Genomic DNA, 72,089 nt, shown 5'->3' with positions numbered 1-72,089 from the left:
TGTGTGTGACTTTCTACAGCCAAGAAAAGATCCTCAGCAAGGAGATATGTTACAGTCTATTATACAGTTATTATGTCGTAGTCATGGTGATCACGTAATAGTAGTTCATTCATTCTGAGAAAAAAAATCTTCTTGATGAATAGCAAACTATGACTGAATCCATGAATTGCCTTTATGGAAATTGATCAATCAGATTTTCAATCACATTTCATTCAATAATGATTTTTATAGGTTGGATTTGGGCCTGGAGTCAGTATGCATTAGATTAACCATTCACACGCTCAGCTGAAGGAAGTATGTGCGTGTGTGTGTGTCTAACCTGTTGAATGTGCTCCAGCAGTGAGGTTGAAGATTACTACCGACACCAGATCCACTTCAACTGAATTATTTACCAAGTGATCAAGCCTACCAGCACCTGAGGCTCTCCACTCCATTCTCTAAGAGCACAATTAATATTTCCCTACGAAACACAGACAATTCTAATCCATGTGGAACAGGCAAATCAATATGCATTCACAATCAGGTAAACACACTGTTTTCTACTATATTTGCAACCAAATGCCAAAAACAATGTGTAACCAGTGTATCTGATAACTGAAGTTATTGATGCCCATTCAACCAACAATACAACACAATTCACAAGTGAAGTTGCAAACCAGACCAATAGCCAATACCAACATATGATGTAGGAAGACAGTACTGAGGTAGACTGAGTCTTTGTCAACATGCACTTGTGAAGAGTGTAGGTCAATAGCGAAGTGATATTCAGCGATAAAAAGTGGTGCAGGAAGAAACTGGAAAGGCGACTTTGCAATTATATCATGAGGGAAATCTGGAACAGCCACGGATATGCAATGCAAATGGTGACCTAACCGCCCAAACAGTCAACTTGAAACAAAAGGTTCACACTTACGGTGTTATTAAAACGGAACCCATACCCAATGGTAATTTCACTGCTATGTCATGGTAAAGTATCTGCTTTTACCAAGTAATCTCTAGACCTAATTGACTCCAAGTCTATCCTTCTGCCTACTACACCAATGAACTGCTGGCACACAACAGACCAATGACGAGAACCTGGGGTTTGTCTTCCCAAAACAAATCTGTCAAGCTACTCTAAAACATTGCAGACAAGGCCATACAAGAGGGAAGGGTCAGAATGCAGCCACACTTGAAAAATGAAAATGAAGACAGACATTTATGTTTGATGTGGAACTACATTCAGGAGAACCCGAAGGAGAGACAGAATTACTCAGAACAGTGTGAACCATGTAAAACTCAAACTCAAAACCAAACAAAAAAACCCTGCATGGCCAGAAATCAAATCCAACACAATATGAACAATATGTGAATATTTGAAGGGTCTGTCCTTAAAATGAAAGACCCCATCAATCCCTCAATTTATTTGTCTGAGGTTGCATGCAAAATATCTGAATTTTAAAAGGGAGATATTTAGCCTACCCCTTACAGCTTCCACTATGCTTGTCTCTTAATGGATTAAGGCACTCTTGCCAACAATGGCTTAATTCTGATCGGATCAGATTTTGGAGGTTTCTTTATCTCCAAATTAGAGTTGGAGACAAGTTAGGCATTTTAAAAAGCTTATAAGATCAGCAAGATTATTCCACCTCCAAAACACACACTGTATCATATTTTGCCTTCTGTCTTTCTTTGTGTTCAACAGAATGACAGACTTGAGGATGCTAACACTGGAATACAGTTGGACACTGAAACATCTCAAACAGTAGGCCTATTTGTGCTTGCTGAAGAAGTGTTGTGCCATTACAGTATATGGTCATAATTCACTGTAACTGCCATGGAAACCAGTAATGACTGGTGAATTTGAAGCATGTTAACTACAGCTCTTGGCTTGGCTTACTGCTTTGACATCTGAAGTCCTATGATGCCGACACTACACCTTCAAACTGCAACATTTCACACAAAATAGTTACAATAAGTTAGTTTTAGATGAACGTATTTTCATGAGTGGATCCTATGATCACAGGTTTAGGGGCTTTGACTGGATCCAAAACGTCACAGCTGCTCTTCAGCACAGTAGGACACTTCAACATCGTGCACACAGTGTTACACCATAACATGAAATCATACCCATGTCAGTTGATTGTTTTGAGTGTAAAACAACTGCGCCTTCTGAATGTGTGTTTTTTTTGTGTGAGCTTAGGTAGCCTATAGTCAAACATTCTCTCCCACCTTCTACACCTCCACAATATCAGACATGCCATTTGCCCACGTTATTAAAATGTGGAGGATGAAGGGGCTAACAGTACAAGCCAGTACAACGGGATTTCAGCAAATACAGTTTTCAGTATAATGATGCCAGCAGATATAGCCTACGCTATGGCAGCTGGGTTTCTGTTTAGACACCAGTGATAGCCTGCTAAAGTGAAAGCTGACACCATTTCCCACTACGTGTTGAGCCATGAACTTCCCAACCAATGGAAGATTTCATTCATGCCAAGCCTATAGGTTTCCAAATCGTCTGAATCATTCTTATAGCATATCCTTACAACATTTTACAGCATAGACTTCAGATACAGGCTATACAGCGATCATAACAGCATGGAAAAATGTCTGCTGAGTAGCCTACAAATCAATGTACGCTACAATATTTGGAAACAAAGCAGCCAGTAGGTAAATAAATCAGATGTGGTAACAATGTAGTAGGCTACACATGCAGCACGCCACTCCTTGTAGCCTACTTTTCTGTAATCACTAGGCTATAGGTTTGCTGTGTTTCTTCAAATGGTGTGGCCTGCCATGCCACACTGTTACTATTGTCTTTAAGCCCACAATTACTACCGACTGACACCAATTAAATGCAGCAACTGATGCCAGGAAATGTTTCCATGCTTACCTTCAATGGAGATAACGTGCTCTCGGATCTGATTCTGAAGGGCCAGGTCATCTATGCGCTCGATCAAGTCGTAAATTGCATAAATGTTCGGGTGGACGGACTCGAACCTATGGATTTCTGCCCTTATGGCTGCGGAGTTGGACAGGACGAACTGGGAGCCAGACGGGCCAGATTGGGCAGCTGGGCCTGATACGGTTCCCGAGCCAAACTGACCCGCCCCTGAGCTTGCAGACGATCCGGATCCGAACTGGGGTGGAACGGACTGGGGCACCGGTACTGGAACAGGCGCTGGGACGGTGCCTGGGGTGGGCATGGCCGGTTGCGACTGCTGGGAGATACCGGAGACCGACACGGACACAGGGACACTCGACTGGAAATTCATCGCGCTGTGAACAAGGAACTCTTCGGAATCAAAGATTTTACCCGTTGAGATTTTCAGCAACACTGAAAGTCGAGAAAGAAGAAAGAAGTCCGGTATTCACTGATCTACAACCGAGGAGGTCCTTTGATGCATCAATACTCAGTCTCCGACTGCAACAAAACCGCGGTTCTACCTCATATTATCAAGGCGTGATTTTGGACCATTTTCCCCCACTACAATGGGGTCTTTAGCCGTGTCCTGCTGTTTACAGTGGTTAGCTAGGCGAAATGTCTGTCAAATGGGCACTCCTCTCTGAGCTATCCGATCTATTTCCTGATCAATTTAAATATTTTTAGCTGCTTCCTTCCAGAAGCAGACAATGAGTCCAGCTAATGCAGCACGCGTTGGTCCCATTGACTAGATGCAATGTTTCTGCATTAAAATCAAAACGCGTTTGAATCCCTCTTGGTCTTAGTGGTCCCTCCCCGGTCCCCTCCTCCGCATGCTGCAACGTCACACATCACGTAATTGGGTATCAGTTGGGGGGGGGGAGGGCGTAGTTCGATTGGATATCTATCTGTGATGGAGAAAAGATGCAACGTGCACATCACTGTGTGATACCCAATGATTATGCAACCAAATACTAGTTTGTGTCAACTTTATCGACTTGATAAGCAGTACTAGATCTATAATAGTGCTATGATAAACATTTGCCTATATACTGTAGGCAGCAGTGTGTTTTTGAATGGAGCTATGTCCACGACTTCTGTTTGGTAGATGCTTTTGAAAATCTATTCAATGATGAGAAGTTTGCATAGCATCATTAACCCACAAACAGGTTGATTATGAAACAACATTTATTATTTCAGGGCATGGCTGAATCTTTGTTCACCAATCCACATATACTGAAGATGACAGCTGCTCATTAGTACTGTCAGATTCACATGAACTAAGATTACAGTATATCACAACAGAACACCTGGTACTTTTCTATCAATGATCACACTGCAATTGTTATCGTCATGATTGCTGGTTATATCCCTTCACGCAAAATGGTGTAGGCGATGATATGTTTCACTGTGCGACAAAACACTGATAGGCCTATTCTCCACCCTTTAAAAAAAATACATTGTGCAATCACATAACTCATACTTTAAAGCCTGTTTGACCAGAAATTCCCCAATGACCCAGTGCACATGTATACAGATTTTACAGTTGATCAGATCTAGTGTGTAGATTTGAGTGTGTGTATGTTGTTTTCGTGTTGTTTTCCTCTTCAGCTGCTATTGAACTTCCTACACTTTCCCCTGACATTTTGTCTGGTCAAAATGAAGGCTTAGTTATGAGGCAGGGTCTTAGGTGAACGGTATTATACAAATGTGTTCGACAAACATATAAACATTGCAGGTGGAGGAAGTCGGCCTATTGTGTCAGTTCAAAAATGCTTCTAAAATAATGGGAAATTCAATTGACTTTCCCAATATCACTGCTCACTCACCATGAAACACATGTGTGTAAGTCCTCCATGCAAGCAATAATAATAATCCGAATAATAATCATCATCATCATCATCATCATCAATCAATCAATCAATCACTGTAGGACTTCTACAAATACTGCTGTTCTGAAATTGTCTTGGTTGTTCTTAGCAGGTTAAAATCTACAGTCGAGATACGGCAGTGAAATAAGGAAAATGTGTAAATATGCAGACCAAAGTATGCTTTTGTGTTTGTACCTATAACTCTAGATTGTATTGTGTCATCCTGGATTTCAAATACATCTGACCTAGTAGAGAAAGCCCATGCTTGAGAGGAGAAAAGAGACACCTACTGGCTTTCCTACACAACACCCATTTTGCAGAGGCCATGTGCCTCAGAAGGACTGCAGATTCTAATGGAGCTCAAGGCCAGACACGGAGACCCCCACAACACGGACATTTGAACAGGCACTCTACGGGACAACTGTGAGTCAACATGGTGAACATACACACTTCCAAAAGCTAGGACCACTTCAGTAATGCAGTGAATCTTAGTATTCTGACATATTATTGTTGTGTGGTCAAACCTATGTAGTGCAATGACCTTAATTAGACTATCTGATCTTATTCTACAGTATGTCAGAATTACAGTACTGTAAGTAACTGTCCTGAAGACAACTTGAACTGTTGCAGTGCTGTTACAGTGCTCTCTTTATGCAAAAAAGCTGAATGAGTCCTTTTTATATCATATCCTGGATGGCTGGTGGGAATGGCATATGTATTTAGCCTGTCTGTCACTTGACCATGACATCAAAATTAATTTTTAGATGATACCCAAACTAGTTGCATGATGAAAGCATTCAGAATTGTTGCATAGTGTTTAAATTGTCCTTTGATGTTGTGTGTTGTTTGTTTCAGCATGATTGCAAATGACCACTCAAAGTAATCTTCAGAGCAATGCTTGGTTTCCTCAATCAAGAAATGAGATGACATTCATTATATATGTACTGTAATATAATGCTTCACTTTTGGCAGAACTGGATTGTTGAAATCCGGGTGAGTAATCTTTTTTTATACACGTTACTAAAGATACTTTGAAATAAGTTACCACTACTTGAATAGATTTGTTTATATTCCATGGTGTTTTTTATGCAAAACATGCCACATTTAGCTGTTTTTGGCTTCAGTAGTTAAGTTAGGTCACCAAGTGCCCTGCGGTCTGATGACACACCACAGAAATGACCTAATGTTTTAGAGGATGTTGTAGAGGAGCCTGTAAATAAGACTGCACTCTTTAGAGATGCCTGTGGTAAAAAAGAGGCTTACCAAGTGTAGAACATTGACAGTATCTGCAGGCTAATTTGTTCTGACAGCAAGTGCAGATTTCAAATGAACACAAATCCCTACTTTCAAAGGCAGAACATCCCAAGATAGTGCTGATGCTGCACCAATTGTTCAGAAAGATTGTTAAGATTATGCAACACTAGGGGAAGGCTTGGATATTTTCGACTCGAAGACCCTTTATAATTTTGTAGTCCAAAAAACTATGCAGAAAGTAGTATAATGATTTGCTTCTCCACTGCAAGGGCCAGACAATAACTACATAAACATTCTTCATGAATACTTTAAGAGATGCTAATCACTACTTAAATTAACTGTTGACAGCTGTGAGTGCATTACATTTAGTAAACGCATTAGCCTAAATAAGTTTACAGTTTTCTTTTTCAAAGCAGAGATGAAGGAGACATAGGGCCTCTCTCATTCGTCTTTTTATCTATCCTCCCTTCCTTCCTCGGTCCTCATTCCCACTGATCTAGATAAAGAATGATGGGGCGGCAACATTCTTGGGATATTCTATCCAGTGTTCTTTATAGATCAGTGGGAATGAGCCTGGAGGACCGAACATCGAGGATTGAGGGGAGATGTTGAGAAGGGGGCATACAGTTTGCTGCCAAAGGGTCGGCTCTCCCATTTGGCATCAGTGACCTTGAAGTCATGGTGATGTGCAGACCTGAGTGGCCCGAACACGGTTTTGGTGGTCAAGGCATCCACATCTGTATAGCCCAATTAGCTCGCATTTAACCTGATCCTTTTTATTTTGCACACTGATCCAGGGACAGTGTCAACAGGGCATCTCCACTGATAACATTGATAACACATAAGCTCTGTAGCTGTGTCTTCTGATGACATTGGACCAATTGTCTCACTTGTTTAATGCATTTTTAGATATAAAGACCTGGATGTTACCCCGATGTGTGTGTTTTTTTTTTGATTTGCTGCTCAATTAAAACCAACAGTTTATTGATGCAACTATGTATCATTGGCTGAAAGGCTCAAGGAGAGAGACCAAGCCCAAACCTAATTCTAAATAAAGAAGAAAAAGAAACTAAGAATTCTCAGAATGGACATTTTTTTTGTTTTGTTTTGTTTTAAGATTATTTTGGGGGTCTTTTTATGCCTTTAATTGGACAGGACAGTAGAGAGAATGACAGGAAGCGAGTGGGAGAGAGAGTCGGGGTGGGATCCGGAAAGGACCACGGAGCGGGAATCTAACCCGGGTCGCTGGTGTGTGGTGCAGGTGCCCCAGCCAGTCGCGCCACGGCTGGGGCCAGAATGGACATTTTAAGGCCTATGAATGTGCAGAATGTCAGCAACACGATGCTGGTGATGCTGCTTCGATGTTAAGTTATGTAGAGGACACAGAGATGTGTTGGCACAGAAACAGCATGTGTATATGTGCTCACTGAGGAGATAACATGGAATACTGGCCAGAGGCCATTTGAGGTGTGTGCACCTCTGCAGGTGAACTAACAAATGTATGAGATGAAATGTATTATTCAGAAAAGGTCATTTGTCAAGGTCACTTGAGAATCATCGCAAATATTCCAAATGTACTTGCAATTGCATGCAGTTGTCTCATTAACCACAAGCTAAGGGTTTTTCTCACCTAGGTCAGGTTCAAGAAACCTTGAGCAGGTATTGGATAGAAAGTGGAGCAGGAGGGAAGGGCGCAGAGAAAGTAAAAAAGGAGCTGATAAATTCATGATGTCCACCAGTCAGGGTTATATACAGTATATACAGTATTAGCACGCATGGGGGACAGTGATGACCTGCAAGGGTTGTGAGACAACATATTGGGTGGACATTGTGCTAATAAGGTTGTGGTTAAGGTTATCTGAATTATGCATTCTGTTGTCTTTTCCATATTGAAGAATAACTTGGGCATTTGACCTCTGTCACTTTGTTTTCACACCTTATTGAAGCAGGCTGTAGATTACTGCTTGAATGTTCATAGACATCCTAGATTAAATTAGTTTCATTTCAAGGTTGTATTTTGCCTCATTGTGAGATCTGCCAAAAAGAAAAGAAACTGCCAAAAGATTCTTCTTTTATATCTCATTTCACTCAACTTTACCAAGAGTGCCTGAAATGTGTGAGGGTGTTATACAGTAAGTGACATAAAAAAACTTTGATTTTTAATGAGTGATCCTCTTGCTTGTGGCATATCTGGTCTTAACAGAAGTAGTCTCTGACACTCATGTAGTGTGCGGAGAGGCTAGCATCAGAAAAAGCAGGTGAACCTACTGTATGTGATAGTGTCACTGCCCCCTCCTGGGTTACTTACTGCCCATAACACAAACGACCTGTGATTTACTGGACTGGGCAGGAAACAGACCCCAGCCTACTCAGTAGGAATGACAACACGAGTGTGGTCTGGAGCAGTGGAGGAAATCTTACTCTGCTTTGGTTTGATTGATGTTGTGAAAATCTGAAAGTGCCATCCAGCCATAACAGTAGGCTATCTTAAGAGGCTGTGAATGTTTTCAGAGATGAGCAGCACATCATGCATTGCCTGGTGAATGATATGTCCATTTAGGATTGCACTCCATGGTGTCCTCTGTGCCATCTGATGCCTCCTCATTCAGAATAGTTGGCATCAGTGGATGTACATGTAAGCTACTCTTCGTATGAGAGTGCACCTTACAATGCAGTTAATCGCCAGGGAGCCAACAAATGTACCACTTTGTGTGCAAAACACAAACACACACACACACACACACACACACACACACACACACACACACACACACACACACACACACGCACACAACCAAGTGTTACCTTAGTAGCCAACAAAAAATATATAATTGTGCTGCCATCCCTGAAATGGGCAACTAAATAAAAGTCCAGTCTGACCACAGATAATGCCAGCACTGTCAGGTATTGGTGCCAGTGGTGTGACAGTGTATCTGTTCCAATGTAAATGAAGGCAGCATTGAGCTGCATCACAGGCATTTGTGTGGGACTGTATTGTTATGTATTACATGTAGTAGAGATGTTTGAACAATTCACAATAAATTGCAGCCTATTTGTCAACAAAACACCAACAAAACATTGTATGCATCATGAGCAAAGTGAATGTCCTATCTGATATTGCCAGCATTTATTCATATTGTCTCATATTGTCCAGAGAAGGCTTTAGCCACTTTAATAGATTATGCCCGCCCATAAACGATAACACTATTTGATCACTATTCGATCACTATTCATTGTTTAACTATAATTTGATTTCCTATTCATTAACACTAATGAGGATGCAGTAAAGGTTTATGAGGGTGGAGCTCAGTCTAAAGCTTTATGGAGTACTACGAGATTGGATAAAATGTGTTTTTTTCTTCTTTTTCCCCTTTCCTTGTTCCCACAATGTTTAATGGGAGCAGGGAGCAGGCAGCAATCAGGATTTGAGAATCTCATTCATCTTTAAAATACCCTGAAGACAAAAAACAGATAGATGCACTGAGGCACAAATGGGGGGGGGGGGGGGGGGGGGGGGAATCAGGCCTGACGTTCCGAGGAAGTGACCGAGAGGAAAAAGGTGTGGCATTTATTTTGTTTCTAGTCGACACCTGGAAAAGTGTGTCGACACCGACAAAAGGCACAATACAATAGAACAAAGATAGAACACGAATTGCTGCCAGGACAAGAAAAGCATCATTGATTTTTTCATTGAGTAGCAGAGTCCGCCAAGCGCCATGATGAGTGGAATCCACAACAGAATGAGTTGTGGATATCGCAGTAGAATATATGCAGTTTGACTTTCCAAACCAGATTGGAGAGGAAACCTATTTCCTTTGCCATATACTGTAAGGCAACAATAAATACAAAGGGTAATGTTTCCATCTACTGGCCATTCAGAGAGCTCATCCAGATTACCAAGCATTTCCATGGTATAGATGAATCTTATCTAGTTTGTCCTCTTTTCTAGTAACAGACATAGTTAATGAAGCTGACAATGCCCAATTTGAGTTACAGTCACAATGTCCAATGACCAAGTGAAACACAAATAATCATTAATCTTTACAAAATAGTTTATGCACAATGTACATATACACAGCAGAGTTGCACAGTACTTCACCTGTCTGAATAGATTGTCTCTAAAGACTTTCATTGAGAGTGGCCTTTAAAAATCTGAACCCAGTATTGGGGAAGCTAAAAGCATAGCTTTTCAAGACGCCAATTACATCACACTGGACATAGTTCCTGTAAACTACAGCAAAGCAAATGTAGTTAGGCTGACTAAAGTCTAAGGAAGGGCTGCAAAAGCCTGAAACGTTACTAAAAATATATATTGGGAGCTCTTTGGTGTGCGGATCTTAACGTTGCCTTTGAGGCTAGCTAAAGCTACCTGGAAAATGAGTAATAAGTGCAAGAAGTGACCATGTATCATCATATACCATATGTCATATTACAGTACATGATGACATATATAAACCAAATTCATAAAATCAAGGTTTTTAGATTTGTGTTTATGTTAGGCGCAGTAGAGAGTAGGCCTGGGCTATTTATGTTCACACACAGAAAAAGGTTGAGTTGGTGAGAAACACTATGATGTTCAGTGGTTCTTGGTGTGAGCACTGATGAATGTTCAGCCTTTTGTACAGGCACAACACTCAAGAGTGCGATAATGTCTGACAAATGCATTGCCAGGGCATGTCCTCACAGCAGATAGGATTAAAGAATAAAGGATCAGGGCTGGTCAATGAGTTCAATTACAGAGAAGCAATCGGAAAATAAGAATAAAAAATATTCCTCTCCTGTTGAAGTCCAAATATGTTTTTGGTTTTAGTAGTACAGTGGCCTAAGTGGTAAAAAGTGGTAAGAAGAGTGATAATTTGAACCACTTCACTAACTACTAGCAAGATATATTGTAGATGAATGACTATGCTCAGTACTCCAACATTGTCCTAACCACATTTATTTAAACTAGAAAATGTAATTTCGAGGAAATTAGTGCATGAAAACGCAAAACATATGTCAACATAAAATGTGAAACAAACTTTTATTTAGAATCAGATTGCAGGATTCTGTGAGCCAATCAGATTGCTGGATTCCAACAGCTAATCAGATTGCAGGATTCTGAGAGCATTTGTCCAGCGATCTGAGCCAATCAGATCGCTGGATTCCAACAGCCAATCAGATTGCAGGATTCTGGGAGCCAGTCAAATTATAGGATTCAGGGAGCCAATCAGATTTTAACCTGGTGGGTCGAAACGTTGCATGTGGTTTTAAATAAACCTTGTCGGTTTTGGAGTCACCAGTGTGCGGACATCTACTTTCCTTTATCACTGTTACAATTATTGTGTCCTGCACCTGGCCCCAGTGAGGTGGGATGTGCATGCACCTACTTAAAGAGGAACTATGCAGGATTGGCGATTTCATCTCTGGTTTCAGTTTCATTTTTCATTTTCGCTCGTTTTATGCTTGCATATTTCTCTGCAGAGCTTCCCTGATAGCTTTAGCGTGTATATTTATACATATATAGGCTATATATAAATATATAAATTGCAAGCGTGGTTCTTCTTGTTCCTTACGCGTCTCTGACTTCCAGATGTAAACAAGGAGCGATCGTCTACTGCAGAAACTGCAAGGTTGCAATAGCAGATAGGGACACTGGGGGCGGGAGGAAATATTACTGTTTTTGATGAAACTGGTCAGTCAAGCAAAACAACGATTTCTGAGCGATTTTATGACTATGAAAAAGTTGCATAGGGTCTCTTTAACACTAGAAGCGCCAAGCACCGGTCATTTGACCGCTGACGCGTATTACTAGAAGCGCCGTGTAGGTTTGACCTAGATATACCTAGAACTGCCGGGCTGCGGTCTTTTGACCGCAGTGATTACAAAAAAATAAAAAATCTTTTAATCTTTTATGAACCAAATCTGGAACAGACGGATTTACAGTATTGAACGCGATAGGCTATTATAGGCTACTGCGACTTCCACCGTTTCCTTTCCAGAGATTGCTGCTGTTCACAACGCATGCAGTCTACATTGAAGTGAAACGTGCAGAACGTTGTCCAAAACAATACAATAACATTGTGTGTTGAGATCTACTACTACGAAGCGCCATCTAGCTATCATTATGTGTAAGTAACAGCCTCCCATTCTAAGGACTCAGCGGTCTTTTGACCGCCTCGCCGCGCTTTAAGTAGTTCACACCAGCACGGCGCTTCTAGTAGGTCGTCAAAGCGGTCAAATGACCGGGGCGCGGCGCTTCTAGGAATAAGTGGGTCAGAACGGCACGGCGCTTCTAGTGTTAACCTAAACTCACCTTGGTTTGGTCACATGGTATTGGCATTTTGAATGATGTTTCAAAGAATTGGTCATATGACATGGCTGTTTTCAACCACATTTCAAAGCAACTTGCAAACTACTGGCACTACTACTGCTTGTTGTCTATGGGGACTATTTTCAGATGCTGCATGATATCACTGCGCCCAAGGTACGTTTGCAAGTTGCCTTGATTATTACGCCAGATGAGAGTGTAGTTCCATGTCAAATCAGCCTAGAAAAACGCCAGGTTTCATTTTCAGTTGGTCTTATTGCACTTTCTAACTTGAGAAGAGACACGTTTTAAATGGGAAAATTACTGGAAATCTTAGTCACTTTTAAACATGATGCTAGCAGGCGAGATGCTACTGGTCTAATCCGTTTCAATGATCTATGCTAGGCTGAAGCAAAAAGTTGTACCGCCAGACTCACAGAATGGCTGGATGAACGGGAAAAAGGTAAATATCAATTGTTTTGCTTGAGGGGAGGTGGAAAATGAGCTTATTTCCAAAAATGGCGGAATATCCCTTTAAGTTAAGGTACCTTAAGCCAAGACTGCATAGTTCCCCTTTAATACTAGCCCATTGGTTGGAAATGAAGACTAGCTGGTTGGAAATAAATGTTGATGGTACTTCCTTTTCTCTTTCCTTGCTCTCTTAATCAGAGTTTCTAAATGGACAGCTAGAAACAAGGACACGGTCATGTTTTTAGTTCCAAGGATCCAAGGCCTGAGGCTTATCACACACACACACACACACACACACACACACACACAAACTACTTGATCACATTGTATATGCTCGTACTCCTTTGATGCGCCTGTGTGAAGATCATAGTCATCTTTGTCCCAACAGATGGTTTTATTGGCACATGGGATGATGAACAGAGGCCCATCCAGCTAGCGGGGAATATATGTAGTCGGCGGGGTTTTCCTTCTTGGCATTCCCCGTCAACCTCACCAGCTGTCCGGAATACAAGAGTGCCCTGTTCCCCTCCTCCCACCCACTCACCCACTCATTGACTGAGGTCTGGACATGTGTGTGTTTGTGTGTGTGTGTGTGTGTGTGTGTGTGTGTGTGTGTGTGTGTGAGAGGGATCTCTGCATGGGCACCATCAGGCATGACGCATGACACATGCCCATTACGTAACTGGAATTCGAAACACATTGACATTGTTACATAGATTGGAAGGCCTGGTTTTTAAAATTGTTTGTAATGAATCTTTACTGGCAGTTTACCTGTGCATGTGCACCTAGACACAACTGAATAATAAACTCATCAGTGAAATGAGGGACTTTTTCTTTTTCCTTCAGGAGGGACAGTGGCATCTCCTCCTGCGTGTTTCTGTATAGAAAGGCCACAACGTATGTAGGCCCTGTGCGTGTTAGACCATGTCTCGGCTCTTTGACTGAGCCCCTTCATAGCCTCTGCCGGTTCACACTGACGAAGAACAAGAACTCCGGGTCTGGGGTTTCGGGACGGATCTGCTACGAATATTAAATAACTCACTGGGATCCTCTCAATTCACAGAACGGAAAATGGCTTGAGGGTATTATTTATGAAATCAATAAATAATTGAACATATTCTTCTTCCAGTATGGTGAGATTATTGCCAAACTCTTCAGGCAGACCATGTCCCCTGACTAAGAATTCTGAGCCTGTTAATCTTTTCTGCTTTATTTTTCATTAGCTAGCTGCTCTGACTAATGAGTAGTCTTTTTAATATTGTCTTCAGGGCAGCTTACTCTTGAGGATGCAAGGGTTGCGTAGAATGACTCTCTAAAACATTTATTGCAAGTTATATAACAATATATCTCATGACCATAGGGAATAAACACTTTGACATAAAAATGCAAAAAGTGAGGAGGCTGTTGTGGAACTACTTGACAAGTATTTGACTGTGAATAGCACACAGAATATAGTATACTGTACACTGTGTTAAAACACTAATCAGCTTACTACATTCTAGACATTAAAGGGGCTATGGGTATTTTGTAGGATTCAAATTGATTTGAACACACCATTACATTCACCAGACAACTTTACCATTGACTTGCCCTGTATTTAATACAGCCCTAAAGGCACAAAGTGGCATTACAAGAGAGATGGTTTGGTGGCACACTAAATTAAGTGAATATCTGGGCAATGTCCTCTAGGGTCTTCAATTACTGAATTCTCTTTCTATTTGTGTCTACTGACAGTAGTTGGTGTCAACAATGATTGATTCGATGTTCTGGTGTAACCTGTGCAGGCTATGAAAACTACATCTGTTTTGTTGAGAAAATGGAAACATTTCGCTTTTTTTTATGCCATGCCATTCACTTCCCAGATGTATGTAAGGCCTTGGAATTGGTGTGTTATAGTTGCACAGCTTCAGTATTTTGGAATTGCAGTAGAATTAGATGTTCTCTGCTTGATGACATCTTATTAGAATTATGCAGAGTAACAAGACAGGTAAATGAGGACTGGATTATAGACACCACAAAATATACATGCATGCATTGCCACAAATATCATAGTTGACAAACAGTTGTTATCTATCCAACCTCCTGTAGAGTTGACTAGAATAACAATACTGGAAACCTCAAAATAGAGATATTTTCTCCTGCTTTGCCTGTGCTCCAATCATAGACTGTAAAAAGGCTCCAATGGACGTCCCAGTATGGCATATGCTAGCTTGGACATTTAAGGTGTCAATACAGCAGTGCCTGTATTATGATCGTGATTAAGTACACCTTCAATAAGAAACCATAATCACATAGAAACTAACTCTAGGCTTTATAAAATAAACTGTTCCGTTGTAGTTATCTGGTGGTATGATTGGCAAGATCCTGAGCATTGTGACATTTAACCCAATAGGATGTAATGGACAAACAAGTTGTTGGTTAAGGAGCTTTGCCGGACTGGAAAGCAGTTTTGTACCAAAGTTTCCTCCAGGTTTATTCATGAGTCCAACACTGTCACACTCAGTCATTGAAAAAGAATGTTCAGAGCTCCATTAGTGTTTCAAGCACAATAAAACATAGCCTATAATAATAATAATAATAATAATAATAATAATAATAGTGGACACATACATAGTATGCACTAATAAATCATGATGAATACTTTTTAAAAATACATAAATATATTATTAGTTCTACTTTTTTGTCCATTCCTGTAGACAGAGAACCTGACTGCGAGAACATCAAATAGTAAAATTGACAATCATCTTAAATAACCTTGCAAACTGATAATTAACAATTATTATTATTATTATTTGTTTAAGTTTACATGGTAGTTCATGATAATTCCAGCATAGAAGGTCCTTTTTTGGTCTATCTACTAGTTTTGACACAAATACATCTCTATGGACTTGTTTGAAACCAAAAGTTGACAGACTTGGGAGAGAACTTTCTACTTAGGCAGCTTGGACCAAAGATCGCACAATTCTGACTGAAAACACTTCCGTGTAGGATACTCTTGTGTTTCCTCGCGTATCTGGTCTTCCACCTCCCTCCTCGGTCTTGTCTCCTCTGGTCGCAATCAGATGAAAAAGATATCCTTAATGATGTCGGACTTTGAACAATATCCGGGGCACGAACTGGAGGACTGAGGAGAGAGATCAGAGGGTTGAGAAGAGCCCCGTAGCAAATGTCACTTGGCTTGTCTGTCTGTTAGCTACTCTGCAATACTTGTGCAGAAAGGTAGGAGGTCCAGTAGGTGTGTCCTTAGGATGCGTTCACACCAACAGCAGTTGGTGCACACCAAACGATCCAAAAGCTCTTAGTTCGGTTCACTTTCGTTGGTGTGAAATCATCACTCGCACTCGGGTCCGCACTGAATCAAGCAGACCGAGACCGCTAAAAAAGAGGTGGTCTCGGTCCGCTTGACTCCGCACCAAATGTCAGACTCTGGTGCGGTCCCTCTGGTGAGAACGCAAACTGGGGTCCAAACCATAGACTGTAGGTCAAAATAGTGAGTCAAAATGATGCTTATTTCTACCGAAAGATAAACATTGATGAAACGTCAATCGGGCCATTTTTGGTTTGTTATTTGCTGGTGTGAAAGCGGACCTCACTGGAGTCTACAGTATATGCTACATAATAACAATTTCATTGCCTGATGCGGACCAAATAATCAAACTAGTGGTGTGAAAGCGCCCTTTGACCCTCCTCAGGTTATAACATCAGACACACCTGTTCAGAAGAGTGTGCAAAAGTCTTCTGTTTTCACAAGCACAATCTTCCCATTTCTGTAAGTGACATGGTTACTACTTCCACTCACTCTTTGACATATCTATTTTGTGTCGGGGGACTGGATAGTGCTTCCCTCTTGGTGTGCCAGCAGTAATCTTCTCCTCTGTCTGTACTTGCAAGGACATTCTTCCCACAAGTATCTCGACTCCCTTGATCTTGATCTTGTCATTCACTGCCCCTGAATGGCACTATCTGGCATCATCTACCATTTACAAACTTGACGCTGTAGGAGACGCCATTATTTCCCTCAGGTCTATCATCGCTATCAGCAAGGCTGAAATGCAGTTGGAAGAACCTGTTTCTGGGCAAAGTGTTATTAAAAAAAAGTCTAATACTCCCGGGAGTCTGGGAAAATTGCAGTGTTGCAGTGTCATGACACCGATGACAACAAACACACAGTTTAACACAGATGTACATGAGACTAGACATAAGAAATGCAAAAATGTATGAACAAACTACTGATTGATTAAAAAGAAACAGCATAAATTGAAATAAAGATAAGGTACAACATTATTGCTGCCATAGTGTTCTGTAAATAATTTTCTTCTCATAAAACCTCTCGATGCCGCAATGTGTTTACTTCATTTTTGAGCATTCTGAAAGCTTGGTTGTGTGTTTAATTATGAAGTAAGAAGCTGACCATAAACAGATATTATCTGAAACTATACCTTATAAACTAAAAACAGTGAACAACAGTTCAGCAGCCTAGGTTCCCATGCAAAAACAGCCATGCCAACCACTACACCATCATGGCTATGGCTTAGGCAAGGTCTACATTGGTGATTAAATGCACAAGCACATAAACAGCTTGCTGCCAAGACCAGTTGATGTTGGATTGCAAAGGAGCAGCTAAATTGCCATTCCACTCATCCACAATATTTAAGTTCACTTATAAACAGCCTACATAATTAAATTGTGGTTTAACTTGTTAATGTTGGTTGAAATAACCTTAGTTGACCGTGTATCAGTCTAGTGCAGGCTCCAAAATTAAGTTAATTTATATTTTTCAGAGGACAATCCCAGGTGAAGCAGTTTAGTGATAAAACTAAAGTAAAGGTATAATAGGTATAACGTTAACCCTTTTCATATTTATATTTAATTTTGAATCAAGCGTAGGCCTAGTAGGCCTATTGGACTTCACATGTTGTAACTTTAAAGGAATAGTTCGGAATTTTGGACATAGGACCTCATTTCCAACTTTGCTGAGGTGATATAGGTCGGTGGAGACCGTTTTCATCACGTTTAACCCCTTCCTTCAGTTGCAGCATTCCCCTTTGCTAACGCTGGTTCTGAGCTGACGCATTTCAACGGTAACCTCCAACAGTCTTACTCACTCCACAGCACACCGGAGGATGCTCATTGAGCTCAATGCAAATCAAACAGGCTAATAGGCCTACTGGAAAAAGCACCATGCCAATCTCTAGATATGGTGAAGGGTATGTGATGATGTGGGGCTATTTTAATTCCAACGGCCAAGGGAACTTTATCAGGATGCATAATATCCTGGATCCATGAAATAGCTGGCCTTTAAAAATAAAAAACTGCCTGCCCCTATGTTAACCCTATGGGTTAAATTCCCATAGGGTTACATAGGGGGTCAAATACTTCCTTCCCCTAGCATTTAAGGAAAACATTTATTTATTTAAGATACATTCTTCAATCACAAAGAAAATTAGTGTCTTTGGTGGTTTGATTTTTACTCATTTTTTTAATTAAGGCATTAAGATCAATTGTCAAATGATGATTTTATATCCCTGTTTTAGCATGGTATCAAATACATATGCTCCACACTGTGTATATATATATATATATATATATATATATATATATATATATATATATATATATATATATATATATATATATATATAAATCAATTGTTTTGCTTGAGCGGAGGTGGAAAATGAGCTTATTTCCAAAAATGGCGGAATATCCCTTTAAAGGGATAATCCGGAGTGAAATGCACTTTAGATCAATTTTTCGGACTATTGGGAGTAAATACGTTGAGTTGACACCAAAATCATGTCATTCGGATGTATTTTGAGAAAGTTTGAGCTCACTGTTTTTAGCCAAAACTCGTTAGCCTGGAGGTGACTCGGGCATGTCATTACGCCGCTACAAAACGCTATTTTTATACCTCTTCTACTGTTCCAAACAACACTACGCTTACGTGGTAGTGAGTAGAGGATCCCTAAAGCCAAACCGAAGTATCCCCACGTCTTTATGTGGTCGGATAGAGAGTCCAGAATGAATTTAACCGAGTCCGTACCTTTCCGGAAATGTTAATAAAGTGTTGTTCAGTGTTTCCCACAGAATTGCGATTTAGCGTCATTGTCGTCAACAACAACAATCCTTGCTGGATTTTTAAAAATGTATTCTTTAAACGGGCATGCATGTTTGTTGAGGGACAGAGAGGCTGCACAAAGGTGTGCATAGCTCTGCAATGAAAGGAGTTCATCTAGTTTAAGTAGTACAACATGAAATCATTGTGTGGTGGTCAGTGTTGATATTGTGGTGGGCCGCCACAAATAAGTCAATGTATGGGAAACACTGGTTGTTAAAGCGTTGTCAGCTGCAGCACCGACATTTCCGGAAAGGTACTGACTCGATTAAATTCATTCTGGACTCTCTATCCGACCACATAAAGACGTGGGGATACTTCGGTTTGACTTTAGGGACCCTCTACTCACTACCACGTAAGTGTAATGTTGTTTGGAACAGTAGAAGAGGTATAAAAATAGCGTTTTGTAGCGGCGAAATGACATGCCCGAGTCACCTCCAGGCTAACGAGTTTTGGCTAAAAACAGTGAGCTCGAACTTTCTCAAAATACATCCGAATGACATGATTTTGGTGTCAACTCAACGTATTTACTCCCAATAGTCCGAAAAATTGATCTAAAGTGCATTTCACTCCGGATTATCCCTTTAACTTTGGAAGATAACCCGGTTTTGCTCAGGCTATTTAAACCCGCATTCACCGCAGCTTTCACTTGTTCGCAATTTTGATGAGAGGCCTGTTGATATCGGAGCGCAAATAATTCATGCAATCCACTGAGAGAGATTGATAAGACCATGAGTCGACATTTTGTCTTATCCTGATGGCCTCTTGTTGGAGCGATATCGTTTTTCACGGGAATCTTTAATATATTTAAATAGACTGCTCCAGCCCTAAATTTCTAATGTTACAAATCATGGACCTAGACTGCAAACTGCAAACTATTTGTATAGCCACAAACCCACGAGGGTCATTAAAATAGAGTTTCACCAACTCTCAGGTTATGAGAGTTGGTGAAAAAATAAAATGTTCCCAAATGGCGCAGAAATTATTCTTGTTGTTTACTTTTCATCTGGGGTATTATCCATTTCGGAATTCCCGAATGTCATTGGGTGCATTGATGGCACACAAGCGCCCGTAAAGGCCCCAGCCATAAATTATGCCGATTATGTGAACAGGAAAGGCTATCATGGTATACATGTCCAGGTAGGTATACACAGCCAATATAGGCCATTTCTAATATCTTCATGATTGTTTTGTTAATCGCTGTGGATCTTTTTTATTATTAGATGATGATATGTGATGCTTCCTACAGTACCTGATCACGAATGTGGAGGCAAAATGGCCTGGTTCGGTACACGATGCCAGGATGTATCTTGAATCCAATTTGATCTATACATTTCAACAGGGTGCGTTGCATTTTTAATAGATCATAGACCTCATCATAATTGTTGTGCTTGTGCAAGATAGCTCAAAGTCTGTATTGGTTGCAGGGCGATTCGATGGGTATCTCCTTGGGGATCGCGGGTATCCATGTCTCCCAACACTAATCACCCCATACCCTAATGACAACATTCAACCTTCAACCTGGCACTCAGCAGAACCCACGTCAGGATTGAAAATGCATTCGGGATATTGAAATCCAGATTTCATTAAGAGTTTGTCCGGAACGGGCCTGCGATGTAATCAGTGTTGTGCACGTTCACACTCTTCAGTAACTAGTTCAAAGTTCAGTTCACACACGTGCAAAGTGAACTGTTCACGTTCATAGTTCACCATTTTTAATTTTGAACTAGTTCAAATTCAGTTCATTTGAATGAAAATCTGTTTCTGACGGAATATAGGCTACAGCCACCTGTTGTTCTCATCTAATTGAGAATGTCCGTAAATTGGGCTTTATTTCGCTGGGCAGATACATTTCTTTTAGGTCTATGGCAGATACCGACGCCTAATAAATGCGGCCGCGCATTTATTAATAATTAATAATAAATGCGTCAGCTGTGCATGCCTGACGGCAGAAGAGTGTAGTTTTTACACCGGGGGTATGGAGGAGGCTGCCTTGCTGCATTACCTTACCAGATGGATCAGTGACATACTGGAGGGCTCTTTGAACACGTTATGCATCCCTCTATCATCACTGACAAGTGCAGAATCTTTCCGCGATTGCATTCATATAGGCCTAGCAGCGGTTCTGTGTACAATGCATCATGCGTAACGTGATCATGGGTAATGTAGTAAGGTAGTGCAAAGCTGTAGTTTAGGAGTGGCGCCCGTGGGCAGTGAGTGTGACAACGACATACTGTTTCTGAATTGCCAGCAGATAGTGTCACTCGACTTCTCAGGACAAAATAAATTCTGTAACGTTTAATTGGACATCAACAGTGATGTTCGTCGTTCATTTCCCAAAATCTGAGCGAATTCACGTTCAAATTCATTATTTACAAATGTGTTGCGTTCAGTTCAGCGTTCACAGAAAAATGAGCGTGTTCAATGAACACGTTCTTTTGAACTCGTTCATGCACAACACTGGATGTAATTGTTGCATGCGCCGTCCTCCACAATATAGTGGTTCTGCGCAAAGAGATGCCTCCCCCTTTTGACCCGTTCCTCGAGGAGGAACCAATTCCACAAATGGAGGACAGGACAAAGGATGCGAGATCACATTTGCAGAAATCATTTCAATTACAGTTTTTCACAGTTGCTCAAACACTAAACCCCATTCTCTGAATCAAATTCTCAAATGCCTGAACACATTTATTGAATTATTCCCTTTTTTGGCAAAACCATAGACTACTTTCACCCACTTTCACCCATTTTACCAAACTCATTAACCCTTTTTGCAAAACTGTGAACACATTGTGCATTCTGATGCACTTCTTAATTATATAACCAAACAACGCAGAAGTTGAACACAATCAGTGCACAGTTGTCTCCATTTGAACACTACCACTCAAAATTGATAACACTTCTGTCTAATGATGTGACAACCAATATAAGTCAGTTCAGAGTTGACAGAGACACAGGGGACAACAAGTGTGTGTTACAGTAGAAGTGGGGTACAAGGAAGAGGAGGGTGCAGGTAAAAGGAGGAGGATGAAGAGAAAGACATGAGAGTCCCAAGAGTTGCAATATTGTAAATGATGATATTTGGGCAACAATCATTGACCATGTTCTGGTTCATGGAATGCCAATGAGAGAAGCAGGACTTCATGGTCCAACCCAACATCAGTGGTTTCTCTGTGGCGTCAATAATCCAAAGATTCAGACTACAGAAGATAAATAGCGTAAATGTCCACATTATCATACAGTACAGTAATCACTGAACATCCACTGTTACACACTTACTGTACTACGCTTTGAGCTCAACTCTGAGAGTGTGAAAGAGCTGAGTTATCAGTATGTTCAAGTAAGTCTAAATTTAGGCACAATACAATATTACAGTATTGCATACTTACAGTACTATCAGAGTCTGTGGCATCACAGTACAAATCATATTCAGTACAGTATTGGCCTGTCTTTCTGTTCACTTACAAAACTATTGATTTATATCTTCATATAGTCTAGAGTATGAGTAGAGAGCGAAAGAAGTCCTTATTCTTTATTTTCATTGTGATATTTTATTTTTCAAATTACAGTTTTTCACAGTTGCTCAAACACTAAACCCCATTCTCTGAATCAAATTCTCAAATGCCTGAACACATTTATTGAATTATGCCCTCTTTTGGCAAAACCATAGACTACTTTCACCCACTTTCACCCATTTTACCAAACTCATTAACCCTTTTTGCAAAACTGTGAACACATTGTGCATTCTGATGCACTTCTTAATTATATTGATAACCAAACAACGCAGAAGTTGAACACAATTAGTGCACAGTTGTCTCCATTTGAACACTACCACTCAAAATTGATAACACTTCTGTCTAATGATGTGACAACCAATATAAGTCAGTTCAGAGTTGACAGTGACGCAGGGGACAACAAGTTTGTGTTACAGTAGAAGTGGGGTACAAGGAAGAGGAGGGTGAAGGTAGGAGGAAGAGGATGAAGAGAAAGACAGAGAGTCCCAAGAGTTGCAATACTGTAAATGATGATATTTGGGCAACAATCATTGACCATGTTCTGGTTCATGGAATGCCAATGAGAGAAGCAGGACTTCATGGTCCAACCCAACATCAGTGGTTTCTCTGTGGAGTCAATAATTAGGGTTGGGTATCGTTTGAATTTAAACGATTCCGATTCCGATTTCGATTCCTTGTTTCGATTCCGGTTCCTAACGATGCTCGATTCCGATTCTTGTAAAAGGCAGGGTCAAAAAAGTTTGGATATTTTAAATGAGCTCGCTAACCAACGGTCTTTCTGAATGACATTTACTATAAATTTCTCACAGGGCTGTTTTCAACTACAATATAAATCGTCTTCTTGTTGCCTCAGCTCGGTTATGCAAACACCTTCTTCGTTGGTGTTTAGTGGTTTCTTCTTCCGGTTCGCGGACTGGGAATCGATACTAGGAATTGAAATTTAAACTTTTGAACGATTCCGGGAGAATTGGAAAGCTATTCCCGGTTCCCATCGATTCTCGATTCTCGATACCCAACCCTATCAATAATCCAAAGATTCAGACTACAGAAGATGAATAGCGTAAATGTCCATTATCATACAGTACAGTAATTACTGAACATCCACTGTTACACACTTACTACCCTTTGAGCTCAACTCTGAGAGAGTGAAAGAGCTGAGTTATCAGTATGTCCAAGTAAGTAATTCAGGCACGATACAATATTACAGTATTGCATGCTTACAGTACTATCAGAGTCTGTGGCATCACAGTACAAATCATATTCAGTACAGTATTGGTCTGTCTTTCTGTTCACTTACAAAACTATATTTATATCTTCATATAGGCTAGACGATATGAGTAGAGAGTGATATAAGTCCTTGTTCTTTATTTTCATTGTGATATTTTATTTTTCAAATTAGAATGAATACAATTCCTCCAGGATCCATAAACCCTGCCCTGAAAACTGTGTCTTCCATTGTTTGGTGTATTGTCTTATCACTGCTCTGCAGGAGTGTAATTTTGCCTGATGTGTTCAATGATTTGAGACCATTAGTTAGTTTTGAGCAAAGTTAAAAGTGTTTTGAGGTGATTGTTCAGTTTTGCAACAAGATTGAAGGGTTTCGAGAATGTAGTTTGAGAAATGAGTTTTGTGTTCACAGTTTTGAGAAGAAGGTTAAGAGTTCTGAAAAAGGTGTTCTAGCAATTGTGAAAAACTGTTGAATGAATACAATTCCTCCAGGAGCCATAAACCCTGCCCTGAAAACTGTGTCTTCCATTGTTTGGTGTATTGTCTTATCACCGCTCTGAAGGAGTGTAATTTTGCCTGATGTGTTCAATGATTTGAGACCATTAGTTAGTTTTGAGCAAAGTTAGAAGTGTTTTGAGGTGATTGTTCAGTTTTGCAACAAGATTGAAGGGTTTCGAGAATGTAGTTTGAGAAATGAGTTTTGTGTTCACAGTTTTGAGAAAAAGGTAAAGAGTTCTGAAAAAGGTGTTCTAGCAATTGTGAAAAACTGTATAAGAACTGGAGAAAGTGAACAAGTCCCGCCCCCATTCATTTCAATGGGAATGCTATAGGCTAGTGAAAATTGCCAAAATTGAACAATTTTTTCAGGCTTCAATATGGCGTTTCAAGGGGCTTGTTTCCGGTGCCGTTTTACTTAGCCAATTAAGTGCCAGGTTACTGATTGACGTAAGGTACAGAAGGAGAGCTCGTGCCCACACTAAGCTCGTGCATGAGCTGAGAGTGGAACAGCCACCAATCAGCATGAGGAAAACGCAGGGAAAACGGCACCGGACATGATGTATTTCTGGAAAATGGCGACGAGGAAGTGCCTTGCTAATCGGCGAAGCTAATCAGTCAAATCCTGACCCCCTGGTCTGGACACTCACCGTAGACAGGGCTCAATCGGAAGGGTGGGATAAACAGTTGTCTTTCAAATTCCCTCCCTGCACGTTTTTTTGGACTTACGCACCCTTATGCACCCTTACGCGCATGGGAGAATTCCCCCCTATATGAATATAATGCAAACTTGTTGCAATGAAAATGAAAAGCAAAATCATACAATAAATTAGAGCAAAATCATACAGCATTTCCTCCAGTGCTTTATGGTTAACAGTGGCAGCCAAGTTTTGGAATCTGTTGGCTACCGATTTCTACATGCTAGGTGGCTATCAATCACCCGCGAAGCACCTCCTAACTCAACCGCAAGTTGGTGGAGTTGTCACTAACCCTGCGTTCACACTGTCTACGTCCGTCAACGGATCTCACTCACTTTGCATGGGGCGGACTCCATATGCATTGTGGGTCCGTCCGTTCCTTCAGCTTCGTTGCCTCCGTCAAGAAAGTTGAGAAATGTTCAACTTTTCAGGCAGCGACGGATCCGTCAGCCAATCAGATCGCGTGTATGCAAATACACATACGGCAGACACAACCTCCGAGATCCATTGACGGACATAGACAGTGTGAACGCGGGGTAAGGCTGAGTGAGCCCTGCCTGACCTGCCAGTGAATTTCAAAGTCAAAGTCAAAGTCAAAGTCTGTTTATAGGCCCCAGCTGTGGCGCAACTGGCTGGGGCACCTTCACCGCACGCCGGTGACCCGGGTTCGATTCCCGCCCCGTGGTCCTTTCCGGATCCCACCCCGACTCTCTCTCCCATTCACTTCCTGTCATTCTCCACTGTCCTATAACATTAAAGGCATAAAAGCCCCAAAAAAATACATAAAAAAAAAAAAAAAAAAGTCTGTTTATTGTCACTTTCTGCGATACAGAGAATGACATTTCATGCTCCTTGTTCTCCCTTCAACATAAGAAAGCACAATTTATGGTAAAAAATATATAAAAAACTATGACACAGACTAGACACAATATACATACATTATGCATATATATACACATACATATATGTACATACATACACAATCCCACCCTCACACACACAAACACATAGAAACATCCAAAGACACTAAACATGGAATATTGTGCAAATGGGCAGGTTTCAATTAAAGTGCAGTTATTAATAAATAAATAAAAACTTGTGTGGAATTATGTGAGAAGGGGGCGGGGAGTGATTGCGTCCTGAGTTTATGTGGGAGGGGGGGGGGGGGCAGCAGGGAATGGGGGCAGAGCAGGAAGGGAGTTGAGTGCCCTGACAGCTTGATGAAAGAAGCTGTCCCTCAGCCTGTTGGTCCTGGCCTGGAGGTTTCTCAGTCTCCTTCCAGATGGCAGCAGGGTGAAGAGGCTGAGTGAGGGGTGAGTTGGATCTTGCACAATGCGGATAGCTTTCCGGGTGAGACGGGTGTTATACAGTTCCTGGATGGGGGGGAGAGAGGTGCCGGGAATCTGGATTTTGCCCAGCAGCTCAGGTAACCTGCTTCCTGTCCACAACCTTTGGGTCCAATCACAAACTAGCTTATCCAGAGCGGTAGATAAAACAGAGTGGCGACACTCCCATAGACCTCCATAGGAAAAAATGGCAGCGCTTTTTCCAGGCTATTTCCTCGTTATGGGACTTTTGGAACTATTTACAGCCAATCTCTTGGTCAGTAGTCAATGAGTTAATTGATTACACCTTCCAGCATCCAGAAGTACATCTCACCCTCCTGCGATTCAGCCATTCAGCACAGGTTTTTTGGAACTTTTGATCGTGTGGCGGCAACATCAAAAGGCGTTTTTCCACCAAAAACAAACCTGGTGTTGAACTGGTGCCGTTCAGAATTCTTTGAACCGTGGTGCTATCTAGTAGCCTAGAAATCTAGACGCCCCTAGCGGCAGCAAATGTAATTTGGCTGGCGGGGCAGTCTAGGCACGATCCATTGAGCCAGGAAGCTGAGAACCCCCAGCACCAGCGGCCCAATCACAGGGCTTAACATAATGGTGACTGACATGCGACCAGAAGTTGCGACGGTAACGCATCCTGTTATTTGAAAACAAGAAGATGATTCATTTAGCGTTATCCTATTGCGTGGAGAGGGAAGGTTACGCATCCTGCTACTTGAAAACAAGAAGATGATTCGTTTAGCGTTATCCTATTGCGGGGAGGGAATTTGAAAGACAACTGTTTATCCCACCCCTCCGATTGAGCCCTGTCTACGGTGAGTGTCCAGACCCTACATCTTGATGTGGGTCTGGCTCGTCAGGCTAGCTATCTAGTGAACCAGTCCGCATTTCCACCAGTTCTGAACCGAACCAAGGATGCGTCATCAACAATGGGTGGTGCATGCAAAAGCAAAAGTTAATGAGATGCATAAACGGGAGAGTGATATGACCAGTTCTCCCATAAAAAACGGCAGAAACTAGCTGTTTAACATGCTAGTCAACGTCTGCAGTGTAATGCTAGTTGAATCGTTTTGTTTACTCATGGCAACAGTTGATATGGACGGAAAACTCGTGCTTTTAGCCTTTTCCCCAACTGAATGCCACATGACACGCCCACTCCGGTTCGCAAGAAAAAACAAGTATTTTTTGGTTCGACTTCCGAACCAAGGTAGGTGCCACGTTCCGAACCGGCTTTTGTTTGGTGGAAACACAACAAACGGTTCAAATGTTGCTTCACGAACGGGAACGGAGCCGGTTCTCTGTCGGAGGAAAAGGGCCTAAAGAGTGTCGCAACTCTCTCTCTCTATGGCTCTGAGCTTATCCAGAAGATGCACCAGATCGTTGGTCTGAAGGATTATCCAAGCGTACAGAGTCATTTAATGCCCATTAATGACACATTGATCATGCCTCTTGTGCAGTAGAAATAAAGCGCAGACTCCCCATCTTCAATCTTAGAAGATTGAGCAAAGTATGGTGATACACAGACTAGTTTTGTCACCGACTTTTGTAGCTAAAGAGACTGTAGGGTTACAGCCCGGGGTCGAAGAACACAAAGGCATATTGACCTCTCTGAGATGGAGTGAACTCTTGAGCCATCCTTTCCAATCCTGCTGGACTGTGGCACAAGTGCAGTTTGCCATTGAAGACATGGTTTGACAGGCCCTCAAAACTTGCCCTGCTGGGACCAGAGGGGTGTCTCTGTGTACCTACAGTAGCACAATTAGATCATGTGTCCTGCAATAGGGTCATACCTTTGAGTTCATTTGGCGGAGGTTCTGGTAGCCAAGACTGAGATGTCAACTCCCTTGTAAACGCCTGCCTGCAGTCTGCACAGCACAAATCCAGCAACCAACTGCCAGCTGGGCTGCTACTGCTTCTGCCTATCCCTAGAAGCAACCATGGCCACATGTCTCCATGTCTCGATCGATTTTGTGACGGGCTTGCCACCCTTCATGGGAAATACAGTAGGCCTAGTCCTTGAGGTGGTAGACTGGTTCTCAAAAGCAGCACTTAATAGCACTTCCCAAGTTGCCTTCTGCTTGAGAGATCTGCTCTGAGAAGGTCTGCTCTAAGTCTGGAAATAAGCAACCGAGAAAAATCGAGAAACGTTTCTCAATTGAGCTTATTTCACTGTGTTTGTAGCTATTTGTAACTGCAAATTATGCAAGTCTGTAAGCGGACATATAGGCTACTTTTCAGACGAAATTTCAGCTGTGTAGGAGTACAGTAACCAGCCATTACAGGGACGTCATTATAGTGATACAACCAATAACATACCAGTAAAAAAAATCCTGACCCACCCATCATAATGTTGCGGTCATGCGCTCTAGCTCTGTCCCACAGTGCATCTCGCTGCGCAGTGACGAAGACGACAACAACAAAACACAGCAGTGTTAGCCTGCTGCTGGAATAACATTAGCTTGTGTTACACAACTCCAGAGGAAGGGGTCGATGTCAACAGGAATATTCATTAATCAGTGAATCGTAATTTACACAACGAACAATATGAGCAGTTGTATTACAAATGACACATACTTGCCTTGAATCAAGGCTGTATGTTGGTGTAGGAGTGTAAATATTTAGCAAGCAAGGTTGCTATTTTCAGCTAACGTTAATTCTCTTGCGAGGTGATGGTAGCTAGCTATCCGAACTCTACCAATAAGCTATATGAAGTTATGCTATCTCGCTAAAGGAGAGGATGCGATTTATCAAGCGAAGGTAAGAGCGACTCAAATTTCCTGTAGTTAAATGGTCATGGTCGTGATGGAAAATATTGTAACGTTATATGTGATTGACCCGTCAGATCAACTCCATTAGTCCTCCAGAAAGCGGAGTGAAATGTAGCTAGCGGGAGCATACCTAGCTTGTGAACGGTTACCCTCCTTTGCTAGTATTCTGATAGATATTGTGCAGTAAGTTCGAGGTAACGTTATTGACGTCCACCAGCTGCTCTGTTGCTAGCTGGTTGTTGTTTTTTTGGAAGGTTAGCACGTATGTTAGCTAAATCAGCTTTTGCTTTTACTCGTTTCATCAACTATTGGTGGTTATGGACTGGAATAGGATTTATATTTGATCAGTAACCTACACGAATTATAATGTTACTCGGGTATCATGTCATTCGCAAGCTAGTTGTCCTACACCAGCTGTGTTGCGTTATGATAGAATTGATATTATAGCTAAGTGCTAACTGGCTAATTAGTTAAACGTATGGGATGCGTCTGGGCCCCATCTAGACAGGGCACCTAAACAAAGGCATCACACACACACCGTTGTCGTCAGTAATACCAGATTAATCGGACATAAACAGCTACTTATAAGCCTTGTCCTGTTGCCTGTGTGGTTGTAACGTTAGACTGCCCAGGTGTTTCACATGATGCAATCCATCACACTGGCAGCTAACGTTAACGCTAAAATTACTGTATCTCAGCCCGTTGTAAATTTACTAGCTAGCCCGTGAAAGCGAGGCCTTGTACCTCATCATTTTTGCTTTAACAGGCGCAACCCTTGGTCTGGACGACATGGTCAAACATCATCTTAAAACTCCATTTCGATACGGTTCTTTCGTGCTTTTCTGGACAACCCTTGACTATCATCAATGTGAGGGAAAATGTAGAGCCTAAGTTGCATCCACATGAAGAAAATACCCAAGCTTCACCGCACAGAAGCACACCTGTAGTGACTAGTCTGTTTTATTTTTTATCCCGAGGTGAAAACGGCTGCCTTGGCTGCCGTCCACGGTATGTTTACAAAGCATGTAGCTAGCTGTGCCGTGGCTAACTCCGCGATCATAGCGTGCTACATTGGCTAGCTTGCTAGCTCCCAACATGACTCAGCCTGAATATTCAGTTGTGTTCTTATAGATAACCGTTTGTTATAATATGTACATGTCCTCTGCTACTGTCGAATGAATAACGTAGTTATGAATGTGAGGTGTGTTTGTCTGTCAGATCGAGCCAGGCGACGCCTTGAACTCTTTCAGTGGTGCCAGTCACAGTTTAGCTAGACCGTGGCCTATTTATGTTATTGTAACACCCAAAGTATTCATCACCTGACAACAATGTCTTGAAGTTTTCCTTAATATTTAATAAATTGAAGTTGCAACACGGTGACATCGCCCATGGACATGTAAAAACATTTGAAACACAGATGTAAGTTAGTTGGTAACGATGTCATTTTCTCCTCAGAAATGCAGAGGGATTTTAACAACTGACATTTGATGTTCAACTGTGGTGAACATCTGCTATTGGTGTCAAGACTACACTGGCAGCAAGTCAAGGTGGGGTTCAGTTACACCAAACAGTTAAATTACATGAACAATACTGCCATAGGCCACTGAGAATAAGATATTGACTAACAATGATAAACAGAATGTGTTTTGGGGTTGGTTAACTGTGGCTCCTTTTATTTTCCTTTTCCTTATGTACCTAAGCATGTTTTTCCTGACTCCACAGGACTAAATGAACCAGGAAGGCAGAACTACAGAGTTTTGGAGAATTCAACATGAAGTTGTATGTGTTTCAAGTCAACAATGGAAGCACACTTACTTTTGATACTGAACTTGCCGTCCAAACGTAAGTTTATTCAGTAGGGAGGGAGGCAAAGTATTCAGCTGAAGTATTTGATTAATAGTGCTCTTTCTACATCTTTGTCATTATCTGTTATATGCTTATGTATATACCAGCAGTATTCAATCCAAGGAAATTGTTTTCTGCTCTTTGGATCGCTAGGGCCTTTTAATTTTTCTATGTCAGTCCAGATGTCTTTCTAGAAAATGTTTACAGAATTTCAGTGAGCAAATATCTGACCTTTATGTATTTATGTCTTTGCAGGGTGGCTGATCTCAAACATGCCATCCAGGTTAAATACAAGATTGCAACCCAGCACCAGGTCCTGGTGGTCAATGGAGGGGAGTGCATGGTTGCAGATCGACGGGTCTGCAGCTACAGTGCAGGCACTGTGAGTGCTTACAATAAGGCTGTGTTTTGTTTCCTCTCAAGGATCCTGGATAATCTCATCCAGAGTTGTGCTTGTCTGTTTTGTCTGAATAAGGGAACAGGGACTGCCGCTGCCTGTTTAATTTGGTTGTTATTGATGGTGCTTTGAGACATGGAAAGTTAATTTAATTGTTTATGGAGACTGTATTTCGGGTTTTGTTTTCTGGCTTGCATTTGGTGTAGTCAGAAAAAATATATTAACAAGTGTCTGAGGTAGAGCATTGATGGCAGTCACAATTACTCCAATCATTTTCATCCTTAAAAAGACTAAAATGCAACTCTTATTTTCCCTCATGTATTTGAGATGTGAATATGCCTGATGCAGCCAATAGCTGTCGCCTTACTATGCTTGTTAATGATAAGTCAAGTGTAGGCATGTGTCTGCAGCTGTTATTGACCCATAAATAACCATCACCGAAGAATTCAGTTAAGGTAGACAGCCAGACATTCTGAAAGATACTAATCTAGCACCAGTGACGTGCAGCTGGTATTTTGGAGATTACTCAGATCACTCTAAATAGCCTATCTTCTACTCCAGAACAATATGGGGTGAAGGATATTTCACTACACATTGCTGTGCTGGCAGAACCAGGCATGGTGAAATAAAATAGTTTTGTCCCTCGGCATGAAATATCAGATTGACTCGATGCTAGTCAAGAGGTTGAAGCCTCTACTTGTCCTTTTGTTGTCAAAATGTCAAAAGATGATGATGCTTAGTTTGTCATGCTTTGCAAAAGTAATGATGTTTATTATTTACAAATAATATACCCACTGATCATAATTGGCTAGCTGTGTCTCATTCCTAAGGAATTTTATTGTTTGTCCAGTTTCTACTGACTGGGGCATAGAAATGAAGTTGAGCTAGTGGCCCTGTTATGAATTGATGTCAAATGTTCTGGCCACACACACAAAGCTTAATGTAGGAATATTTAGAATGACAAATAGGGTTTTGTGCCTCAAACATCTGAGGTAATTTGTCGGGCATGTTTTTAGGCTTCTGCTAATCAAATGATGCAATTATGAGCCTCAGTCACTGAACTTGTGTGAATACCTGGAGAATGGTCCTATATTTTAAAGTGCTAGTAGTTAAATCGTTTTTTGTTGTTGTCTTGAAGCAGAAGCCTAAATGTATTACTGTCATTATGATTTGAAATGCAATACTTGTATTACCATCAGTATCAGGTAAGCTACATACTTCTTAGACATTTATGGCGTAGAATTCAAAAAGAGGCTAAAGTGACAGTGTGTGGGTTTGATACACTGGAGGCTATCCAGATGGCAGTGGTGTTTGCTCTGTCCCTCTGGAGATAATCAGAGTTCCTAGCCAGATGCTTGGCATTAACCTCCACTGGGAGCCTGCTTGGCAGTTGGTGGCCATTACCTCAGCTCACAGTTATATGAAATACATGAGAGTAGAGACTGGCATAGTTATCTCATTCATAGGTAAATAGAAATGTGCTGTGTTCAGGGTCAGGTTATCACTGCTCTGGATAATTTGTCAGTGTTTTGTACATATTGCACATAAAGACCCCAGTGACTGCACCTGTATGAATGTGGGTGAACAGGACCAATCAGGCCAATATCTGATATGTTGTCTTGTTAAAGATGCTCGTGATTTACTGGTCACTTTTTTTTTGTCATTATTCTGAAGCACTTTTAGAAATGGTTTGATATTGTTTGTCAATGCCCGACATGAGTTAAATGATATACATCACATTTAAATAAACATTTTCGATGTGTGTAAAAAGCTTTTTTACAACAGTCGTTTTCCTTCTTGACAGGATACCAACCCCATCTTCCTGTTCAATAAGGAGATGATTTTATGTGACCGAGCCCCCACCATCCCCAAGACAACCTTCTCTATCGAGAACGAAATGGAGCTGAAAGTGGAGGAGTCCCTTATGATGCCAGCAGTCTTTCACACCGTTGCCTCACGAACACAACTCGCAGTGGTGAGCTCTTTCTCTGACTGCGAAAGATAGATGGAGAATTGAAGACTTGAGACATCACTGCTGCCGCTAAAGTTGATCCATTGTCTTTGTACACTGTAGTCATGTCAGATGCCATATTGAAATTTGGTCTGGAGCTGCAACAGTTACTAAATTAGTTGTTTACTATTAAATTAATCTACACATATTTTCATCATTGATCAGTCTGAGTGTTTTTTTAAGAAAGGAAGAGAATTCTTTGAGTCCATCTTCTTAAATGTGTAGTGACGTTATAGGATGTAGACCTTTAGTGAACTATGTTCATGTACCAAAGCCACATAATGGCTATTATGTGAATGTTTTTTGTTCCACTGACAAATCAGTATATTTTCATGTTGTCCTGTTTTTGATAGGAAATGTATGAAGTTGCCAAGAAACTTTGCTCCTTCTGTGAACGCCTGGTTCATGATGAACATCTGCAACACCAAGGCTGGGCTGCCATCATGGCCAACCTGGATGACTGTACGCTGTCCTATCAAAAATTGCTATCGAAGTTTGACTCAGCCTACATTAACTATCAGCGGGACTTTGAGGACATCAAAATAAAACTTACCAAGTAAGTGACTCTACCAGTATTTCCCCTGGAATATTTTCATGCCACCTCATCTACCCCCATCCCCCTCCACACACGCACACACGCACACACACACATACACACAAAAAAAAGGCCTGTAAACAAAACATTGAAGAATCTCACCTTAAATTTTGTATGGTCTGTAGACTGGGGACGGCCGTATCAGTCATGGCCAAGATTCCTCTGCTGGAGAGCTTGACCCGCCACAGCTACCGCGAGAGCCTGGAGAAGTCCAGCTCTCCCGTGCAGAGGCCCGATGAGGAGGAGGAAGATGAGGATCGCTCGGCCCAGTCGGTCACGCCCAGCGCTGCCGACGGGCTGAGGAAGAGCCACGAACTGCCCCCCGCCATGGGCGGAGCTTCTCTCCAGGCGGCTGATGCCCCCCGCGGCGATGGCAAGATGACGGACAGCAGCGAGCTCAAGGCGGCACTGCAAGAGGCGGACTCGCCCGAAAAGGCAGCCTGCACCGGGATCTCCTTTAACGTCACCCTCCTGGACTGGATCAACGTCCAGGACCGACCTAATGATGTAGAGTCGGTGGTGCGGAAGTGCTTCGATTCCATCAACAGGGTAAGAGCCTTCCTGTTCTGGTTCCATCATGGATGAACTGCGCTCCAGTTTCTAGTGTTATTATAGTTTTATCAATAGTTACTGTATTTGAGTTATTTTCAATATTAGTAAAAGGAAATTACTTAAATTATGGCTGTATATTTTTTGTAAGGTCTGGTCTATACTTTCTGCTCAAGTCAGTTTTTTTACTGATTGTCTGAAGTCAAGGTATTTTCTCCACAGTTATTTTGTGTTTTATGTGATGACTGCAACAAATTAAATGTAATTTCCAAGTGAGTTCATTTTGACCCCTAAACTGATTTAAACGAAATTGTGAACATGGAGTAATCCTCTTCTCTTCAAGGACATTATGGGTTCTGTGAGGACCGTTAAACTGTGGAGGTTATGCAAATATTTGAGATGCAAATTATATTTCAGGGGTAACTGCAGTGAACAGCAGTTCTGAAAGAATTGTAGCTAAGCTGTCTAGGCTAATTTAAGCACATTCCTGTTTGATATAGCAGACTTTGTATGATCAATGAAACAGGTATTTACTAAACCTGCCTGTGGAATTGAAATTTCAATTTCCCTTTCACTTGCTTGACTAGTTTGACCTTTAAATGCCTCAGAACCCTTTCAGAGGCCATGCTGCAGCCCAAGCCTTATCATTCACCTGCAGATATCTTCACTGAAACTTGCCTCAAAAATGGGTTCGCCCCTATCATACTGAGAATGGCATGAAAAGTAGAGTAGTGTTGCATACTTTCCTTGTCAAGGTTTTGTAACCTTTGGTCTAACCATAACCTCAAATACTTAAGCCACACCAGTATCAACTTAACGTCCGTGTGTGTGTGTGTTTAAACTCTACAGTTGGACCCACGTATCATTCAGCCATTTTTAGGAGATTGCCAGGACACCATTGCCAAACTTGATAATCAGAACATGAAGGCCATCAAGGGACTGGAGGACAGACTGTATGCCCTTGACCAAATGATTGCAAGCTGTAAAAAGTTAGTCAATGAACAGAAGGAACTTGCTCAGGTAAGGAAATGTACTTTCAAAAAGACACCCCACCCCCCATTCCTGTTACTCTGACTGTTATTCACTCAATTCTAGAAAAGTCAACACACAGCCTATAGGCCTGTGGAAAAATAATCATTTTCACAATGTGAAAGGAAGTGATTATGCATCGATACAGAGATGTTAATAATCAATGTGGAAAATATATAGACTGCTGTTTTTTAACTACCGGTAGGATAATTCGGTAAGGGATTTTGAGGAGTGCATACCGCCACCAAAAGTCAATGCAACTAAAGTGAAACTGATTCATGCATCTGGCCAGTTTATTGGGTTCTCCTTTTCCGTTGCCCATGTAGCCTACTGCAGAAGTATAATTCAAGTGCCCGTGATTTTTTCGCAGTAACCGATAGACAGATGTGACAAATACCTAAGTAATAAGGTATTAGGTAGGCGATTTATGTGCAGTAGGACATGCCTGTTTGCTAGCGCTAATAGCGCTATGAAAGAACCAGTAAACACTGGCTATGCTTGGAATGCTTCTGGTCTGGATAGAGTCACCCCTCATGTATGACTTAGTTTATGGTGCTCATACTTAACATATCTAAAACCCATTCAACAAAGGACTTCCGCTTTAACCAAGCCTGGCTCTTACCTTATATACCATTGTTTTTGTAAACAATGCCATTTGATTCAGCCAGTATAGCCTGGGTTAATCCAATACTTTTCAATACCTAGATTTTGTGAAATAGCCCTTTGACTACTTACAGTAATTTCCCGCATATAAGCCGCATTGTGTATAAGCCGCAGGACAGTGTTTTATGCAAGTTAAAAGAAACAAAACCATATTAACACCATATTAAATGCCCCGCTGTATTAACCTCATAGCTGAAGAATTTTTTCAAAATCAATGTATAAGCCGCGGCTAATTGTCGGGAAATTACGGTAAATCCATACAATGTGAACGGAAATGTTGAGTATTGCCATAGAATATAGTGTGATTAGTCAAAAGCAGTTTGCTGTAACATTGCGAGAAAGCTGTCCTTGATTGTCCATCCATGGCAGTGCCTGCACAGTAAAATCATTGTCAGACAGGTACATTCAGAAGTGGAAGCCAAGTATAAATTATTCACTTGTGAAAAGTATACCTTACTACCAGTAACTATCGGGCCCCTTTAAAGGCAACTCACTTACATAGGCACACATGCTCTAGTGGGTGCACGTTTTCTGCCGCCGATTTATGCAAACTACTGAACACTGTGTTTGGCTTGTGCCTGGTGGTATCTAGAAATAAGTATCTGGGAAGCTATTGGGACAAACACATTAGAAGAAGTACAATTGCAAAAGTTATTACAGTTCAATGGTAATGTGTGTAGACACCTGACATGTGGCTCAAGCATCAGGTATCGACTTACAGCACTCAGGCCAAGTCACTTACAGCTGTCACCTGCTTTACTTCACTCCTGTCAGTGGACACTGGTGTCTTCTCTGAATGGTCATAGAAATTCTCTTCCTCCCTTCCTCCCTCCCCTCAGGGATTTCTGGCCAATCAGAAGAGGGCTGAAAACCTGAAGGACACCTCTGTGCTGCCTGACCTGTGTCTGAGTCATGCAAACCAGCTAATGATCATGCTGACCAACCACAGGAAGCTGCTGGATATCAAACAGAAGTGCACCACTGCCAAACAGGAACTCGCTAACAACTTACAAGTCCGTCTCAAGTAGGTTGCCCACTCAAATCAGTCCATGGATGTGTGATGCACTTCAGTGGTGTTAAAGGTTTTGGTGTTTGTGTAGCATTAAAGCAGCGCTATGGAGTTTTGGTCGAAAAGCTAGTGAGCTACTTACCTAAAAGCTTTGCGAACCCAACCTAAAGTATTATTGGCACTGCTAGAAATATGCTGGAGCAAATATAGCTAACATTGGTTTTCTCTCTTTGTTGTTATTCCCACATTATTCCCACATATTCTCTTTATCTTTCTCACATACCGTAACCACATACAGTGGAACTTGAAATTTGGAGATGATAACCAGTCCAGTTGCCTGATAAAAGCATAACTCAAAAAGTGGTGAATTGTTGCATAATGTTGCTTTTAAAATCATCATGTGATCCGGTCTTATGATAAACAAAGTAGTTTGGTAGATTTCCTCATGGGGTCATTCCACCTCAATTCAACGGATTTTAGAGAAAATTTCTGCTTGACCATCTCAGATTTGCTTCAAACTTTTACCATCTAAAGAGTAACCATTTAAACTGACTTAGCCAAAATATTAGATTGGTATACCTAATACATCCAGAGAAAAACATTTTTGAACATGGTACCCCCCTTCTGATTTTTGGCACATTGGCGCCCTCATCTAAATCTGCAGCAAAGTTCAGATGTCATTATCTCAAAAAGTGTTCGAGCTAAAGACTTCAAATTTTCTGTGAATGATGATTGCTACCTATAGATTCCACATATTAATTCGTAAGTCGTATGTGTTGACACTGACTGTGTTTCAATCTTGTGAAATCAGAAGAAAAATTGCAGATTTCTTTCACACCCCCACATTGGGTGCCCCATTACACAATTTGTAAACAAAATGTTTGGCAAATGGTTATGTCTCTCTACAGAAGTGTTTAAGCTGTCTTTGAAAAAGTAATGAAGAGGAGTCTATATTGCTTTTTTGTTGGAAGTATTGTAACACAAAACTGAAAAACAATCAATTTGGATAATATTGTATCTCCCCATTACAGAGGTATGACAAGCTATACCAATGAATTGAACACATCTCCAGAAAGAGTATGGAATGGGCTTTCAGACTGTGAAATTTCAAGATGGTATTATGGCTATGGTTATTGAAATGTTATTTTTGAAATATTGGTCTACTATAACAACACATTGCTGATATCCATGAACAGTGACATCTAGTGGCATTAAATAGTGACAGCAGCAATTTATTTCGGAAATACAGGAAATAATTTATTAGTTCATCACTCAGCAAGTAAATGAAAATATAAATGTTTAACAGTATGAGACATAAACATCTGATACTTAGGAATAAGACAAGGATTATGAAATCATTAAATAATAGCACAAAAAAGCAACGCTAATTGTTGTAATAGACCAATATTTAAAAAAATGTTTTTTAATAACTGCAGCCATAATACCATCTTGAAATTTCACAGTATGAAAGCCCATTTCATACTCTTTCTGGAGATGTGTTCAATTCATTGGTATGGCGTGTCATACCTCTGTAATGGGGAGATACAATATCATCCAAATTGATTATTTTTCAGTTTTGTGTTACAATACTTCCAACAAAAAAGCAATATAGACACCTCTTAATTACTTTTTCAAAGACAGCTTAAACACTTCTGTAGAGAGACATAACCATTTGTCAAACATTTTGTTTACAAATTGTGTAATGGAGCGCCCAATGTGGGGGTTGAAAAAAAATCTGCCATTTTTCTTCTGATTTCACAAGATTGAAACACAGTCAGTATCAATACATACGGCCTACGAATGAATATGTGGAATCTATAGGTAGCAATCATTATTCCCAGAAAATGTGAAGTCTTTAGCTTGAACACTTTTTGAGATAATGACATCTGAACGTTGCTGCAGATTTAGATGAGGGCGCCAATGTGCCAAAAATCAGAAGGGGGGTACCATGTTCAAAAACGTTTTTCTCTGGATGTATTAGGTATACCAATCTAATATTTTGGCTAAGTCAGTTTAAATGGTTACTCTTCAGGTGGTAAAATTTTGAAGGAAATCTGAGATGGTCAAGCAGAAGGCATTTGTTGAATTGAGGTGGAATGACCCCATGGTAATTTCTTGAAAACTGAGCTAATAGCTATGTTAGCTCATGTTAATAGCCGTGTTAGTCATGTATCGCCATGCTGTTCAGACTACAGTGTCAGCTGGCCTACAGCAGCTTCACGAGTGTCACAGATGCCTCAATGATGAGCGACGACGTGCTTTGGAAATTCTGTTGCAACATGCCAACCATTTCACCTGTAGCATTTTGACTTACTGAACTTGGCACCCTGTGTGTGTTTGGCTGTGTGTGCGGTAGATGGTGCTGCTATGTGATGCTGCACGCGGACCAGGACGGGGAGAAGCTGCAGGCGCTGCTGCGGCTGTTGACTGAGCTGCTGGAGAGAGTGCGCGTGGTGGACGCGCTCAGCACCGTCCCCCAGATGTATTGCCTGGCCGTGGTGGAGGTGGTCAGGAGGAAGATGTTCATCAGACACTACAGAGCGGTCAGTGGCCTAGAGAGATAAACATGCTCTTCAAGGCAATATTTAAGCCTTCAAGTTTTTTTTTTAAGCCCTCCAATTGCCTTGTTACTTGTGATTTTCAGTGGCTTTCAGCCTTTTAAAACACACCCTTGTTTTTCTGTGCCCGTTCCATCATTCTCTGTCAGTTCTGGTTGAGAGAGGTGATGATGGAAGATTTAAACAAAGCTCATTGAATAGGCACCGTTATACGACTAAGGAAATGTCCATAAAAATGATCTTACCCAGACCTGCCAACATATACCGGTACGCATTTTGCGTAGCGGGCACTCATTTTGACCACCTAGTAAGCTGTGTTGATTCTGCTGCTGAGCTACAGAGCCACAGACATAGATATATAGCCTACATTTGTATTTACAAGGTCTCATTTTTTCCTTTAGTAGAATTAATGGAGACTGTAACGTTAATTACTTGCAGTAGAGATCATGATATTGCAGATCCCAAGGAGAAAATATGCGTCTATTCATTAAATAAACAAACACGATTTTAATTTGAAACTTGTGTTCACGGTTATCATCCCTCAGTCATTCACGGCATTCTAAGTGAAAGTGTGTGCAAGTGCAGGTGCGTCTTAAATGTCAGAAGACAGGGGTGCCACAGGTGGTACAGTTAGACGTTGACAATTATATATTAAAAACGAGTGAATTAGCATAGCAGTGTAGCAGCATGTTTTCTTCTAATATTGCTAACCTTATGTTGCCGTCTTGCATATGAAAAAAGTAGACGTAGGCTACTGTGTTCAAATGTAGCTTAGGCTACAACGAGATTCTGTGATGAAGAATCCATTCAGTTTGAGCCATTTAGATGGTGCAAACAGTGGAGCGAACTCAGGCAACTTTAACAGAGAGCTTCATCAGTATATCAAAGGCTATGCAAATAAAAGATGATTTGCTCCTTAACTGGCATGTGCCATTCTAGGACAAAAGCAATGATGATTGGCATGCTGAAATCTTTCAAAGAAACTCTCTATTAATCTGGAATATTCCTTCCTACATTGCACATTTTAACATGTAATAGGAACACTGTTTTCACAACGTTATTAGTTAAACAAAATGATCTGCAAATAGCCTAGGCTGCAGATTAAACATTTCAGATCAACTTTACAAATGCAAGCCTAATATAGGCTACCCTATGTTATTTGATGTTAGGGTGAAAATGTGTCTATCTCAAGCAATTTTATTAGTTCTGATTTGTTTCAATATGCATATCATGTCATACTTCCTTTAGTAGGCTATGCTAATACATTTCCCAGGCCTATGACATATTCAAAAGCCTGATAATTTAGGCTCAGATATTTTCTTTGTTTTAAGGCCTGGACCATGTTCAAATAACAAAAAAAAACTTTTGTAAATTGCACACACCCAAATTATATTTTATATGTCTTATCATAATGCATATAAAAGTAAACTTTTCTATTATATATCATATGTTAAGCACTGTCAACCGTCACATTAAAATACATGTAGATACAACGCAATTTAATCAATGGCCTAGTGAAAGCAAAACACCATATTACAAATCATAATCATTTTAGGTTAATTTACCTTAACTGATCAGCTTCGGAGTCATTGGAATGGTTATGTGACTTATTCAAGGTTGAATGAAGGCTGTCTCGCTTCCCCCTAGCGCCTGTGAGTGGAAAAACCACGCTTGCAAGTTTGTGCCACTGGGCCGGTGCACTGACAAGCAGAAGTCTCGCAGCCTCACGATCATAGTCATAAAAAGGCAGACTGACCGATTGAGGAGTGTTTTAAAATAACAAGCTAAAGCTGTAGAGGAAGCTCTGCAGAGAAACCTGCTTGCGTAAAACGAGAAAACAGCGAAGAAATCAGCAAACCTGCATAGTTCCTCTTTAATAGACTAAGTGCATATTGAATAGATATACCTTAAGACCCTTCTTGAAAGATCCAAAACTATTCTTGTGCTGATATTTGGCCACACACATCTAGACAAGATGAGCTGAAAAAGTTGTACTCCAAAAATATGTTCCTGGTTGGCAGATTTGCTTATCTCAAACAACTCCCAACACGTTTCATCTATGGAACATGAATGTTATCAAAGAATTCAGAACTTGACCAATTTGTAACGATATAGAGTGAATTTTAAACCTGCCGTCGTCCATTAGTCTGTGGTCACTGGTGTTGTGCTTGTTTTTAGGTGTAGTTACTTGTTAATGTGAGATTTTCATTTTTGTACTATTCTCCCTCACCCAGTGGGCAAATGCACTTGTGAAGGATGGGAAACGATTCTATGAAGCAGAGAAGGCCAAAAGGGAAACCTTTGGGAAGCTATTCAGTAAGTGCTCTGTTTCATTCTCTTTTCACTTCATACCTGGTTTATTGTCTTAGAACTGTCATGATTCATAATATGATATACCTTTTTTTCCTATTTTTTAACCTTTGCTGTGATCTCTTTCCCAGGGAAGTCATTTCTTAGAAATCGTTTGTTTCGGGGACTTGATTCATGGCCTCCATTGTCTTTTTGCGTGAGTATTAGTACTACTAAGATCATACATGTAGTATCATATAGTAAATGTCTAAGTGTACACATGCTGGCGCATATTATTCATGTCAATAGATACAATATTCTTGTAACGACAAACCAATGACCTGCTTAAACTGTGTATTTTTACTCTTTGACATTCAGACTCGAAAGCCTCGCAAGTTTGACTTTGAGCTTCCAGACATCTCTCTTGAGGACCTGCAGTATCTAAAGTCTTGCTGTCCTGTCGAGGTTCAGCCTTTCCTCAGGTAGGACACATCATTTTGATTTCCTAAATATGTTTCTGCAGGCTGCAGCCTGACGGAGGTTTTTAAACTGCTGTTTGTTTATATAAACAAATTGTCATTACATTTAGATGAATCAAAACATTGCAAAATTTCAACACCTAAACTCTCTCATCTAAACCATCTCCAATCCTGTCTTAGACTTGCTCCTGTTCCTCCCTCCAGGGTTCCTACACTTTGCGACTTTGAGCCTTTGAATCAGCATGTTCAGATGCTTCATCAGTTGGTCCAGGCTGCGCAAAGTGTAGATGAGATGTCTCAAACCATCACTGACTTACTAAGCGAACAAAGGGTGAGGAGTGCAACTTGCTTTTTTATTTATTTCGGGAGTAGAGCAGATACATGTGTTAGTCCATCCTTCCAGAAAACAGTATACCCTAGAGACTGGCACTTCACAACTGATAGTAGTACTTCTGAGCCTGTTGCAGTGGTGAGCAGAGTAGTAAGACTCTGAAGGCAACAGGATAGCATAGCACTCCTTGTAAGAATCCATGGTTCTCTTTCCTCATAAATCTCTCCCCCTTCCTCAGGCTTCCTGCAGTCAGAGTGCTCAGAGGTCATCACAGTTCCCCCGGTCAGAAAGCACAACAGGGACGACGCCTACCTCCTCCAAAACACTATCCTCCCTCACCATCCCACCCCCCACCAGCCAGGCCCTGCCCGTCCCTGCGCCCCTCGAAGACCTGTCCCCCGACAGCATCGACGCCCATACCTTTGACTTCGAGACCATCGGGCACCCCAGCATGGACCCCGTCCTGCAGCAAGGCTCCCTGGACCTGGACTCCCTGGCCGAGAGCCCCGAGTCGGACTTCATGTCGGCGGTGAACGAGTTTGTGATCGAGGAGAACCTGTCGTCGCCGAACCCCATCAGCGACCCCACCAGCCCCGACATGATGGTGGAGTCGCTCTACTCGTCGGTCATCAACGCCATCGACAGCAAGCGCATCCTGGACACCACCACGCTGGAGCGGGAGAACTCGCGGATGGCCGCGCTGCGCCTGTGCGCCGACCGCTACCGGGCGGCGGCCGAGGAGTCCCAGAGCGGCCTGCGCAGCGTCCGGGACGACCTGCACCACTTCCGCGGCCTGGTGGCCCGCGAGCAGCGGGACTTCGGCTTCGCCCTCAAGACGGTGACGGTGGAGGTGCGCGAGGTGGTGGGCCGCCTGCGGCTGTGCCACGAGGAGGAGGTGCGCGAGGGCCACCGCGCGGCGCTGGACGAGCTGCGGCGCGGGCACGAGGGGGAGGTGCAGACGCTCACCGAGGAGCTGGAGGCCAACCGCGGCATCGTGCGCGACGTCCAGCGGGCCATGCTGGAGCTGGAGGGCCGCATCGAGCGCAAGGAGAAGGAGAGCGCCCAGCTGGAGGGCGACCGGGAGCGGGCGTCCGAGGAGCTCCGCGCCTCCCACCAGCAGGGCCTCCAGGAGCTGGAGCGCCAGCTCTCCGAGCGGGCCGAGGAGATCAAAGCGGCCCTGGCCTCCCGCGACGAGCTGACCGGCCAGCTGAGCGCCCTCCAGCGGGACGCGGACCGCTGCCGGGAGGAGGCGCGCCAGGAGGCGCAGGAGGCCGAGCGGGAGCGCCTGCGGGAGCAGGAGGAGGCCCTGGGCCAGCGGCACGGCGCCGCCCTGGAGGCCGAGCGGCAGGAGCGCCGGGACGCCGTGGAGCGCCTGGCCCAGGAGCACCAGGCCGCGCTGCAGGGCCAGCAGGAGCTCCACGGCCGGCAGCTGGAGGAGCGGGCCGAGCGCCTGCGGGAGCTGGAGGAGCGCGTCCAGGAGCTGGCCGACGCCCGCTGCAAGCTGGAGGTGGAGATGGCGCTCAAGGAGGCCGAGACGGAGGACGCGCGGCTCCAGAGCGAGGAGGCGCGCTCCCGGCGCGAGGAGGAGCTGGAGGCCCGCGTGGAGGCGCAGGCGGCGGAGCTGCGGCGGCAGGCCGAGGAGCTGGAGCGGCGGCTGCAGCGGCGCGGCGAGGAGCACGAGCTGGGCCTGGCCGAGCTGCGCGCCCTCCTGCGCCGCGAGAAGGACCACTGCATCTCGGAGCTGGTGGAGCGCCACGAGGAGGAGCTGGCCGCCCTGCGGCAGGCGGCCGACGAGGCCCGGCGCGAGGCCGACCACCGGGCACAGGCGCTGCGGGACGAGCGCGACGAGCAGGCCGAGGCACTGAGGGCGGACGCCGAGGAGCGGGAGCGGCAGGCGGAGGCGCAGCTCGGCGACCTGCAGGCGGAGAACGCCCTCCTGGCCGAGCGGTGCCAGCACGGGCAGCAGCAGGAGGCGGAGGAGCGGGCGGAGGAGAGGGCCGAGGCCGTCAAGGCGGCGCTGGCCGATGCCTTAAGAGACTTTGAACTCCAGAAGGAGGAGCTGGAGAAGAGACTGTTAGGAAAAATACAAGTACTTGAAACCCAGCTCCAAGAGCGACAATCCTCTGACAGGTTAGTAACCATCAGAAGAGTCAGATTTCATTGAAAAGGGAAAGGCTGAGGAGTGCATACTCACTGTCCTGGTGAACAGATAGGTATATAACACCGTGTCCTAACTGCAAGCGACACGACTGAATGCGTGCGACAAAATCAATTCCAGCGCTGTATTTTCAATTGGAATGTCCTGACTGAATGCGATGCGACCGAACGCGACAAGTTGCTTTGCTACGCGACTTCTTCAACCCTGTTTTGTCGCGCTGTCCGTTTCTATTTTAGTCGCGTCGCGCCGCCTTGACATTAACTTCTTCACGACGTAACAAAGGTTCATTAAAGAATGTTAACGCATACAATGTGGACACAAACTATCCGACAGTCGCGCAGTCGCTTACAATTAGGACACGGTGTAACACACTGGGGACTAAATAGGATCATACAAGTATTCTTACAGAGAGTATAGGAATGGTATAATGAGTGCCAGTAGTAGCCTGAGAAGTTGCAGAGAAGATAACCCTAAGTTATCTGTCAATACAGGCTCTTTCTGTCTCTGCTGTTTTGACATGCATGAATGGACAATTGCAGAGCAAACGTGTACGCTGTAAGCTGCTTTGGATGAAAAGATCTTGTAAATGACTCACTTTGAATATGAAGGCCCACTTCTGTTTGTGTGGAGGCCCATTGTGCCTCATTTGTGCACAGACATAGGCATGCTCAGGCTGCACGTGTACATGAATGCATCATTTTCACATTAAGTCAAAAGTCAGTCAGCTAAATGCCACAATGTCAGCATAACACAATGTCATTTTTATCAGGCAGTCACATCTCAGCATTTTTTTTCTCTCTCTTTCGGTGTATGTCATGGACTAATCGTTCTTGTTGGTTGTTTTTTTTTTTTGTCTGATGGTTCCATGGCCTGCTTCTGGTCCTCCCAGGGTGTCATTCTCAGAGGAGCCATCGGAGGGCAGCAGAGAGCCGACGGGAGCAGCAGTGTCTCTGGACACGGGTCTGCAGGAGAAGCTGAGGGAGGAGAACATAGACCTGCTGGCCAGACTGGAGCAGCTCGAGCACCGCAAGAACGAGGAGATGCAGAACCTGAAGACCTCGCTCATCGCAGAACAGCAGGTGGGCTCAGGGAACCCTCTGGGAGGGATTAGGAGAAGGGGAAACACCACCGCTGCTGCTGTTAAGCTGAGTCTGAAGCAAATTGACTCCTTTCACAGTCTTATTAAGCAAATAGTGCCACTTTAGAAAATGAAAAGAAACAACAAAAAAGTAACCACACTCTTGATCTATAACTCATTTAATTTACTTTAGAACATGTCACAGGACGGATGCTTTTTCGGCCTATGCTGTCTTCCTCGTCTTTTTTTTTTTTACACGGATTTAAAAGATAAAATAGAATATTCAGTTTAATTAAATTGTCAGAAAGCTCGTTGCTCAAAGATATGGTTCTAGAAAATGCTGTCGCTGGACCTCAGTGTGTTTCTAACACTGAATGGCTGAACATTCTAAAGTTGCATGGTGTAGCCCTTGCGTTTGGAGCTCCAGTAGATCAATTGTGCGTCTCTCCTCCCAGACAAATTTCAACACTGTCCTGACGCGCGAGAAACTGAAGAAAGAGCAGATCATCAACGAGCTGACGGAGAAGCTCCGGAAGGTCACCCAGCAGCAGGAGAAAGACAAAGGTCAGTGGGGGGGTGGGGGGTGAGGAGGTCAGGAATCTAGCAACACTACGTGAAGCAGTAATTGTTTCATGTTTGCTGCGGTGACATGAGGAGAGGTGGGGGGGGGGGGGTGTTCTCTCTGTCCTGTGGTGCTGACTGTTATGTGCTGTGCTGCTGGCAGGCCTGATCGAGACGCTGTCGGAGGACCGTGCCTCCATGCTGCAGGAGAAGAAGCACCTGGAGGAGGAGCTGAACCGGCTGCGCAGCGGCGTGCTCGTCTCCTCGGCCTTCTTCAGCCCCGGCGCGGCGGCGGGCGCGGTGGGCGCGGCCTCCTCCAGCCAAGCTCTCGCGGAACCCGCCGGCGCCGTGGGCGGAGAGATGCCCCTCGTCCTCCAGGAACCCGACCCCGAGAGGCTGGCCTCGGTCGCCTGTCTCCGAGACGACGAGAGGGTGGACCCTGCCGTGGATGCCAGCATGATGGCCACGCAGTAAGCATCTCCCCCTCCACCTCACCCCACCTCACCTCACCTCACCTCACTGCCTACCAGAAATTCCTCCCCTCTCCCTTCTATTTGTGAGTGTCTGAGGGAGGCGAGGAAGGCTGGAACCTGATGTAGTGAATGAGAAATAAAAGACCAGTTTTTAATCTTGATGCATGGTGAATTTATGGAGCCTACCTACTGTATATACTGTATGTATAGTGATTTACAAATGAGGTACAATGCCAGGAAAATGTACATTTGAAAGCAAAGTGCAAAGCTCTAACACTTCCAGAAACTTTTAAATGTATATCAGAATGCAATACAATTTTATCAAGGTCAACATCTTTTTGAAACCTTAATTTAACACAGTCATTTTCAACCTTCATTGTTTAAAATGGCAACGGTATTTCCAGTATTTTATAATATTATAATAAAATCATGTCAAAATATTCATCCCAAACTTCCAAAAATAACGGTCGAAGCAGCCATTGTGCAGCCTTTAAACAACATGGATTTCAGGTGTTTTAGTTAGCATGCGCGCCAGGCCCTGTATCAGACCAGGCTCCGTGTACGGTCAGAGACACCAGGCAGGTTAGTTGAGAGGTGGCGAAAAACGTTGTGAAATGAGGACGGACAGATTGTCGACCAGTTGGAGAGACCGAATGACAGACAGACAGACAGAGAGAGGGAGAGACAGACAGGCAAGGATTACACGGTGTGAGTAATTTGGCCTTCACTTCACATTGTGTTTTGTTAGGGGCGCGACTGCTCTTGTGAATGACTTCAGGTTTTTTTGTTTCAGCGATAATCCATTGCTACTGTCGGAGGAGAAGCAACGGATCCTCATATTAGAACGGGTAAGCTGCAAAACCAGTCAATATTGGGGTCACTGAATTATCTGCAGCAGAAATTCTGCTTCATTTTTCCAGCTTCAAAGTAGAATTACAAGTAAGACTGACAGTGGATGCTGTGGACATTGTTTAGGTTTTGGTGAATTTCATGGATTGTTTTTTCCCCCCTTTATCAGTGATTGTATAAAGTCTTACATAAATCTTACAAGACTAGTTTTGCAATGTGATCTGTTATGTGGCCCATAGTTGTGTTGTCTAGTCTCTTGCCATGATCTCTGTAATGATGAATAATTATTATGTAAGTTATGAATACCACAGCAGTCCTTGAAGGTGTTTTTTTTATCTGTCTTGTCAGACTCTACACATGAAGGAGGAGGAGAACAAGAGGCTGAGTCAGAGACTGGTAAACACACATTTTATCTCCTCACAGCAAACCTCTTTGCGGCACACTTTAAAGCAACACAATGTTAGAATGTGTGCCTTTCAGCATGAGTTACTGGTTTCTTAAGCCGTCATATTACAGTTGGGTAACCAGAGAGTCTAAAGTGATAAAAAGGGTCACCATTCCTGCATGGCACATCAAAGTTGCAATGTGCAACACCTGGCCCTGAAGATGTGCAGTGGCAATGACATTTACCATTATAAGCCAGTATGCTATTGACAACAATTTGAAGGTTACAAACAGAAAAACATTCTGTTGCTTTACTCGAGCACCTTGATGGCACCCCCTGGCACTGTAGCAGGCAGCTGACACAAAGTCATGTCTATTGCAACATGCAGACTATGTGATCCATCTCTCGTTTTTATGAACAGTCTAAATGTATTAACGGCTCTGTGATTCTTGGTAATGCTTTACAAAACAAAGCCTTACCAAAGGTATAGCAAGCCCAGCTCTCCCTAAGCTCGGCTCCATCATTACTGGTTTAATGTCCCCTTCAAAAGAGAATTATCTTAAGAAGACCCTCAAGGTAGGAATAGCAAATTGCTTGTCGCCAGAGAGTGAAAGCACAGAGTTATCAATGGCAGTTAATTAGTACACAAGGCTGTTTCATGTAATTCAATTAGGTTCCCCCGTGGACCATTTCTCCTCAGATAGGTTTAATCTGCTAATGAGAGTAGCAGTTGCCAGTTTATTTACAGTAGAACCATGTGAGACGCAGGTGAGCTTTCTGATGAGCTGAGCCCCCTTTGTTGTGTGTTAATCACATAGCATGAGAAGCTAATATGCTGGGAATTCAGTAGTAGCAGACCCCCACAATCAGCACAGGAGAAATAAAAGGAAAAGAAATCCACCTAAGTAGTGTCTGTCTTTCAGCACTATCTCAGTTTGACCAGCTTTTAGTGTTAATAGGCACTTTAGTTTGTTTTTTTAGGGTCAAAAACCCTTTTATGTATGAACACATTCATATTTATTGTTTTTTGTGTGAGGTGAATTTTCAGTTAAGACTACAAATCTGTAAACACAGTGCCCTACATTTATTGGCACCCCTGGTAATGTTTACTTCAGAGCAGGTATTAAAAAAATATATATATATATATTTATATATAGAACTGATTTATCATAATCTTACAATGAAAACATTGAGGAAAAAATCAATAGATATTTGTATTATATGTTAAAGAGAAACTATGCAGGATTGGCGATTTCATCTCCGGTTTCGGTTTCGTTTTTTGTTTTCGCTCGTTTTATGCTTGCATATTTCTCTACAGAGCTTCCCCGACAGCTTTAGCGTGTATATTTAGGTGCTGTGTCCACCAAATGCGTTTTTTACAGCCAGAGCGCCCAAAACCTCCTCCTCTCGGCGCTTCGATAAGTGTTTATTGTTGCTAAGTTACCAAAACCAGTGACGGTTTATAACGAGAAGTGCCATTGACGAGCCCGGCGCTGTTCTAAAAGTTGAACAGATTTCAACTTTGAGCGCTCTGAGCGCTGCGACAAAAAACGGTCGGCGCCGGCGTTTTTTTCCGCCGAGGGCGCTCAGCGCTGTGAGCGTCGAGCTACATAGACTTAACATTGAAAATTGTCGCCGTCGGCGCAAAAAACGCGTTTGGTGGACACAGCACCTTATACATATATAGGCTATATATAAATATATAAATTGCAAGGGTGGTTCTTCTTGTTCCTTACGCGTCTCAGCCTTCCAGATGTAAACAAGGAGCGATCGCCTCCTGAACAAACTGCAAGGTTGCAATAGCGGATAGGGACACTGGGGGCGGGAGGAAATATTACTGTTTTCGATAAAACTGGTCAGTCAAGCAAAACAACGATTTCTAAGCGATTTTATGACTATGAAAAAGTTGCATAGGGTCTCTTTAAAACATATGAGCCATAATATTGGCACCCCTGGAAAACCTTGTCACAAAATTCAACAGGAGCTATCTTCCATTTCCATTGAACTTCTTTAAGTTAATCAGAGTTTCAGTGAACTTTCAGCAGTAATCCATGACTTCCCTTTCCACTCATAAAGTGACCGAGGTCAAATCCCCTAGTCATCCACTGGAAAGACTAGATAATGTGCTAAATTCAAAGAAAAGGAAAGACCTTTGTCAGCGAATGTCTATAAACTGGGGACTTGTTTGAAAATGGCCATCTTTACAGTAATAAAACGGCTCCCATGAACTGGAAATGTGGCAAACTTGCTTAGACAAAGACCCATGTTTGCCTTGTCCCTTGTTGACACAGGGAGGAGGATGGTAGGGTTACAGAAAAAAAGTATCTTTTTGGGGTGACCAAGTCTCCAAATAGATCTTCAAAAGTGACTTCTGTGCTCATAGATTATTTAAGGGCATGCCAGGTAAAAGCCTTGCCTGTCATTTCATTGCCAATGTAAATGGTAGGAGTTTCTGAATGCCACAGTGACTTTGTCTGAAATTGCAGTCTATTATCGGTGAGATGAAAATTGCGATTTTCTTTTCTAGCACTCTGGGGCACACATACAAACATGACTATGCTGAAAAGAAGCCCATGCCTAATGATAATTATGGTGGAGCGTGTGTGATATTGTGGGGCTGCTTTTACTCTAAAGGCCCTGGGAACATCATTAGGGTGCATTGTATCGTGAACTCCCAAGGAAAGCCTGAACATTTGCAAAGAAAAGTCTGGAGTGCTTTTGTAAAGAGGAATGGTCTCGATTCCCTTGCTTTGTGTTCTCCAGCATTATTGGATGTCATAGGAGAAGATTTGTAAAGTAGATCTTATCTTATCTTATCTTATATTATCTTATCTTATTATGACTTATGAAGAGAGCAGGGAAGCAGCATAGTCCAGGTGAGAGGACAAGTAGCCGTTCTGTAAATGCACATTGTGCCCTCATATTATCCTCACGTCTGACCATGGACATCCAACATATTTCTCAAGAGTCTTAAGCACAAACTCAATTCAGCGTTATTTAAACCTGCTTTAATATAGAGATTTGTCTCACACCTAAGCATCATGTGTGAAAAAACTATCGCTAACAATGGGGACACGGGCAGCACATGTAGACGCTCATGACGACCACAACAAAATGGAGGCATTGCAACTGCATCATGAATCTGATAAATCATAAATCATCTGTCACATATAACCCTGCATGCATCCTGTTGCACGGCAACAGTGCACTTGTAAGCCTGCCAGGGGTGCGTTTCCCAAAAGCATAGTTGCTAACTACGATGCATCTTCCGTGGTAGTGTCACTGCCACATCTGAGTTGACAGTATTTGAGTCACAGATAGCCTACATTAACGACACAGAAATACGGTGTTGATATTCGGTCACATTTCAGTAATTTTCCCAAATTAAAAACGTAATATGTGTGTCTAAGAAGCTTAAGTGTTTTGTATGTGCATAACTCTAATTTACTGACTCTCATTTGGCAGTGACACTACCAAGGTAGTTGCTATCATAGTTAGCAACTATGCTTTTGGGAAACAGACCCCTGGATGTGTGCTGGAACATGTTAGTATTGTATTTGCCACTAGATGGCAGAACTGTCAAGCCCAGATCAGTGTGGGGCTGCGGCCTGGTGCTCAGCATGGTTAAGCCTGTGCTCATATGAAACTATCCTCATGTTTACTCAAAAGCTACTCCTGACTTTGTCTGTGATCTAGAGCTGTATATTATATAGCATTGTGTTATGCCTGTCGATCTTGTCACATCAATATTTTTGTCTTAATTTCAGATGTCTCAGAGCATGTCGTCGGTGTCTTCAAGACATTCAGAGAAGATTGCTATTCGAGAGTAAGCATTCTGAGGCTTATGATCTTATCTTTTGTAGTGCTGAATATCATAGATAGGGGTATGATCATTCACACACTTAAATTTACACGTCAATTCATTTTCCAGTTTCCAGGTAGGAGACTTGGTGCTGATCATCTTGGACGAGCGCCATGACAACTACGTCCTCTTTACTGTGGGTCCCACGCTCTACTTCCTCCACTCAGAGTCCCTCAATGCACTGGACCTCAAACCAGGTTTGTTTATCTCTCTTTTCTTTCTCTCTCTTTTCTTTCTCTCTCTATATATATATCCACTGAGAGAACCAGGGGCTCTAACTGCCACATGATGCTATTGGATGGGGGAAGATGGCATCCTCCCCACCATGCTCTACTGTTTGCTCTCCTTGACCATTTGTCATTTAGAATTCTTTGATTACAAAAGCTTTAACCATAGACATGGCTTTGTACATGAAGGAGCACTTGTGAATCAATGCTCCAGGGTCAATGATGGTTGAGATTAGTGGAACATAACTTGGAACTTGCAGCAAAGGGAGGCCTGTTTTTTTTTTAATTTTTTTTATTTTTTTTTTATCTACAGTACATTTTACTTTTGAAAGGAATGAGGAAAAAGAAAAGAAAGAAATGAAAATTAGCGCTTTTTAAAATAAGAGAATGAACACTCTGGAGGAGACGTCGGGATAGCATTAACTCGCTAGTGTTGTTGCACGTTGCCATTTGCGATGTGATCTATCTGGCAGCATTGCCATCGAGCAACATGTTCAATGTCGTGATCTTCCAGCATGGAAGCAAAAGTGTCTGTTAAAGCTCGCACTCGCTACCCACGTAAGGGAGCGGTGCTGTTCGCTCTGAGGTCACAGGAAGAGACCTCACCAGCTAACACGCTTCTTACGGGCTGCAGACCCTGTAATGTCTCCATAAAGTCTCCCATGTGGAGAGCGCCGCTCCTGGGCACTCTGTCATGTCAGAGAGTAAATGGTTGTCTGCTTTATGTACAGAGTCAATTCAGTGAGAAGAAGACTTGTCATCTGCGTATGGGAAAAGCCGAATTAGCCCCAGTCCAGGCTTTATTTTTCTTTTTCTTTTTTTTTTTTTGGTGGGAAGGGAGTTTAAAATGTGCAATAGAGGATGTGTTCCAAGGAATACTTACAGAACACATCCTGGAGGTCCTTTAGTCACGATCTGATGCAATATGCTGAAACACATTTGGAACGTTTGCTGTCCTTTCATTTGAAATTACTCACTTAGCATTCTTAACTGCTCTTAAACATTTGTGTAACAAGTGAGAAAGGGGGAATGGTATTTATTCACTGGGTTTGTTTTTATGCTTTCTGTGGGTGCAAGTAGAGCATTTGTTGATTGTGGCTTTGTTACAGCGATGGGTGCCTCCAGAAGACCTTGGGTTCTTGGAAAAGTTATGGAAAAAGAGTACTGTCAAGCAAAGAAGGTAAAGTGTGGCTACTTGTACACATAATGGTGTGCAGTGCACTCAGCAAATGTATTGCAGTCACAAATGATTTTGTAAGGCAAACAAACCTGTGCATAAAAGGACTTTTGTTGATCTAGTTTTTAAATGTTTTTTAAGATATTTTAAAATACAAGAATTACTTCAGTTGGAATTGTTTCTTGATTTATATTGACCTAAATGTTCTGAAAGTGTCTGATTCTGCGCATATTAATTGTTTAGCTTGCTTTAGGTCTGAAAGCTTATTTTAAAAAGCCACATTTTCCTTTTCTTATAGGCTCAGAATCGGTTCAAAGTTCCTCTCGGCACCAAATTCTACAGAGTGAAAGCAGTGCCATGGAACAAGAAAGTGTAGTATCACCAAGTTGTGAAATATTGTATATGTTTATAATGTCTACATTGAAAACAAAAACAAGACAAAAAAAACAAAAAAGAAAAACAGTTTCGCATCATTTATGATTCTCATCAGCGAAGGAAAAGAAATCAGCACCCGGAAAGACATCGTCATAATCATGAGAGTTTTTGCTCTCTATTGCAAGACCCCATATTTTCCTCTCTCGCTCTCTTTTTTTTTAATCCGGAAGATTTGTAAATTGTGGACCAAATAACTTTACCAGGGCATGCCCTACACATATTGGCCAAAAAGCCATCATACCTGTCTGTACAATTAACTAAAAGTATTTGGATGTTATATATTAGTTCACATCATTATTCGCATATGTCCATATTTGTGGAAAATACTGTATCATAATCAGCCTAATTACTTTGTAAGGTTCTGAAAGTATACATTTATTATAAATGTCTATGGAGGAATGTTCATGGCATGCATATAGATATTATATTTTCTTTAATTTACTTATCCTGATATGTGTCTTGATGGGAAATATAGGTTATATGCTGTTTGTTACTCACAGTATGACCCTCTGTCGATAATTAAATTAAAATTGTACTTTTTTTTTGCCGGACAAGCTGCCTTGCGCAGTGGTCAACACAATCCCTCAAATGCACTTTCAGAAAAGAGAAAGCAAACAACTAATGCTTTTGTTGATACAAAAGGGAAGAAACAGTGCTGTTGAAAAGAAAAAAAAAAGAAGAAAAAAACCTACTATGACGGCACATTACTTCCCACTATTAGAGAACATTGACATGTAGAAAGGATGTATTTAATGTTTGTGGCTGTGTGTCATTACTGGATTGAACATGCCATTGTACATTACTCATCAAATCACACGCGTAACAAAAGAGAAAATGACTGTATTGTAAAAGAATTTAGAGTTTTCAAACAATAAAGGTTTGATCCAAACGCATTCTAAGCGGAAGGTGCTTACAGCAGCACAGTTCCACACCAGAGTGTGCTTATTGCCAGTGGTGCTCCATTCACTTTCTAACATTTGAAAATAAATCCCATAAACTTCAAGCATCAAAGCCTCATTTTCACTTTTGTCATTGTCTCATGCAATAAGGGACAACACAGACAAGAGCTAAGTGAATAGACCCCTATCTTTTCACTGTTTATGGATTTTACAAGGACAGCCATATTTGATATGCTGGTACTTTTCAATAGTTGCCCACACTAAACCAGGTTTGGCCAAAAAGAATGTATTGCCCTTTTTTCTCTGCGCATTCTTGGTTAATACTGTGTTGATGCTAGACAGCCTCAGACCTTGACATCATTGCTCCTCTTATTGAAGCGCCATTGGGGTTAATACTGTGTCTAGAAACAAAGATGTCAGTTGCTTTGATTCATAGGGCATTTTGTATTGAATATGCATTATGTAAGCCAGAGAGGTGTTCCAGTTTAAATCACTCTGACACACGGAGCACAATAATATCTTTTCCTAATAACCTCTCACGCATGAGGTTTTTGGATCCTAAACCCCTCTCTAGTTGTGCGCTCTCTGTGTGGGATGATGAACTCCTTTATATGTCACATGCTTAATTTTATGTTCAGTTGCCTGGATACAAGGGCTGGTTTAGCTTCTTGGGAGGGAGGGAACATTTGGCCTTTTCATCACATTAGCATTTAAGATATGACTCCAGCCGTCCAAACTCCCCTCACACTGGTCACAGCATGCAAGTCAACTCCAAATAAATGTGTCATCGATTCCACCTCTTGGTCAGTGTGATATAGATTCATAAATGTATTTGGAAGGGGAAAATGATTATATATATATATTTATATATATATATGCCATTGAAAGATGACAGGAAGAGAACAACATGAGGCACTCTTCCTGTTCGCTATGATGTTAGTTGAGCGTCACAGTTGCTAATCTGTGAGCACTTCAGCTGTGTCGCAAATTGAACTCTTAGTACTGAGCGGAATTAAATGGTATTGTTTCGATATGTCAGCTTTCACAGAACCGCATTTACCACACAATCACCTGTTTAGTCATGTTTGGTACACGCAGATGTGCAAATGTGTATTTTTAATGACTTTGTACAAGGTATCACCCTAGGGATGGGCGATATTAGAACCATATTGCGGTACTTCATGATATTCTTGGTGATTACGATATAGATTAAAATAATAGTTCTATCCACCAATGTTTTCTTAGCCACAAGTCAAGTCAGCTCATAGTCGTGTGGGCTGTGCAAATATAAAAAAATAAATCTTATAGTTTCACACTTTCAATCAAGATTGTTGTAATTGTACATGTGAACTGCCTACCTTACAGCACATATGAACATGTAATCAATTTTACCTTTAATATTGCGATATTTCAAATGGTCAATTCTACCGGGATATCAACAACGATATGGCTGATCCGCTCTAACAAACCACTGTGGCTGCTATCTCCAGCACAACTCCAGGAAGTGACAAACAAGATTTCAATGTAATATGCCATTTTAAAAAAAAGAAATAGCCAAACAGCAAAAAGATAATGTACAAAATAGAAAAAGGCAGATTCCTAAAAGAGATCCAACCATTTCTGAAAGTCAAAACATTAATTTTAATAAAGCTTCTACAGGTCGACATCAGACAGGCCAACCTCACACAAACAGAACACAGTTCTCATGCACCCCTCAGAGGAATTTACTGTCCTTAATAAGAATTCTGCACCAGAGGTGGGAAGTAACAAAGCATAAATACTTTAGTACTGTGCTCCAATACATTTTTAAGGTCCCAGTACTGTACTTGAGGATTTACTTTTCTTACTTTTCTCTATGTTTCAAATTTGTTCCTTTTCTCTCCTACTTACTGTATGTCCTCTATTACTTACAGTGCTCAAAACTCATTACCTTAATGTTAAAGGTACACTATGCAGGTTTAGGTATTTTTGGTGACTGTAGAGCTCCCTAGGGTCGTGATATATTTATATTTTACTCTGCTGTTGGAAATAGTAAGCTTCTTCTGGCTTATCCCCCCTGTACACAATGTAAATGCTTTTGTTGTAGAGGTGAAGGTTAATGTTTCGCGATTCTCGGGAGATTTGTGGGGCATTCTTGATGTTGCCGTTTGAGGCTGGTTTGCTCGGTAGCGGCTCGCTACGTCTATGCTGTATAGCTATATGCTAGGTGAACAATTCGCCTATTACATGTTCATTTACCATCAAATTGGCTTCATAAAGGACATATTAAAGCAACACTAAAGAGTTTTTCGTACCTTAAAATAATGTTTCCAAAATCATTTCAGCGGTTCATCAACTCGTAACAGGGTGAACGGCACTTCTGCTTTCCCTTCGCGGCTCTCCATCGGCTGTAACCGCACTATGTAACTTTACGAGGTGGGGTAGTGTATCTGTAGATTGATGAAATGAGACATCAGAAAATACAAATTTTACTTGCTTCGATGTCACAATACATCATACTTTCATAAAATCATGCAACATATTCTACCTTGTCTGTTATTTGCTGGATAAACAAATAGCGTGTGTGCGACAGAGGAAAATGCTTTAGTGTTGCTTTAAGGTGAACATTTTACATGTACTTTTAATGCATTTGCAGAATGTTATCAATTCATTTTATTTTGCGTGATTGCATGTCTTCTCAACATCAATGCTGAACCTACCTTGATGGAACAGTAACAGTGGCACAAAAAGGGGGTTGCCTTTGCAGTGTATGTTGTGTACATTGCAAAGGCAAGCTCCCTTTACTTTGTTACTTTTATTTGAAGAAAGTACTTTTATCAGAGTACTTCTAACAGAAATATCTGTGCCTCTTGATATAGAAACCGTTTGCTTTTTTTTTTTTTTACCATCTCTGTCCTGCCTTGATTGTACCTCCTCCTGACACCCATCAAGTGAAACCAGTCAATCTTGGAGTCAATCTTAGAGAACATCTTTACTGGCACTTTTGTTTTTGTTACGATTACCACATTACTTGGTTAATGAAGAGTAGCAGTCTAGAGTAGATGGGCAAAAAACGTGAAGCTTTGAAAACACAGACATAGCAGCCTATGTTCCCTCAGTCTGACATCTCCTTCCCTAATTCACTATGCTCATATCACATGACAATCACAATTATTCCTTTTCCCAGAAGAAACCAAGAACCACTGGCCATATTCGCCCATATTTCAAAGAATTACTTATTTTGAAATCAAAATGGATAACGAATTAACCTTGATGTCTTTAGTAGCTGCTGTTGTGCAGTTCAACTCTACATTTTATAATGCGACACCGCCCTACTTACACAGCACAGAAGCTTTTATGTTAGCCATCTGCAACAATGCTGTCAAGTGATTTGCATGAGAGGTCATGTGCTTTGGGCAAATGAGTCATATGATACATGTTATTGGGGTATGGACACACAGACATCGAACTGAATACGCTTGTTTGGACAAAGGACATTGTCATTTTTTATACTGTTGTAAGATGAAGACGTAATAATGTGGATGAGACCAATTGCCACACTCCATCTGCTCTGAATGAGTGCTAGTTTGAACACTTAAGAAAGTATCCATTAAAGCACATACAGACACAGAGATATTTAATGTCAATCAATATAGATCATAAATGACAGACTATACTTATAATCAAGAGTATAATATCTAGATAAAGTCTAAGTGAAAGTTTTTACCGTCAACTGAACAAATAAATGTGAGAAACTTGAAAAACATGGGAAAAACCCCTGATAAATTAAAATTGCTACTGTGCAATGTGGGGTGTTGGAAACCCACATCGTCACACAGATAGTGGTGTAGTTCCTGCGTGGTGGTGTTACTGCATAGAGGATGGTTTCTAAAGCATCGCTCCTTATGCACGGTAATGTCAATTTGATCTTGGTGCACTTGGACAAATACTATGTATAATTTTTTACAAATCTCCTGACTAATTATTCTACCTTATCATCAGCATACTGAGAACCAGCATTATCCATTGAATTCCACTTTAAACACTAAAGGCAGTCATATCGGTCCAGGAAGGGATAGCATTTTTGCGATGAGCCCACTAGCCTTCCCCCCACGTTCTACATATGGGCATGACATTATGGCAGCCCCAGGTTCCTGGCTTTTAGCGCGCGCGGAGGCATTAGCCCACGTGGCACACTGCTCGCTGGCATGCGGTCTCAGGCAACAGACTTCAAAAGGGCTTGAATGGGGGGCCCAGCCACGGCAGTGCCCTGGTGCATGAGAAAGGCACACCAACATCACTTTCCCAGTTCTCAGCAGGGAGCATAGCAGCTCTCTGCCGAGATGCTCGGTACCATGTGGGCCTAAGGGTGTTTTAACAATGTTTTGCCTTATTTTCTCCGCTTAGCATAAGTCTGCTGTCACATTTTTGGATGGTGGGTCGTTCATGAGTCGATGGTGTGATTGTTAGAATCTCGGGATAGGGCCGAATGACTAAATGCGCACCAGAGCATTTGATACCGGGGTTGCTGGCGACAGGCTACCATGTGCAATGGACAGGCTCTCTGTGTAAATGTTTACAACCCCCTACTGTGTAGCTGGGAGTAACAATCCACAGGCAAAATGGAATTCCTCATCGCCTTGTTGTTACTGGTCCACCCAAAGGAGTGTGTGTTCTGTAGCTCTGCCTGCCATGGTGAAAATCTCAAATCTGTGTCTATCAGGTGTTCATGCCCAAAATGTACCGAATGTTTTGACATAGAATTAGATGTGCACATTTTCACGCACCCTTTTATGTGTGACGAAAGAACTTGGAAATGTAGATAATCTGCCCTGCACACTTTAGCACTGGCACAACAGTGCATGTGTGACAGTATGCAGGGGTGTGATATGTTAACTTAGTTAACCTTTTAGATGACTCGACTAGATGAGATGGACAAAATTATTTTGTTTATACTATAGATTGGTACTATGTTACACTTTGACAAAATGTACAATTCATCTGTCAGCCAGTGGATTTGACTTTTTTAAACTCTACTCAGGACTGCAATAGCTCTGTGCTGTCTGACATCTAAAGGACAGCGGAGAGCAATTAGCTGAATTTCACAAAAAAAAGTGCCGGAATAGAATATTCCAATAACCTTCTTCAAAAGATTAAGAGAGCCAGATGGAAGACCCCTATAGAAATGATGAGTAGGACCGTATGAGGTGGATGATTTTAAAAGCAAGGCATTGGCATTGGTTGAGGGGCTCTTAAGCAGCTAGAGAGATTGCATACGCCGAACTGACTATAGTCCTTATTGTAGCGACGTCAACCAAGTGTCAGTGAAGCTCCTGTGGGCTGTCAGAAAGGGCTCTGGTCCCTTTGTGCTCCCCATAGCACTCCTCACAAAGGTTCCAGAACAGTTGTTTACTCTTAACCTGCCTGCGAAGGATCGGCGCCTGATGGCAAACCTCACAAACGGACCCGGCGCTTTGATGAAGATTAGATGGCGTCTCGGAAGCGGTCCTATTCTGACTTGGATTCCCCTTGTCTAACCCTGAGATGGTTTCTAACTACACCATGGGTATTATATAGCAGAAATAACATAAACAAGTATTATCTTCAGTTAATAATATACGCAAGTACTGTGACTGTAGGATTGCGGCGGGTTGGGGGGGGGGATAAAAGGGAGCGTCTCTTTAGTATAAATATTTTCCGGAAATGGAAATGAAATGAGACTGTGGAGGAGGGAGGAAATATAGTTCAGAGTCTGCATTAATGAGGCAAGAAGTGTAAACCATGGAGCCAAATCTACTTAATGCCATCAAATTTCCCCCTTTTCATTGGGCTAAATGGGGGAGAGGGATTGAGCAGAGAGAATACACAGTGTCACACACCTTAAGAGTATTCGAGCCATTACATTCAAAATGGCAGACATGATCAAAAAGAGGCCCCGACGTTTACATTGCCACTGTTTATTGTTATGGGGGACTGACAGATGAGGTCTGCAACATTGCACGAATAATGACGACAATAGAGTTTGGTGACTGGATATTTTTTGATGTGCTTCTCCTATAGAGCTATTTGAAAGCATGGATTCATGGTGCCAGGCCACACTCTGTATGTCGGTGTGTTCAGTGAGCGTGTGTGTGTGTGTGTGTGTGTGTGTGTGTCTGTCTGTGTCTCTTTGTGCTGTCTACAGCTCAGCTGGACATTTCTTGACAGTGACCAGTGTTTATGGCTGTGTGTAGCTTGTTAAGGAAGTTGTCACTCGTGACTTGACGTTCTGTTCATCGCAGTCATGTAAGGTTTCTAAGTGTAAGACACAACTGCAGACCAGGAGGAAGCCACTTTGAACACAGAGCATAGAGAGGAGGTTCACAGGAAGTCCTCCCTAGATTGTGCCTGTGTACAACATGACAGGGCAGCCTAAACAGCACAGCAGGCGTTCATGCTTAACTGTACATATCATTTGGATTTATGTTTTTGTTTCTATCATGCCCCTCTAGAAGCACTCTTCTTTTTTTTGTTATTATTGTTCAAATATCTCTTTCTTGTTCACTGTAGAGTGTCTAAGCTTTTTTAAAGCACGTCTACAACCATCTCCAAAGACATGAAAGAAAAGGACAACTCAAATAGGACACAGAGCATCCAGCAAACACGAGATACGTTTCAGAAATCATCCTTTGTTTTACTTCAGTAAGCCGCTTGCTCTCTGACAAGTTAGATAATCGATCCAAATAGTTGGGGAGCATCTGAAAATAGCCGGAGAAATGACTGAGAGTGGTGACTAACAGCCGTGGCTTTCCAGTTGCAATGCAGTGTGGCAGAAATGACACTGGCTTTGATGGGGCTGTATAGCTTTTTGAGATGAGCCTCTTTATGCTGCTTGCAGTTCCATTATGGCTTTGTTCGAAAGCTTGTTTACCTGCTGATAACATACACTGGTGGATTGAGGAGCACCGATCCAAAATCGTCTGCCAGAGTCACTCAAGTCCTCATTGTGGAGCGGGAGGGAGAAGAATGAAATGTTTACGCGGAGGGGAATGCAAATTTGAAAAATGTGAAATCAAACTACGGGACCAATAAGGGATCAGGAGAACTTTGCCAGGTTTTATTTTTAGCCACGGTTGCACAGCCAGTGCAGGAGTTCTATGGCCGTCCTCTGCCTCTCTGAGATTTTGAAGAATTGTTGGAGGGATTTTCTGTTCAAGATTTGCCCCCTCCCACTCCCTTACGCTCCCAAAAAGAAAATGGGAAAAGAAGACATTAAGAAAAGATTTTTAGTCTGTTTCACGTCGCAGTGAAACTGAATTTCAGTGGAGAAAGCCGCATGATGCAGTAGGTACGCCCTGTACCTTATTTGGAAGAATGAGACACCATTATGAGGAGAAACATGTGTGCACTCCATGCCACTGTTTCAAAGCAGCTTTTCATGGTGCCACTGCTGCTAACAACCAGTAATGTCTTCATAGGGTGTAAGTCATGAATACAGCCATGAGGTCAGTAAAGTACAGGATAGGATAAATTGATCTAGAGTTTAATAGCTAATTTTCCTGAAAAAAAACAAAGCAAATTCAAATACCTAATACAAATGCATCCAAATTCACTTGAATATATTAATACATCATTGCTGAAAGACAGTGAGCCTGCTGAAATGGTAAACTCACTATGGCCATGTTCAAATGTGGCTTGGGTGGTTGGTATTGATGGTCTGACCTGAGAAAGTTGAAATCTTGCCTGCATTGCTAGTGCTTCTCCATAAGGCCCCTGGGTAGGGTATTGTTCCTACGGGTGTCGCTCCACCCTCTGTTCGTGGGTAATGAAGTGAATAGTCTACAGCTAGTGACTCGGCTGGCCCAGTGTAATTAAGGGTGTCAGTTTGACACTGCTGGTTGGTCATGTACTGCAAGGGTCATGGAGCTGAGTGGAGCGGACCTGAGAGACTGGAGCACAGGACACAGGTGACTGTCTCTGTGAGGATGAAACGCCACAGAGGGAGGGCTGAACAAGAGAGAGAATGTATGTGTGTGTCTGTTTGTGTGTGTACGTGTGTGTGTGTGTGTGTGTATGTGTGTGACAGAGAGAGAAAGAGAAAGAGAGAGAGTGTGTGTGTGTGTGTGTGTGTGTGTGTGAGAGAGAGAGAGTCTGTGTGTGTGTGTGAGTGTGAGTGTGGGGCTGTCGGTGGCAGCTGTCAATGGTTTGGAAAGAGAAGCAGACAGATTGTGCGTTCTGTTGGTACAGCCAGTTCGCCACCTGGCAGACTCTTCCCCGTTAGAAGTTCGAGCTGATTTTTCTTCTCGTTGGAGAAAATGTGTCCTCTGTCATGGCGCCTTGAAGTTTCACCCACAATCGGTTTGGTTCACAATTTCACATTCACAGCTAAAGAGCCATTTGCCGCTATGCACGCACCCAGTAACTTCTCAGTGAATGCAGTGAAAGCTCTCGTGCATGGAAAAGGGAGATCCACCAGAGCACATTTACAGTAGAGGAAAAAAACTAAGAAAACAATGATGCTAAGAGTTCTTGTCATTCTAACTCTTAGAGCAAACAAAACAAACAAAAAAAAAACCTCTGATGGACCAACTGAAATGACACAGTCCCTTCAAACATGACTTGTATCATCAGTGTGTTTTTATCCTGGTTTAATTTGTCTTTCATTTACACTGCCCACTTTGGCTTGTCCCTGCCCAATGAATAATTCAGACGAAAACTGTCAAGTCTGATCTGCGTTAGAATAGAAATGCCTCCCCTTGTCCTTCACTGGTCTTGGAAAAAGATCTGATTGACAGAAAGTGCTAATACTTCTCTCTGATAACAGACTGACGCCTCCCCTTCTTATTAGTTAGTCATTACCAATATCACACCAGAGATCTGTCATCTCACAATTTTGTCCTGTAATGCATATGCACAGCTCGCGCCGCCTAACGAACCCGGGGCTGCCATCTCACATGGTAATATAGAACACTGCTCGGCTACACTCAAAAAATCTGGGACCCGAAGCTGCTGCCATAAATTGTCAGATGCATTAAATTAGGTCCTCGTTTTACTTTCCTCCCCCCAAACAGACGCTGCGTTGTTGACGCTTTCTATTTTATTAGGATTAGGGAGAGGAAAGGCATAGACTAAGGGATTAAGAGTGTGTACTGTTTACTCTAAAACTGCAACTGTTTCTTTCTTCCCTTCGTTCCTTCCTTCCTTCTTTTCTTTCTGTGCCACTTGCTTTTAAGGGTGTGTTTAATCCAGTTTCTTGGCAATTTTTTCTGAGGAGTTCTTTTCTGTGTGTATGTACACAATATTAGAAAATAACTCACAGTCTGAAATGACTTCCACTAACTGAATTGCGTGTCATAACAGTTTATGACTGTGGTGGCTGTTAAATGGCTATGATTGAATTACTGTCAGCCATAACTGTTTCTGAAACAATACCAGTTTAACAGTTCAAGCAACAAAAAATCTCTCCTATGAAACTACATGATTTTTATATATTTTTTTATACTATAGCATTTCTGTACTCAGAGAGACCACACAATACGTGATTGAACAAAGACAATAGAATGAAGATGGAAGCCTTGATGTCCAAACCACTTAACTACTGTCCTTCCATTACAGGAAAGCAGAGAAGTCAGTTGCAACAGAAGGCCCAGTTGACCCCAAGTTGTGACAAGACAACACACATGGTTCTTACTCTTCCAGGAAAAAGGGGGAGCAATTTAAATGGAGGTATACACCAACTGCCAAATGTGGGAATGAAAAAGCGTTCTGTCCAAGTTGTACGAGTAGAAAGACCGGAAAAAAGACAGATAGAGACTGGGGGGAGGGGATGGGATGGGAGGAAAACTACTCCTGAAAGATGAGGCGATGTGTACAAAAGTTTCTCTGTTAGTCTTGCGCATGTGTGTGTGTGTGTGTGTGTGTGTGTGTGTGTGTGTGTGTGTGTGTGTGTGTGTGTGTGTGTGTGTGTGTGTGTGTTGGTGGTGGTGGTGTCGGTCCGTGCCAGTCCAGCATGGCCCTCACGGGGAGCTGCTGGGACTCTGATGGCAGTTCAGGACATGGCCCCATTTGTTCAGAGAGTTATGCTGCTGCTGTGTGTTTTGAATAGACAGCGTTTCCCTTTGTGTCCATCGATCAAAACAGAGGGGCAAAGTTAGTCAGCAAGTTGCATAGCTTCTGCATTCTGACTCTTCAAGCCTCTTTTGTATGAAGTTGGACACAATGTTTTTCACTGTGTGCGACCTGACCGGAGCCATGCTGAAGGTAAGAGAGGGACTTTTCCCAATAACTGAATGTGCTGGAAAAAATTGCAGTTGAACATGACTGACAGATATTCCAAATATCTGTGTTTTTCTGAATCAAATGAAAGCCCAAAATGCTGTGTTCTCTTGGATGTCACAGCACATGCAAACAGAAACTAGTACTGTACTCTCAAGCTAAATAATTTATACGCTTTTTATCTGATCTATTTTCTAACCACAAACTATTTTGCCTGTGAATCCCTGGCACTTTTGATATTACCTGAAGGCAAATGGTACAGATTTATACAAGTTATTTACAACAAGAGCCAAGCCATTCCTCTGGAAACTAGGCTACAGATCAAAGGATTGTTTTGATCTCTACTTAGCATATTTGTTTAACCTAGCCAGTGATTCTGAAAAGTGCACAAGCTTTTTGGTGATATGCAGAGCATCCTTTATCCTTCTTTCTCTTGTGTTAGCGCTGGATTTAAGTACTTTCTGTATTTAGGAGACAACTGGATTTGCCAGCTTTTGAAATTTAGTTGCCCACTGCTAGCAGTCTTGGCACTCAAAAATAGATAGACTAGGTATGTTCCACAGCTAATCCTGATCGGCCTTGTAATAGTATTTGTGGACTGTACAGCACCCAATTAGGGCATAATGTGTTATTTTTGTTTCTGTTAAGTTGGATTAAATATGAAAATATGGTTGTTTTTGCACTTCTTCCCCAATGTTTACTTTTTCATTTGCATATTTTGTTTGATTTTTGAAGTCTGCATTTAGCATTTAGCTTGGTGTCAGTCGGGGAAAACACTGCAAAACACAACGCTCTCTGTGTACCACAAACATGGCAATCAGGGTATTTTATTCTGGAAAGCTGTATGAGTGTGTGTGTGTGTATGTGTGTGTGTGTGCGCCTGCCTGCCTGTCTGTGTCTATGTCTGTGTATGAGTGTGTGTGTGTGTGTGTGTGTGTGTGTGTGTGTGTGTGTGTGTGTGTCTTTGTGTGTGCATGTGTGTGTGTGTGTGTGTGTGTGTGTGTGTGTGTGTGTGTGCACAATCATATAATTCTCTCTTAGTTTGGGTTAGTGGGATGATACCAGGTTTATTCACACACAGATACACACAGACAGAGAGAAGGGGGGGGGGGGGGCTAGAGAGAGAGAGAGGGAAAGAGAGAGAGCGAGGGAGAGAGAGATGGAGAATGAACAGAGGTTGATGGCTCACAAGAGGGATAAACCTGGGAAGTCATGCTGTAAATGTGTTTTACAGAAAACAATGAAAGGAGCGGACAAAGCGATTGTGGCAAAGTCCTTTGGAAAATGGCAAAGCAGCTCTCAAAGGTCCAGGACCATGGAGAAGCCGGATGAGCCACGGGAGGAAGGCGAGGACCAGAGCCCTTCCAGCTGCACCTGTGAGTCCTCCAGAAAAGGCAAGGCACCAAGAGCAGAGACTAGTTTCCACACATTTGGTTTCTTCATATGTGTAAACACAAACAAACACACACACACACACACAAATATATACCAAAACGCACACACATATACATGTATCACAAAGCCATATATAGGCTGTAAATACACACACACACACACACACACACACACACACACACACACAACTTTAGCCATTGCTGCTCAGTGGCTGCTTTTGCGATTAACTGTGACTCGTTTGGACTGATGCTGCGGCCTGCCTCCCCGGTATAAACAAACAAATAGCATTGTTAGATGGGAGGAGAATTCCTTTTTTTTTTTTTGAGGGAGAGGGAAAGTGTGTCCCTAATGATACGGGCCTGCCAGAAAAAAAAGACAAAGCAAAAAAGCACAAAAACAGTCACAGGTGCTTGGGAAAAGAGAAAAACGGAGTGAATGGTCACTGAAGTCCCGCAGGAGGCCTTTCACTGGCCGCCAGTACAGTGGGTGGACTTTTGACAAGGACGTTTGTTCAGAGCCAGGTGGAGCAGTTAACTGAGCATGCTCCCATAAACTCCTATTCATATGCTAATGTGGCTCAAAAAATAACTTTTTATTTATTTCACTCCAATGCTGCGGACAAATAATTATAGGGCTGCCGGAGGACGCATTAAGACCAACAGAAATTGCACAAAAGCAAACTGGTCTTCCAGCTATTTTAGTGTCCATTACGCTATATACGTATTAGAGATGTGGAAATCAGCAAGCTTAAATTCACTAAAAAGCTTAACTGCTATCTATATCTACTATATCAGAGACAATCACATCAGAGAAATCAAGATGGGAAGGGTTTTAAAAAATGCTGTGTCCATTCAATGACACATTATTTAGTTCTATTTTTTGACCCCTTTCACTTTGCACACATTATGTTCACTGGTTGTTCTCTTTGTGCTAAATAGTACAAGATAATTGCTCTGTTGCAACTGTGTAAATGAATACCCTTGTAATTGGCCTTGAGGCTGAATTTTATTTCATGCTGAAAAGATTAACATTTTTAAAACGGGGGTTTACCCTAAGAATTTAACCTAAGGCAAGTCATACATGTATTGACTAAATTCCCTTGGTTTTTAGTTGTTTAACTTTACTTTTATTGTTGAATTAATATACCAAAAAATAACCTGATGGCTCTCAGTCAGTTTAATACAAATTCTTTGCGTTTGCATAGATTTCTCTTGAAGTCAGCCTTGTCATACCATATTCATTTTGCACATAAATTGAAGTCCACACGTGTAAATGTTGCCTGCACATGTAATAGGGGTTGAGGAAAGCGATAATGACTTACGAAAATGAAAGCTTGTGCTGCCTGTTTTTCCAATCAGAAATGTTTTCCCTTCAAACGCTACCGCCGTTAGTACTGTTGCAGGGGCAAGGCCACAGACACTGCTATGTTTGACTACACTTGAACTTTGTACACTCTTAATGGTGTTTTGTACAGAGTATTTTTCATACATATGCTCCTGTAGATCTGGATCTCTCTCTCTCTCTCTCTCTCTCTCTCTCTCTCCCTCTCTCTCTCTCTCTCTCTCTTTTCATTCCTAATCCTTCCGTTGGAGTCTTTCAGAGTATGCTTAACCCTCATCCATCTCAACCTGTATTGTCTGATACATTCTGTTTAAATGCAGGATAATTAATTGTGTTATTCAGAGTATTTAGCTCACATTTAAAGTGGGAAATCATAGTATAATAGTAACATCCCAGTACGGGTCTAAACTGTCCCTTATGGTCAGAAGTCATACATGGGGCGCATACATGACCTCTCAGGGCATATGAATAGCCCGATTGGCACTCATGGGCCTGTCCCAGTTTCCGTTAAAAATTCCACCTTGCAGTTCATGCCTGTGCACGAAAACAAGCAAGACATAAAAAAATAATATCTGTTAATGTGTTCATTCGCTATCTGCTGCGGCTTTTTCTATATTTTAAAAAATATTTCTTCCTCTGAAAATCTACCATTACCACCACCTCCGGATCGCTCTCCATGCTCCGTCTCTCTTCACTCTGAGAGAGAGAGAGAGACAGAGAGAGAGACAGAGAGAGAGAGAGAGAGAGAGACTCAGTGCTTCCCACTCCGTGTCCTTCTCACCTGCACTCTCCAGCTTGCCGAGGCGCCGGCGCTGCCCAAGCCCATTTCCACGCTTCCTCTATATGGTCTTTTTAGAAATAGCATCAAAGGCGTTGTCATCTGCACCTTTTGGCTCTCCTCTGCAGACTCATTTAAGCGGGGCGGTCCCGGTGGACAGTGCTCCCATCTCTGCCATAACCCTGTAGTGCTGAATGTGTGGTGTAATTATGGGCTAGGACAGCTGCCAGGTAGTAATGCAGTAGCACAGAGATAGGGGCTCATGATGGCGAAATGTCTATTTCTGCCTTTTTCCCCCCACGTTTAAGTGTTTGTAATGGAGTGAAAAACCAAATGCTCGGAATAACCAAATGCTTGAATCAAAAGCTTCAACTAATTGATGCATCATTTTTTTTTTCCCCAGATCATTTTAATAGCTTTGTATTTACTTTATTTTCTGTAAACCCTAATCCTTTTTACCAATTATGATAGGGGAAGTGTAATTTTAGATTTTTGTGTTTCTTAGGCGTTTTTTTGTTTGTTTGTTTTTTAAATTGCACACAACTCATAATTATCTTATTCCTCAGTGTGTTACAATAACTGTTTATGATTTGTCAGTAATCAGAATTGAGCATGGTACATGTGTGTTTGTATGTGTGTGTGTGTGTGTGTCTGCTCGGTGATAATTAGAGTGAAGTTACCTAACTTCCTCTCAACTGAACTGTGTGAAGCGTTTGGAGGAAGTGCAGCTCTGTGCTCTGGAGTGCTGGCTCTCGGTAAGCCTGCTTAGGTTATGCCATTGAGCGATCCTGAAGTGTGAAATTGTATCCCGGTACTGGTTCTGTAATCGTTCCGAGGGAGTCTTGTTAAATGGTTTACTTGGCACTTTTGCGGGGCATTTGCTGAAGATAGCAAAGACACAAAGACTGCCCATGATCGGATTAACTGTGCTGTGGAATGATGTAACTCTTTTGTCTTTGCTTGTGTGACATGTTTTCTATGGCAACAGAGCACTGGTCAACTCCAAAATGTAGGCCACAAACTAATGTGGTAAGGGTAGGGTGGTCTTAAGTTTTTTCAGCAGTGTGACATGGCTATTTGTGAAAATATTAGAACGGAAAACTTTAACTGTAAACAAAGACATCATTTCAGATTTGTAACCATTCTCAGAATTATCCTCAGCTCTCCTACACACAGAGGACCCGTTAGCAGAACCAATGGATTACTGCACACATACTATAAAAGTCAAACAAATGCTCTGCAGTTAAAGCATTTACATAAGTGGCACTACCACTCATTTCTTTGAAGATGTTGTCAGGGGCAGATTAATTAAGGTCTGACTCTGAATACATTTATAGTATCAGTGGGGCTCTACCCATCACCCAGCCTAATATATTTTGTCTAGTTAACTACATTTAAGCAAAATTAATTTACTGCATATTTTCTAAGATATTATTATTCTTTTTGTAAATCTTGGATTTTATGATGACTGGACATTCTGTTGGTCACTGGGCTTTATATTGTTGCCTTTGCCTGTCTATGGAAATAGTCGTCAATTGTCAGCCAATCTCAGTTGTATAGTCCTTACTTTGAGTACAATTCATTATCCAACTGGCACCTCTGATGGGCCGAGAATCTGCTTTTGCCAAAGTGTTCGTGTTTGATAAATACACATTATTTTACAGTCTGTCCCTTTGATTTTGGACATGACCATAGCAAGTCCTATTCCCCCACTATACTAGAAAGAAGCAAAAATGACTGCATTTACTGGAGGTTTAGATGCTTGTTTATCACTTTTAAATACCATCATCTCTGCTGAAATCCCCTCTCAAAAGAACCTTTCACTTGCTGGAATAAATTCAAATTAAAATTTAAATCCTTCTTTGCATTTCTTCAGCCTCTTTTAAAATAGCTGCCTCCTTTTAGAAAGCTGTTTATGTAGTGATCTGTTCATAATCCAGTTTGTTTCTCAACAGCAAAAAAAGAGAAAAAAAAAACAAGAAGAAGGGGAAAACACTGAAATCGTATTATCACTATCTTAGAGTGATGATGCGAGAAGGCAGAGAGTGTCTGGATCTGGGGGAAGTTTTTCAAAGTGCTAAATCTGAAGAATGTCGCAAATGCCTTTTGATCGACTACTCTGAGTGAACGCGACATGCATTTGACTTGCAAATGCTAATAGTTAAATTGTACGGCGAAAACTCTGATGTATCAGATGCCTTTTGTGATGTTATTTCAAGAATGAGGACAATGGCAAGCTCCAGCCAGATGTATGGGAATCTCTGAGCTGGAGCACTTTTCATGCAGGATGATAGTGTGTCGTATATTTGGCGGATATGTGTCAGCTCAGTGTGCTGAAGTGTGCAGAGGTAGAAGATCTCGCTATAATGCCAAACATCTACAACAATCCCCCCCAAAACAGACATCCGTACTTCCTACATCAAAGTCATCGCAGTGTCACTTTTCATCTTAGCCTGGTAAAAAGAGAGAGTGTGCCCTTTCAGGCAACTCGTTGCCAGGCAGTGTTGAGAAATTCATGTAAACAAATAATTTCAATAATCCCCCCCCCATCCCCATCTGTATTTTTTTTCCATTTTAAAAAGAATAAATACAGTACAGTGATTAATAACACAAAAGTCTTTTTTAGGGGTCTCTGTGGAGTGGGCTAGATTGGATTTATTGTTGGGGGACAAATTATAATTGTATCTGGTAAAAGTTGGCAAAGATCTAAACAAAAGGAAATCAGTGGCCGAGCCCACTAATCACTTGGAGCGAGCTCCTCGGGCAGAGGGAAACTTACCTCATAATCAATTTCTTTGTTTTGTTCAAAGGGCATTTGCATGTTGATTCGGTGTGGCACTTTGGTTGCAATCAAAACATTGTCATCCATGTTAATAAGTGGGTTTATTTTCTCTCTTTAGTGAGCCATGGGAATAGCAGACACAAACTAAAACACTAATTCAAACTAGTTTCAACGGCCAGATTGAACATGAAATATGCATTTTAATAATTAAGGGCAGATTCAAGTCTTCTACTTGTCATAGAAGAAATGTTGTCGGCAAACCTGTGCAAATGGAACACAGAAGGACTTTATGATACAAAGGTGTGAGTTTGTTTGCATATGTGTGTGTTGGGGGGGGGGGGGGGGGGGGCCTTACATTGTCTGTATTTATCTCTCTATAATTGTCTCTATAGTGTCTTACTAGTCCAGCAGCAAAATAGTAGTACAGCATCTCTAAGCATCAAGTATATTTGATATACTTAGTTGTTTTGAAACACTGCTCATGTTGAGAAAAAATATATATTTTTGTATCAGTCCACATATTTCGTAAGAGCTGGAGATTGGCTCCATAGTGGGGTTGTTGAAATCTAATGAATCTAATTCCAAATCTTGTTGAGCACTGTCAGCTTTTGCAGACTTCTGCTAGACTTGGCAGACATACCCCCCCCCCCTTCCTCCATGAGCTCCTCCTCAGACTGGGCCTTCTTTTGAGCTCCACTGATGTTTCCTGTTGAGGTTAATGAATTCACACCAAGTCGACATTTTGGCATGTCAGCC

At 42.0% G+C, this 72,089-nt stretch overlaps 2 protein-coding genes across 6 annotated transcripts in view; one reads left to right on the top strand and one right to left on the bottom strand.

Moving 5' to 3' along the window:
- Nucleotides 1-3,645, bottom strand: part of agap3 (ArfGAP with GTPase domain, ankyrin repeat and PH domain 3) — a 131,903-nt gene extending 128,258 nt beyond the window's left edge. The window contains exon 1 of the mRNA XM_062527254.1: nucleotides 2,876-3,645. Within this exon, the coding sequence (XP_062383238.1) occupies nucleotides 2,876-3,257 (382 nt within the window). The 5' untranslated portion in view covers nucleotides 3,258-3,645. The remainder of the gene's footprint in view (nucleotides 1-2,875) is intronic.
- Nucleotides 3,646-28,573: 24,928 nt separating this feature from the next.
- Nucleotides 28,574-54,916, top strand: rb1cc1 (RB1-inducible coiled-coil 1). 5 transcript variants are annotated; one of them, XM_062527234.1, is made up of 24 exons: nucleotides 28,574-28,934; nucleotides 30,401-30,492; nucleotides 30,668-30,787; nucleotides 31,046-31,172; nucleotides 32,992-33,162; nucleotides 33,552-33,754; nucleotides 33,919-34,342; nucleotides 35,192-35,362; nucleotides 36,874-37,058; nucleotides 39,400-39,586; nucleotides 41,836-41,917; nucleotides 42,043-42,107; nucleotides 42,269-42,372; nucleotides 42,574-42,700; nucleotides 42,939-44,830; nucleotides 45,748-45,937; nucleotides 46,392-46,500; nucleotides 46,661-46,967; nucleotides 47,764-47,818; nucleotides 48,168-48,215; nucleotides 51,972-52,030; nucleotides 52,136-52,263; nucleotides 53,403-53,473; nucleotides 53,769-54,916. In XM_062527234.1, exons 3-24 carry the CDS (start codon nucleotides 30,717-30,719, stop codon nucleotides 53,844-53,846), a joined length of 4,854 nt encoding a protein of 1,617 aa, XP_062383218.1. In that variant the 5' UTR covers nucleotides 28,574-28,934; nucleotides 30,401-30,492; nucleotides 30,668-30,716; the 3' UTR covers nucleotides 53,847-54,916. The 5 variants fall into 5 exon arrangements, with proteins under 5 accessions (XP_062383218.1, XP_062383212.1, XP_062383204.1 ...); XM_062527228.1 differs by having other exon boundaries at nucleotides 47,749-47,818; XM_062527220.1 differs by having other exon boundaries at nucleotides 42,550-42,700.
- The last annotated feature ends 17,173 nt before the right edge of the window (nucleotides 54,917-72,089 follow it).

This window comes from Sardina pilchardus, chromosome 2 (genome assembly GCF_963854185.1).
Source record: "Sardina pilchardus chromosome 2, fSarPil1.1, whole genome shotgun sequence".
Lineage (NCBI taxonomy): Eukaryota > Metazoa > Chordata > Actinopteri > Clupeiformes > Clupeidae > Sardina > Sardina pilchardus.
Note: the sequence above shows the minus strand (reverse complement) of the source record. Positions and strands in the feature narration are given on the sequence as shown.

Coding starts and splice junctions, on each gene's coding strand:
- rb1cc1 (XM_062527204.1), top strand. CDS start 30,717: ATGAAGTTGTATGTGTTTCAAGTCAACAATGGAAGCACACTTACTTTT. Junction 37,059..39,399: donor AACTTACAAGTCCGTCTCAA/GTAGGTTGCCCA, acceptor TGTGTGCGGTAG/ATGGTGCTGCTATGTGATGC. Junction 48,216..51,971: donor AGAGGCTGAGTCAGAGACTG/GTAAACACACAT, acceptor TCTTAATTTCAG/ATGTCTCAGAGCATGTCGTC.